Raw genomic sequence first — 72089 nt, 5'->3', positions numbered from 1 at the left:
GAATAAATAGAACGCCGACTTTCGACTCATTCCGCCAGACCGGGTCACATATATATATGCAACCATGAGCGTTTCGGCGCTCTGGTGACGTAGCAGCCAGCTGGCGACGATGTATGATGAAGTACCCGAAACCAAGTGACATACCCGAAACCGAGTGGGGTCTCATTTCATAGGGGAAAGTTTTCAGCCCTTGGCCCTTACACTTGCAAGTGCTAGGGTTAAGACAAAGACAAAGAAAAAGGGGCAAGGGGAAGAATCGAGATTGGGCCTTAATCCAAGCAGCCTTAATTCAAAACAAGATATTCAACAACACTTAACTCGCGATGTGGACGTTTTTTTTTTTTTTTTTTTTTTTTTAGATCGACAGGGAAAGTCTCCGAGATCGAAATGTCGATCGTGATCGACGGGTTGGGCACCTCTGCTCTAAAATGACAATTGTTTTTTTGTCGACCATTGCCTATGCAACTGCACTGGCTTCCAGTAGCCTACCGAATTCAATTTAAAGTCCTGCTCCTGGTCTACAAGTCCCTACACAACAATACACCCACTGACCTCCTGGAATCCTACACTCCTGCCCGCTCACTGAGATCCTCCTCAGCAGGCCTACTGCATGTCCCTAAGGCGAACCTCAGCACCCTGGGAGAGAGGGCTTTCAGCTACATCGCCCCCGAGTTGTGGAATTCACTGCCAGACTACATCAGACACTGTGACTCAATTACTGACTATAAAAGCAGACTTAAAACTAATTTCTTCAAGATAGCTTATGGACTGACTGACTGACTTTTATTTTTCTCATTTTTATTTATTTCTATGAGATGATTGTAATTGTAATGAGATGATTGTTTGTGAAGCGACCTTGGGTGTCATGAAAGGCGCTTTAAATAAAATGTATTATTATTATTATTATTATTATTATTAATAACATGTATGGTGAGATAGTTAGCTATGCTACATTGCAAATATACTATAGTTAGCTAGCCAGCTAGGTAGCAAGATAGTGGACATACAGTTAAGATTGATCTATCTTTTTTAAAAGATTTATTTGGGGCTATTTTAATGCTTTTTTTTGGACAGGACAGTGAAGTGTTATCACAGGAGGCGAGGCGGAGAAGAGGTGGGGAGAAGACCGGGAAACGACAGCAGGCCAGACTTGAACCTGTGTCCCCGCGGGCATTGAAGCTTGCGCCACAGTGCCACCCAGTTAAGATTGAGATTGATGTTACTAGCCAAATTTGTCCTCGACATCGAAGTATTGGAGGCGAATTTGGTTGGTAACATACATTTTTAATACCAGACAATTCGATACACATAATTCTTCAAAACCGTATGCTTCTAGTTCATTTCAATGACCCCAGCCCCACAGTAATCTGCATGGGGTGACGAATTCACAGATGTGAAAACAAAATTTGTACTTTCAACTTGTGACACACAAAGGTAAGAATTGTATGTGTCTGTCCAACATTATATCTGTATGCACAAAACTTTTTCCACACATGCACCAAACACTTCTACAGCTGCAATACTGTATTACACACGAGAACATCATTTTACATGCTCTCAAAATCTTAAAATCTTTTTGTCTTTATTTTGATCCTAGGTTTAATCTTTTGTCTTAGATTGCAGGACAATAAAAAACTCTACAAACTTAAAAGGGCCAATAAAAAATTGTGATGATATGTTGTATCTAGGGTAAAATCAGGTTCATTGGGCCATTTTTTGGTAAAGTGTCTTAGATCGTCCTTTAACACCAAAATACCATTAGAATACACATGGAAACAACCAAAAGTTCACTCTGTGCAAAGAGGCATTCCACTATGTTGAACATAGCACACAAAATTCAATGTTTAAGCCGTTAATGCACGGGATACCCTTCAGTGCCAACACAGTGCTAATCAGGTAAAATGGCCCATGCATTAGGCTAAAATGGGCCACTTAAATTAAACAGACAAATGTATAATTCTACTTAAATAAAACATTTTTTTTTCTGTAATCTGATACTTACTAAATACCAGTATTTGTATGTGCTTGCATAAATTAGGTGGTATTAATGTAGCTCAGCATCGTTAGCTTGTATGTGAACAATATAAACAGTTAATAAGCCATTTATATTATGAATACACAGTGATCGAGTGACAATACAGCTGCACTGTATCAAACATACTAAACTCTTTGAGCATTACTGACCTGTCTGTGTGAGAGAGCACCAATCTATCAGTTCATCTACGTGGCCTCTATTTGTGGTATATGTACTTTATGGGTAGGGACACTAAGCTACTTTTTTTATTGTTTTTGGTAAACAATAACAATAATCTTTACTATTACAATATTTTAGTGTATTTAAATAAAAACATGGATTATTTAACAGTCAATTCAAAAGGTGGCCCATTTTACCTGAATTTGTGGTCCATATTATCTGACACATTAGGCTAAAATATATAATATAAATATTGTATTAAGCAAATATTATATTTTGTAACTACAAACATTCTTATCTGGTAAAAGTCACCAATACAGAATTTAAAATGCAGTTATTTTCCAGTATGTCAGCTTGATAATTGAAAGCTACTGTTTGAAATGCAAGGCTCTTTCCATGCAGTTCCACCCATCAGTGTCGGTATGAGGATATTCCATCCCTCCCCCAGCGTTCTCTGACCAATCAAATCAGTCAATACATGTCAAGAGTTACAACACAGGATAAACAAATGAGCAGAAATAAAGTGTTCAATCTGAAAGAGCTATGCCATTTCAACTTCACACCACCTATTTCACCTGGTGGCCCAATTTGCCAAATTAATTTTCATATGCATCCTAAATTGAGTATTTATTCAGAATGGACATTTATTTGTGAACAGATTACATATGAACATTTGGGAAGCAGAGTCAATAAATAGGCCACCATAAATATAGAGTTTACTAATCATGCCACAGTGGAAAGTTAACTCACTCGCGTTTCACAGGAGGCCTAATAAGCTATTGAAAATAGGCTACATTTATTATTATTATTATTATTATTTGTTGCACCCCTGATAGCAAAAGGCCAGTGGACCACAGGCCATCTGGTTTCGGGCGGTCTGTGGTTAGTAACAGACAAACGGGCCACAGTTTGCCACTCACTTTGAAAAACTCTTTACTCATTTATACTTCATTTTCACAAACATTTAACATTTCTATAGATGTAACCAGTGTGTAAGTCTTTAATTGACCAAGACATTTCCCACCTTGTGAGCCATTTAATATGCTATGCCTGTCATATTTCTTCTGTTTAGTTGTTGATATTTTTAACTTTCAGTTTATGCCAAGGATATGATTTAGAAATGTTAGAAATTCCTTCTTCAGATCCACACTCAGTTACACTTAAGATGATGGTGTTCGAGAGCGGAGCAGAAATGGCATGCCGTCCAAAATCCACCGTTGGACCTGTATATGGTAGCTATCTGGGACAAAGGTCTAGGCATCTTAACTACAGCAGCAGCGAGGCTATACTTAATTACACTATAGCCGATCATGAGCAATGTAGAATAAACAATAGGGTTCAAAGTAGCCAAAAGGGTGGCTGTCAACGAGAATCAAAAACACAGACTAATTTTGAAGGAAACATTATCACTGAATGATCACATGGACACTAAAAGTCAAAGTCACGGCATTGGAGCATCATTATTTTCTCAGCATTGTTGGCTGCACTCCGATCACTGGAGCCTCAAGAAGTGTTGCGAACTCTCCCGAGAGGACATGTCCTGGCTTCGAGATTGGGCTACTTCAGGCGAGGCGATGCATGTACCCAAAATGAGCAGCATAAAGTTCCATTGGAGATACTGGAAAGCCTATAACATGTCGTTGAAATCCGTTAGACTCAGAGACAGGCGAACGGAGAGGGAGAGGATATTCGAAACCCGGGGGTAACAAAGGTTTGGTTGCCATTTTTAGTTTCTCTATTTCTGCCTCCTGAAGTCGTTTGGCTTTAGCGCGTCGATTCTGAAACCAGATCTTAACTTGTGTTTCGGTGAGGCTAAGAGAGTTAGAAAATTGTGCGCGCTCTGCTATGGACAGGTACTGTTTTTGGCAAAACTTCTGCTCCAAGGCCAAAATCTGTGATGTGGTAAAAGGTGTCCGAGGCTTCCTATTGGTTTTGTGCTTCCTCAGAGGGCAAGAAGATGCGGTGACTCGTCCTAGGAAAATATATGAAACGAATTATTATATGTGAAAATAGCCTAAACACACAGCACCTCACTAGCTGGCGTTCAATCCGACTCATTCGCAGCTTTTATGCGCATTCATGAAAATTTGGCTAAACAAAATGCAAATCAGTGCGTGTTTCTTTCAGGTGTTATTATGCGAATTAATAATTGACACTCTCCTTATAAAGAGAGGAGTTGTGAACAGCTGTGGGATAAATCAGTCCACCCCCTCCAGTGAATCGAATTTGTATTCGCGTATTGTAGCCTATTCGAATTTGAAGCGTGTCCCGTTAGGATTTCTTATTCGAATGGCCAAAATGCGCTTTAAAAGGTTGGATGAAAATCCAGCTACAGCCTGGTTGCCTATGAGATCCCAACGCCTGCCAAAGCAAAGCAAGCTCAGATAACAAGCCCAATTAACCCCTCTGCTGCAAGGCTTTTGACATTTCAAAAGTTCGAGAACAGGCGGCCTGGCTTCATGGACTTACATTTAGTCAATTTTCTTGCAAGTCCAGGATGAAAATATGGCCAATTCATTAACAAATTACACTGAATCACTTACTTGGAGGAAATCGAAAATGAACTGTCCACGAAGTTCGTTCGTGTTTTTCCAGTTTTTCAAATGAATCTTCAGGGATTTTCATAAGCCGCCCAGACAAGAAAGGTGAACCAGTGGGTGAAGTAGAAAGCGAGTCGAGTGGACCATAATAAGAACTCGTCTCAGTGGTCAGTATGGGTAAGGTTCCCGCAACAGTACGTACTTTTGCTGAGAAGTCACGCGTAGTCGGCCTGTTCGGTTTATTAGAAATCAGTGCTTCCACGCTGAATGAAGGCAGATCAGATTTAGCTTTGTCGGAGTCATTTCTCAATAATTTAAAATCTACTTGAAGCTCTTTGCTCCGCGCGCATGTGAAAATGTTATCATCTTCCAAGGTTACTGAGGAGGACAACATTGTGGCACTAAGGACTCCGTACACAAAAATGACCGCAAGCGCCCGAGTTTCATTGTCTCACCATGCAAGAACGAAATGCTCCGAGCTTCGTAGGGTTGAGCCCACCTGAATTAAGCAGTATAGGTTACGGGTTAAACGGCAGACGGAGATATCTGCCCAATCAACATCGAGCTGGGCAGGACTCAACTCAGGAATCTCCTTCAGGTAGCCAATGCTAAACTGACTGTTAAAAGTTTTTTTTTTTTCATACGGGATAGGCTACTTCATCTGCATCTTGCCTTGCATCAGTAGCCCAGGTTCATGACTGTTCCATATTCGTTTGGACCAGAGAAAGAAGATAGTAAAGACACTTTCATTAACTTCCAAAGACAACACTATATATGGCACTGCACTGCCCTTTCAGAGGGCTTAGTTCAAACATTTAATTAGTGCAACTCTATTACATGCATGTTCGATAGGTTCATGATGTTAAAATCAAGCTGATTTCAGATATAGATTGTAACATGACTTGAAGGAGACATCTTATGTTCATTTTTAGTGTTCATAATTGATTTTTTTGGGTCTACTAGAATAGAACCCAAACCCACACTATTTTTCGCACACTTGACATCTCTATACACCTCTGAAATGCTTTGTTAGTGCTCTGCTCTTAAAGCCCCCTCCCAATGGGCCCAGTGTGCTCTGATTGGTAAGCTCCACGGGCAATAACGTTGTCATTGGGCAATAAGGATTTTGTTATGAGATTGGTCATCATGTATAGAGGAAAAAAGGCTGGAATTCCAATAAGGTGTTTCAGGCAACTGGGAAAAGTGGTTATTGCGGGCGAGAGGCACTCCCTCTGGCGTCTACTCTTGGCTTTTCTTAAACTTTGTATACTGTTTACATGCACAAATAGCTATATTACACTAAAGGAAACAGGGAAAATCTGCAAAGCACAATAGGCCCCCCCCTCTTCTATCTTTTCAATGTAATGGGTTGGTTTTATCATAGGCTTCTATGCCATAGAATCCGGTGTGAAGCAGATGAAAGAGTAATATAAATAGACTATGCCTGGGAATAGTCTTCACATTATCTCGTATAGAGATGGATTATGTGAATGGTGACTGTGTAAGGGTAAGTGATGATTTGAACTTGTTAATTGAATAGCTAGGTTTCTGAGTCTTAAATGATGGTCATACAAATATTATTTTCTAAAAGCTAAAAGGGTTACTCATATCCACAGGTAAATGTGTGTGTTAACTTAAATATATGGCAGCCATAAATATAACCTCAAAGCATATACAGAAGAGAATGTGTTTCTATATTCCATAGGCTATTTCAGTCTGTAAACAGCTTGCTCTTGTTTAATCTGCAGTGATGAACTCAAATCTATGCGTCTCAGTCAGGTTTGGGCAAGAACTTAAACAAACAACAAAAAAAAACAATAACAAAGGTAGAAGCACTGCTTTCTGTTTCTGCTCGATGCATCATCCAGTGGTCCTCACAGGCTAGTGATGCCATGGTTACTGATTCATGGAGCCCATGACTTCAGTGTCACACACAAAGGTAGGACATTTGTGTGTCCATCTCTTACTGTTGAAGATATGCATGCACAAATTTGAATTACACATGTATATGGGCCATTCTACCGAATTTGTGTAAAGTGCAGTCCCTCAACAATAAAAACTATTTACAAAACAATAAGGTATTTAGGCATAGATATTTACTAAGAAAATGTTATGGTCTAGATAAACCCAATGCATTAAATGAGATAGTGATAAGCTAAATATATACAAAATCATCATTTATAGGGTACTTTCTATTGGGAAGTAGCTGTCCCCAACCCTGACATCTAAATTTCAATTCCTGTAAATAACACTAGCACCCTGTAGTAGCAGATTGAAGGAAAGAAGTAAAAACTGGTAAAAAAAAACAGTTAAATGTGCAATCTGAGATTCTAATCCAGTGCAATCGTTATCCTCTGTTGAAAAACTCCAGTTTGTACAGTCAAAAAAGTGAGTTTCTGAATCAAATAAATGTACTTATATTCAATTTATTTAACATTTCTGAGTTTGATTTTAAAATCTAGTTCACTTTTAGTAAGTCTAACTGAAAATGAAAGCTTTTTAAAGCAAAAGAAGCCAACTTAGTCAATATAACATAACACTGTTGAGTGAATGGCACGATCACCTCTAAAATCTAGTCCACTTTGGTAAGTCTAACTTAAAATGGAAACTTGTTAAAGCAAAAGAAGCTAGCTAAGTTAATTCAACATAACACTGTTGAGTGAATGGCACAATCACCTCTATACAAGAATGTCCTAGATGGGTTTCTGTAGTTCTTACATTGCACATGCTCAGAAGCTGACTCAATTTTGAGTGGGATGCTGTGTTCAAATTAATATGCTTGAGGTCACAGTCTTACCCAGCTGGTATATTTTATTCTGTGATGTTGAAATATTTATATATAGAACCTTAGGTATGGCATGGTGGCTCAGGTGCTTGCACTTCCGCCTCACAGCAAAAAGGTCATGGGTTCGATTCCCGCATGTGACACTGTTGATTCGGGGGGCAGGTCCTCCCCATACACTCAGTGCTCAGGTGGGCTACGTACCTCCCGGGCCTTTCTGTGTGGAGTTTACATGTTCTCCCAGTGTCCACAACAGCACACTCTCCTATTAATCCCTAACCAAGATGGACGGTTCACTTCACTTGGTCCCCAGGTGCTTAAAAGCTGCCCACTGTTCCTGGGGTCCTGGAGGAAGGACAGTCCAGGATGGGAAAATGCAGAAGTCAAATTCACAGCGACATGTGTCTGTGTGTGTGGTCATCTACTATATGCACGTGTGCAACATTGTGCAACAATAAACTAACCGAAGTCAGCCTTGTTTGTTTGTGGACATAAATAGGCTTTATAACAATGAAAACCATTTAGGTACTGCTTATTCAAGTCAGTTAAGTTGGAATTACAAGGAGCTGTTCAGTTGGTGTCAGTAAATCCAGTTGAGTTAGAATTACATAAGTGAGTTAGGTCAGTGAAATGAAGGTCTGTTTAGTCAGATGAACACTGCCTGATCAATTATGGCTAACTTGACCAACTAATATTGAAACTACTTAATACAGTTTTGTTGGTTTCACATTCGTTAGTTATTTCCTCTGTAATTATAGTGTTACATTAGTTTGAACAAAACTCAGTTAGGTGGAAAACATTGACATAACAATGTTAAGTAATTTGAACAACTTATTTTTTTGAGTGTACACAGTCCTAGCTAGGTGAATGGAAAACAAACAAACTGACTGACCTAGCTTTAAAACAATTCCAGCCAATCAATAGGTTGCGTCAAGAGCATGGCATGGAGGAGTGTAATTTGATTGGCTGTTGAGCTCAAATATCAACAACCTTTCACCAGTATCACAGACTGCCTATAAGGATTCTTACTGCTAACCGCTGCAATTGATATCCTTTGAAGATAATGATCCTAATTGATAGACAATTAACTGGAATGGCTTTCAAAGCATGTGGTGTTGTGTGGGGTTGGACTGTAAGGGTGCGTTCACTGCAAAGACAGGTGACTGTGGGGTTGGACTGTAAGGGGTACGTACACTGCAAAGACAGGTGAACTCAGCGGGTATCCACTGGCCTGAGTGCTCATCCTCCATTTCACTTCCCGCTGTTTTGCCAGCTGTGCATGTGATAGTAATGTTATGGATTTCGGAGTCAAATGGATGGAGTTCGAGTCAAAATGACAGAAAATATGACTGTTGCATTGGCATATCTGATATATGAGAATATCTGATTCCATGTGTTATATAGTAGATAAAAAAATCACAATACATTTATTTTTTATTTTTATTGAAACATTGAATAAAAATGGCATGTATTGTTAAAATGCAAAAGTCTTGGATTTGAGGTTAGAGTCAAGTTATTATCTATATTACATTGTTATAGGTATATGCTTAAGGTAACATAACATGTTTTCTTTGTGGCACTATTTGCGGAGGCAGAGACTCAAAAGGGTGTAGTGTTTCACCCTCTGAAGCAGGAAGCCATGACCTCTGGTTTAGACTTAATTATAAATATATTTCTGTATAGCTTTCGAATGTGAAATCTATACCAATGAAATATGACCCTTAATTCTGTTAGCGTGAGATAAAAGATGGAAGCACTGAGTTTGCAATAGATAGACTACTTCATCCCTTTGTCAATTACTTAAAGTAGTGAAGTGGAAATTAGCCATCGTTATAATTTTCGACCCATTTCACAAAGAGTGCAGTAATTAAATGATGTTCAATCACTGAGATGCTGAAGGTGTTATAAACTGTTCCAAGTGTGACATGGGGAATGTATTGATACTCCAAATTCTCCAAGACTCTTAGGCCTACTTGCATAGAAGTAGGGACTGTGGATTATACATTATTTCCCAATCCAGATGTGTTCATGACGTTTGTTTCTTGAAACACTTCGTTGTCATTTGGTGTAATCGCAGTGTGTTTCTGAAATGTGTTGTGGTTTATTTTGCAGTACGTTGAAGTGCATGTGTTGACAGATTGATGAATGTGTTTTCTTAAATTGCAGTCCGTTGAGCTGTCAGTGCCACTGTTCCTCTCCCTGTGTAGAAGTAAACAAAAGGTTTGGCCAAGGTGGCGGAGGTGGCGGAGGCTACGTGCTTGTTAGGTTTCCTCCGGTAGGAGGTAACCTATTGTTATTGTGGGTATTATTATTAGGTTTCCTTCCTTCCTATTGTTATCGTAGGTATTATTATTCTTGTACCATGGGAGTCAATGGCAGCCCCTAGAACCATATGGTAACTTTTTGTGAAATTTGGCACACTCTTTAAGGACAGTCCCTTCTTCATTCACACCTATTTTCATGGCTCTCATTAGACCACTCTAGCGCCACCAACAGGTCAAAGTTGGACTTTTGTAACACACGCAACCTTTGAACCGTATGACCGATTTTCAAAAATTAGGTACCATTGGATTCCCTGGATCAAGACGAATTAAACCCACCCCCCTTGGCGTCAATTTCCGGTTATATAGATTTTCCGGTATTTCCGGTTTTATCAAAAACCTTTGAACCTACGATTTAGAATTTTGATCCTGACAACCGTTTGTCCGGTACAGCCACTCAAATTCAGCAGAAAAGTCGTCAAACAGGAAGTGAAGTCATATCTTGGCAAATCTTTGAGAAATCAACACCAAACTTGATATATCACTGGAAGACACTACAACATGTTGCCATGTGCCAAGGCAACTTCATATCTTGAAAAATTATTGATATAAAGCAAATTAGATACATTGTTAACACTAAAATAATGCTTTACACATCCACAGGTCAAAAAGAGATACTCTGATTCAATCACAAGTTCATGTGAAGACACTTGAGAATGTTGAGTACACAAATCTGAAAAAAGTTGACTGTAAGATGAAAAGTAGATTTTTGGTGAATATTTGAAACATGCATGCTTGGCTAGTTTCTAGGGTGATTTTCAATAGAAGTTCTGCCTCTCTGCTCCTCCGCGCGTCTCTCTCTCCAGTCACTCTTACTTTGAAGCCAAGGCCCTTGTGGATCTTCACTGTTTTGCATTTGAAATTTAATATCCCATTCGTAAGTCTGCAGCAAGAATTTTTCTATACAGTGACAAATTGTCACAAAAATAATTTTTTCCCTGGTTCGCAATGTTTAGAGGAGGAAACCGCCATCGCTGCTTGCAGCTATATTTTTATATTGCATTTATATGATTGGAAGATATCTGGGCTATCATTAATGTCACCATCATCATCGTTTGATATCTGTTAACTTAGTCAAGACAAAAAAACATGTGTAGGTCTTCATTTAAGGACTCTTTAAGGAAGATGGCTGATAAGCTAAACATTAATTTTAACTGATGGGCTTGCTACTAACTACTGAGATAGCCATTGTAAGAAAGTGCATTACAGGGTGATTTAAAAACTGTGTTATATACATAACCAAATATATATTTCATGTATTATATTAGGACAATGCGAGGAACCAGAGTCATCACCTTATATTTAGTAAAGTGCTAGACTGTATGAGTGAGGAAAGGTGCAGGTGGCAGCCCAGTTCACAAAACAGAAATCTATTTTCAACAGTTCAAAAGAGAAACAAAAAATAAACATCAACTCAAGGGACTAAGTAAGGAGCTACAGTCATAGCTATTTATTTGAATCAGTGTTTTTTCTTAGTTATTTTTGGCTCAGGAGGCATACAAGAGTGCTGCCTCTGTTTAGATATTCTTCCCTTGTTTTGATTTAATGAAGTATGCACAGCCTCACCCTCCTCTGTATGATCCAGGAAGCTGTTCCATAACCTGTGCACTCTGATGCCTGGTGGGATTTAAACAGGACAACCTGGCATCCACAACATCTCTGTCTGGTGTATATGCCTTCTTCTTTCATGAGTTCAATGAATTATTAGTTGATATTGTTACATGTAGAAACTAATGCTGTCAAGCGATTAAAATATTAATCGCGATTCTAAATGTCCCTTCATCCCCCCCCCCATCATTTTAATTTTTTATTTTAATGCTCTTATCAACATGGAAAAGTGGATTGGCTTGCTTTATGCAAATGTTTAATTTTATTGAAAAACAACATTGCCAAACAGGGAGGTACAAAATCAAATTATAAAGTGCACATTTCAGGTAAACAAGGACTCAGCCTATAGTGCAGTTTAACCATGGCTTGATACAGAGGTCTTCAACCGGGGGTCCGCAGAGGTTCTGCAGGGGGTCCGTAAAAATAATTTCATCTGAAGCATTTTTTTCCTCTTCCAAAAATTAAAAAAGTCCAATAGGCCACATAATCATAAACAGAACGTATAAATTGCGTTCTATTTGTTGAAAATAATACATAGTCTACCCATGAGTCTTCACGCGATCATTTGATCACCATGGCAACATATGCACTTTTAGTATTTAGCTATCTGGTGCCAAAACACGTGACCTGCCATAACCATACAATTTGAAATAATGGATCGTTTTGTAAATTCTCGGAACAAAATACCACTGATGGTGGTTCAGATGATCTACCCTTCAGAGGATGCCAATACCCCTTCCATGAACAGCCAAAGCGGGAGAAGACACGTAAATATTCAGAGAATTTTCTTAAGTTTGGCTTCACCTACAAAGAGACTGATGGTGACGAATAACTGGTGTGCGTGGTTTGCTCTTCCGTGCTATCAAACGAAACTATGAAACCATCAAAGCTGCAACGACATTTAAAGACAACCCATGCTCACTTGAAGGATAAAAACATTTAATATTTCCCGTTTAATATCTTTTGAGAACCAGCAGACCTTGATGAGACAATCAGCCAAAGTTTGCAAGCTAGCTTTAAAAGCCTCTTATGAAGTTGCATTACGTGTCGCTCAGACCAAAAAGCCATACATAATTGTGGAAAGTTTAATATTGCCAGCAGCTAGAGCAAAACAATGTTTGGGAAGGATGAGTACGTACATTTTTTTTTTTTAAAGCATCCCATTGCCCGCCCTGATTAATTGGCAGCTGATATGAGGGCACTTTTAGTCGCAAAACTCCGGAAGGCATATTATTTTGCACTTCAATTAGATGAATCCCCCGATGTGTCAAACGACGCTCAGCTTTTAAGTTTTTTTGTGATTAATTGACCAAAATGAGATGCAGGAGGAATTTCTATTCGGTAAGCAGCTGTGTTGAATTGAGTGGGGGTCTTATGCTCTCATACAGTGATCTGAATGGACGTTGAATTTATACATGACGTTGCTGTATTGTATATAAGCAGGTGCACAATAAATGATTGTTCTCTTTCCGGTAAAGTAATTCCGATGGCGAGCTGTGTGACTTATTCCTCCGTAAATGCATAGATAAGTTATCCTACCCTAAGATGCACAACGCAACAGGTTATGGGCCCAGGCAGGACGTTGGAAACCGATGGAGCAGGTTATGCTTCGACGGAGATGAAAAGAAAGAAAGTCTTCAAGGGCTGAAGAAGACCATACTGCAAGAACCAGACGAGGACGATGAAAATGACAAAGTTAAAAACGAAGAAGCCTATGCCGAGTTACTTCAGTTTTTGGACGATAAAAGTCTCTCTCTGGTCATGAGAGAAGCAACGGATAACGGCCGAAAAGCTCTGACCATTTTGAGGGATCATTATGCAGGTAAAGGCAAGCCACGTGTGATAAGTCTATACACCGAGTTAACGTCTCTACAGAAGACAGCTAATGAGAGTGTAACGGATTATATAATTAGGGCAGAGACTGCCATTACAGCACTTCGAAATGCTGAGGAAAATCTTAGTGATGGACTTCTAATAGCAATGATTCTGAAGGGCTTGCCGGAGTCATTTAAGCCATTTGCAATCCAGTTAAAGTTTACTGAGTTTAAAACCAAGCTGAGAAGTTTTGAGAGCACTGAGATGCAAAGTGCACACTCAAGTGATGACGGTGTGCTGAAGGTGATTGCCTCAACCTCGGGAGCGGGAGGAAGAGAGAGCATTACTTGCCACAACTGCAATCAGAAGGGGCATATGGCCAGAGCATGTCCGAACGAGCAGCACCATCGCCCAAAGCAGTGGTGCAGCTTTTGCAAAAGTCCAACACACAGAAATGCCACGTGCAGACGGAGAATGGGAGATGATGCAAAGCAAGCGTTCGATGCCGAAGAGGAAAAAGAACATGCATACGCGCTCAAGATAAGTGAACGACAACTCAACGGATCAAGACAGAGAGGCTTGATGGTCGATTCGGGCGCTACATCACACATAATAACGGACATTGACAAATTCAAGAACTCTGACGACACTTTCCAGCCGGAGAAGCACGTTTTGGAATTGGCCGATGGGACGAGGACGTGTGGTGTCGGGTCAAAAAGAGGTGATGCAGAGATCTTCCTCATTACAAGCAAGGGCAAACGGGTGAAGGCGACGCTAAAAAGAGCGTTGTATATTCCATCCTATCCACAGGACATTTTCTCTGTGAAAACCGCGACGACCAACGGAGCTGCAGTGAACTTCAAACAGGGCCGTGATCAGCTCATCCACAAAGACGGGACCAGGTTTGACATCAAAGATTACAACAGACTGTACTATCTGAACACTTACAGTGGTGAGAAGGATGATGAGTGTAATGCATGTTATGATATCCAAACCTGGCACGAGATCCTAGGTCACTGTAACTATCAGTGGCGGTCCGTGCATTTCACGACTGGGCCTTCAGCGATGTCCTACACGATGTTAAACTGAGTGAATCCACCTCCTAATACTATCATTATGACGCCATGGCTCTCGAACCATTATATTTATACAGAAAGGCAGTATAAGTGAGCATTGCATCACCTTAACATAGTCGAGTACAACAGACTTTATTAATATTTCCGGAGCATTTAAAATCAATACACCCGTATTAACAATACATTAAGAGTAGTAAACTCTCAGTTATATGATCGCTTGGATATTACTGTCACAACTTAAAAATAAAAGGCGATTTTCAGGGATTAGTCTACAAAGTTGTATTAAGTCCACCGAAAGGAGCCTATGAGACCTTAAACAAGTTTGTCCACTAAACATCGCATTGTCCCACCTGCAAAGCAGTTTCATTAAACTTCAGATCCTCACGATATCCAGTTTTTCTTGAAAGTTCCGTCTTGAAAATGGCGTTGTAATTGTATCAAAAACTGGAATTATCAAGTTGGTGTAAACTAGTTTATTTGAGTTGGTTAATGTAATTATATTTAGTCTTACCAATTGAAACAACTAGCATAATAAGCATTGAAACGTCGTTTTCGCATTAGCCAGCTAAACTGAGCACTGAAGCACTGCACCGGTCTGCCTCAGTATCCAATCAAAGGCGTTTACGTGTCACGTTCAACGCGAGGAAAGAAATCTTCCGGGCCTTCTAGAAGGCCCAGTGTCGCCAACTCGAAATCTGATTGGTTGTCACAACTGTCTGTTTCAGTTCATTCAACTTAAATGAACTGAAACAGCCAGTTGTGATAACCAATCAGATGTACACGGGCCTTCAATGTGAATTCTGAAGGCCTCAGGGAAGAATTCTGTTCTCGGGGAAGGTTTCTCGGAGCGTGGCAACACATGATAGCTGAAATATGATTGGATGAAAGCTCTAACATAAATTAACAACGCTGGAAGCTATGAAATGAAGATAATAGACTATGGGGAATAATTGAATACATATTTATGAAAAGAAAATATTAAAATTAAATGTATTTATTACATTTATTTTCTGATGATGTTTAGGCCAGCAGAGAAGGCCTTGAAGGCCCTGACGGACCACCACTGGTAACTATGATGATGTCTCTAAACTGCAAAATGTTGTAGAGGGAATGAAAATCAAGGGGCCAGTCGATAGATCTAACTTAAATTGTGAGGTCTGCATACAAGGGAAATTTTCTCCGAAACCGAGAACCAGATGAAAGAGCAAAGGCGGCACTTGATCTAGTGCAGGGTTTCCCAACCCATGGGCCGCGGAGCACTATCCATTAGGCCGCGAAAATGTTTCAGATTTTCTTTTTTCCCCATTGGTGGGCCGCGGAGCGAGTAACTGATTTTAAATTGAGAACAATAATAATTAAGAATGTCAAAGTTAACGCGTACATCTATGATATTATTGTGACCGAGATTAATGTGATACAAATATTTTAATGCAGTTAACGCAACTTTGTTTACTTCCGGTGTGCGTTGACCACTGATAGAAACCAGCGCGTGCCTACAGTCAGTTAGGCAGGAGTGACCGAGACGGTAGTGAAAGATGGAGAGCTGAGGGATTGTTTGGCGGAAAGTTTCTGTTTAAGAGGCAAAATGACGGAACAATCGACAAATCTAAAGTTGTGTGTAGCATTTGTCAAGCTGAATTGAGCTGTCACAGAAGCAACTCGTCTTTAAGTTATCACCTTAATGCAAAGCACCCGACAGAAAGCAGCCCCAGGTTAGATGATTGCCAACCCACACTCCACGACGTTTCTAGGTAAATAACTAGACCAGTCCGTGAAAAGGTTACCAACGCTGTATCAGTTTAGGTTGGTGGTGACTGTCGGATTTACCGTCGTGGCAGCATTGTGTTTCGCATATTCCTTGCTTGACGGTGAGAGAGCACGAAAAAAATACCATTAAACAAGAGTGTCTTAAATACACGCTGTCTGAAGTGATTACTCGTAAATGTATAGGATTCGACGGACGTCAGTAAAGTTGCATTAGTGCTGTTTTTGTGCGTTATCATTGGAGTGGTTATGCTTTTCTGTGGACAGCTACCAACTCAAACGACTGCCCAGGAATGATTGGTGCTATTTATGTTGATAATAGATTGCAACCACAGATTGAATTCATTATTTAAATTATTCTGATCATTATATTGACCTATTTGAACCTATTTGTTTGCATGTCTGAAGCATCACCTATTTTAATTAGGCCTAGCTGAGTGGTCTTGTTTGCATGTTCCATCACTTGTTTTGAGTGCATGCTATCTTTTGGGTCTTTTCTGGTTTGATTTCCTTGCTTGTTTGCTGTGCACAAATAGGCCTAGGCCTACTGAAATTAAGTTCTCTGTGTGTATTTTTGCTGTTTTCTGGTGCACAATACAATTTTGATGCAATATCTAGGGTTAGATTTTCTTTTATTTATTTATAGGCTTCCACCTGTGGCAGGTGCTGATGTTGCTTTTTCTCACACATAACAATCGCTTATTAATTAGAATGAATGGATTATAGATTCAATTAGCCTTATGGAATATAGATTCGCTAAAATAAGCGGGATGTCTGTTGGGCCCTGACCTGTTACAAATACGAAAAGTTGGGCCTCGGAGTCGAAAAGGTTGGGAACCCCTGATCTAGTGCACACTGATTTAGCTGGCCCTATCGAGCCAGAAGCAATAGATGTTTTCCGATATGTTTTGTTACTACTGACTACTTTACTGATGACTACACAAGCGTAGTGTTTGTCTATTTCTTGAAGGTAAAAAGTGATACTGCCAAAGTAACAGAGAAATTCATTGCTGACACTGCCCCTTATGGGAAGATAAAGTGTATTAGGTCAGACAATGGCACAGAGTACACAGGGAAAGAATTCCAAGCTTTGCTGAGTAGGAATAGCATACGACATGAGACCTCAGCACCTTAAGGCCGATATATACTCTGTTTTAGACATAACGCGTAAGCACGTAAGATACACAACCCCCCCTTGCGCAGTAAAATACCCCCCCTTACGTGCTTAAGTGAGTCGCCCAAAATTCCTGACTATGCGACTAAAACACTACGGCCCTACGCAGCTCGCAAAGACTGTGATTGGCCAGCTAACCACAGCCTTTCACAGAGTCTCACGTTTCCGGGTTTATAGCATACTACAGTCTTTTTTAGACCCCGTTTTTTTTTTAATCATGAATACCCTGCAGACCATCTCACAAGCCTTTTCTTATGGATTATGAACAAACATAACAGAAGAGGTCCGAAGACATGAACTCCTTTACAAATCCTCTTTAAACACTTATGAGGACGCTCATGACCGCAAATTTATGGAGAGGATATCCCATTCTCACCCACGATTGTTTGGAGAGAATGTGCTAATTCACGAACAAATACTTTCATATTCATTTTCCACCACTTGTGAGTCATGTTGATATCATTCATTGAGTTCATATTGACGTGAATCAATCAATTGCACCCGCGAGTTTGATAGAATGAGCACGGTCTGCTCATATACAAAAGTTAACATTAACGTGGCGTTAACCTATTGCCAGCACCATTGTATTTAAAATCATTGACAACATAATGTCATAACACTCATGATGCCGTTTACCTCTCATCTTTGAATAATGTAACTCATAAACACATAGTTTTAAAGCCTGTTGCAGTCATTAAAAGATGTGTCAATGAACCAACTTTTGCGTCATGTGATCTGTCTTTTTCGCCACTGGTACTGAATTGCCAACCTTTGTATTTTGTGTAACACATGTATTCATAACATCAAGCCTTTCGCCCACTACACTTTCATGCTCCGGTAAGTTTTTTTTTGCAACGATTTGCTTTGCAACACGCACAATCCGTAGGGAACCTTAAGGAACTGTAAATCAAAACTTGTCTAAAACTAGTTCCTTGTGTAAATTACGTGCTTACGCGTTGCGTCTAAAACAACCCTAAATCCAGCCTTACTCTCCTCACCAAAACGGAACTGCTGAGAGAAACTGGAGAACTCTATTTGAGATGGGTAGATGTATGTTTATCGAGAGCAACTTGCCTAAAGAATTGTGGACCTATGCCGTGATGACTGCTGCAGTAATACGCAACAGGTGCTACAATAGTCGGGTCAAACAAACACCATACTACATGCTGACGGGAAAGAAACCAGACCTTTCGAAAATGAGAGTGTTTGGAACGGTGTGTTATGCATACAAACAGGACAGGAAAAAGTTGGATCCCAGCGAGAAGGGAGTATTTGTAGGGTTTGACAAGAATAGCCCAGCACACTTAATCTACTACCCACACACAAGGAAAGTACTGAAGCACAGGCTTGTGAAGTTCATTACAAAGAATGTAGTAGAACATGGAACTCAGACCTTGAACTGACAGATGATACTTATGGGAAGAGATTTGCATCCCCCATGCCCAGACATCAGATAGCTGATCAGACCCAAAGAGAGGACCAAGAGTCTAACTTGGTAGGTCCGGAAAAGACTCTCAGACAAGAGACAGACAACAGAGGTGCCATACTGACAGAGGATAGAAGTACACGCTACCCCAGAAGGAATAGGATCCCTCCTAAGTACTTGAATGATTACGTGTCTGATGTTGATAGTGAGGATCAGTTATTTGCCAATTTTGACTATTGCTACAAAATGGTGTGTAGTAATGTACCACAAACTTTTGGTGAAGCCATGGATTCGCCAGTCACTGATTTGGGCTAACACTATGAAGGAAGAGATTAGTTCTCTCAAAGAGAACAACACCTACACATTGACCACACTACCAAAGGGTAAGACTATAGTGGGGGGTAGGTGGGTATTTGCTGTCAAAAGCAATGCTGAGGAGTCTGAGACATATAAAGCAAAATATATGTTGCTAAAGGCTACAAGGAGACTTGTTCTCCAACTGCGAATATGACATGTTCAAGACCAGACCTAAGTAGGATAGTCAGCAAGCTTTCACAGTACATATCACAGTCAAAACAACAACACATGATGGCGGCCAAACAAGTGATGCGAGATACTTGAAATGCACAATCAACGAGGAGTTAAGCTACAAGAAAAGTAAAGAGGCATTTAAACTTGTGTCATATAGTGATGCTAATTGGGCAGCAGACCTGAGGGATAGACACAGTACTACAGGGTATTGTGTAGGTCTGACTGAAAAGGGTCCTGTTGTGTCATGGAAATCAAAGAAGCAGCCAACAGTTGAGTTATCCACATGTGAAGCTGAATATATGGCTTTGGCTGCGAATACTCAAGAATGTCTATACCTTATACAACTTTGGAATGGATAGTGAGTGTAAATATGTACATGTGCAATAAAGTTTAAGCTCAATAAGTTTAGAAATCTTTTTGGAATGTAGCCTAAGCTGTCAAATGTAACAGATTGTTTTATTTTTGATAATTATTATTGTTAATCTTTCCTGTGTATTATGAGAGCAAGTGGGGGTGTTGAATTGAGTGGGGGTCTTATGCTCTCATACAGTGATCTGATTGGACGTTGAATGTATACATGACGTTGCTGTATTGTATATAAGCAGGTGCACAATAAACTATTGTTCTCTTTCCGGTAAAGTAATTCCGATGGCGAGCTCTGTGACTTATTCCTCCGTAAATGCATAGATAAGTAAACCGGTTATCCTACCCAATGGGTGGGCATACTATAATAAAATATATGAATATTAGGCCCAAATTTGGGGCGACGGGGGTGGGGGTCCCTGCTCAGTGTCTCTCTAAGTCAAGGGGTCCTTGGGCTGAAAAAGGTTGAAGACCCCTGTGCTAGAGAACACTTTGAAACTTGGTGAGGAGGAGCCCCGAACGAACTAGCAACCTTCGGATTGGATAAGGATGCCTCTACTTACATAACCACAGTTGCACTGGTATGTGAGAAAAATAATATACTATAGGCATGTCTGCATATTATTTCAAATTTGGGAGCTTGGGACAACAGCTCATCATTCTTATAATTCCTAGCCTTTGAATGTTTAAGGCCTAGAGTAAATTATACTTCACAGGATAGTCAACAGCATTTATTATCAGTCACTAAATTTATAAGTACATTACAAAGGGTCTACAGAGGTTTTAGGAACTTGGTAAAAACCAATAACGGTTAAACTGGTTTTAACCCTTTGATACACAACACGGGTCAAAAGTGACCCGGTGGAGTTTAAATTGTAAATATCTTTCATCATTCAGAATTCCAGGAATTCCTCAATTAACTTGTTTTTGATCATCACAAAGTCTTATTTTCATTTGTCCTTTTTTAATTTTTTAATAAAAATCATTTTTGTATCACTACCCTTCTAAGACACAACATGGGTCAAAAACGACCCGTATTCATTTCACATGTTATTTCATGCATGACTGTGCTTCTTTGCTATATCTTTTAAAATCAGTTGTTTTTGTATAACTACATCAAGTTTACACACAAGTGTGAATTTGCATATGCCACACTTGTCAGAACTACTTGCCAGAACTCAACAGGCTGCTTTTACATCTGATTCATCTAAGTCTTATTTTACATTTGTTTTACCTAAGAAAATATTTGCTATCTTGTGAAAAGATAACTGCACATAACCTTTGAAAATTACTTCCCTCTACTGGTGGAAAAGAGAAATAAGTTCAATAGTATTGGCTAGCTGGTAACATATTCTCTTTTAGCTAGCTAATGTAAGTTTATGTAAGCTAGGTCAAGTCTAGCTAACGATGGCTAGGTCAACATGACATTATATTCTAGCTAGCGAATTTTAGCTATTGTCAGCTAGGTCAACATGGAGGTGAAGGGAGCACAAGACCAGCATCAGCAGGAGGTGGCCTACCTGTGGCCAGCCAGGAACAGCGCCGGAGGAGGATCCACCCCACAGCGGCGTAGAGCGGTTGGGCCGGCTTGTCCCGCCACCTGGTGGCGAGACTCCAGAAGGGGAGGGAAATGTAAGAAGGTGAATTCTCCCCCTCCTCACCGTGGCAAAAAGGGATGGTTCCCTTTAAGACTCTTGGACTCCTCCCCCGTACTTGTTGGATCCTGGCTCACCTGCTTTGAATGTGGTACCTAATTAAGCCCAATTGGCAGTGCCCTATGTAAAGGGTGCCTCATTGTCAAGAGAGAGACTGACTGAGAGAGACTGTTTATGAGAGGCATGAACAAAGAGTTATCGAGAGAAAACACTTCCCTGTTTACCGGAGTGAAGGAAGTGTTTTTGGTGTCTAGTTGTGTGGACACGGTGTCTTTGTGCTTTGTCTTTGTGTCTTGTATATTGTGCCTGTTTTTGTGTGCGTGTTTTGTTTGGTTTGTTTGGTACGGCTAGTGATATACTTAGCTCCGGGCTGAGTGCCTGGGCCTAGTTTGGGCCTGGCTTGGGCCTGGAGAGGGTGCCGATAATTGGGCCTAATCGGCCAAGCAGGTGCCTAGGGTGCCAGGTAACTTCAGTCCCGGTGAGTATGGCCTGTATCTGTTCTCTGTTTGATTTCCATGTGTCTAGTTTGTATGCACTGTGTTGGGGTTGTCAGTCCCCCTCTGTAAATAAATATATATATATTTTTTTTATACCAGAAACCACAATCTCCTGCTATGTATTTCCACTTCACCACCAAGTCCAGTCGCCTAAAAGAACATGGGGTGACCGCCCGGTCCCTCACATATGGTGGCAGCGGTGGGATGTGACGCAGACCGAGACACTGGAGGTGAACTTGTGAAGACCAGCACCAGCAGGAGATGTTCTACCTGTGGCCAGCCAGGAACAGCGCCGGAGGAGGATCCTCCCCGCAGCGGCACAGAGCAGTTGGGCCGGCTTGTCCCGCCACCTGGTGGCGAGACTCCAGAAGGGGAGGGAAATGTAAGAAGGTGAATTCTCCCCCTCCTCACTGTGGCACCTGATCCCAATGTTGGAGCTAATCAAGTCAACGAGGCTGTGCCCTATTTAAAGGGTGTCTCATTTTCAAGAGGGAGATTGGCTGGGAGATACTTTGTCCAGAGAGGCATTCAACAGCAGAGCTGCAGAACTTTGGGGGAGAAACAGGTGTACTGCTTTCCCTGTTTACCGGTGTGAGGTGAAGTCAGTACGTGTCTAGATATGTGGACACTTTAAGCTTTGTTTTGTAACCTTGTTTTGTATGCCGTGTTCTGTGTGCCTTTTCTGTGTTCCTTGTCTCTGTACCAAATTTGTGTGCCTTGTGTTTTGTGCTAAGTGTATGTAGCTATTTGTTTTCGATGGCCAGGTAATGTACTCAGAATCGGGTTAGTCTCTGTGCCTAGGATTGGGGCCTGGCTTGGGCTGAACAGGTGCCTGTGATTAGGCCTAAGAAGGACAAGCAGGTGCCCAGGGTGCAGAGAACGGCAGTACCTGTGAGTACGGCCGGTATGTATGTTTGATTTGTTTGTTTGTTTCATGGGCACTGTGTTGGGGTTAGTCCCTGTGTAAATTAATATATATATTTTTATGAAAACTACCCTCTCCTGCACGGTTCTTCCACACTTCACCACCCAGTCCAGTCGCCAACATCCCCAAACAACGTTGGGTGACCGTCCGGTCCCTCACAATGACTATATTCTAGCGAATGTTAGCTAATGTCAGCTAGGTAAACATGACATTCTATTCCAGCTAGAGAAATATGTCCAATATTATTATCTAGCTGTAAACATATTTTATGTTGGCTAGATAATGATAGTTTATGTAAGCTTAGTCAATTCTAGCTAACGATAGCTATGTCAACATGACCTTATATTCGAGCTAGCGAATGTTAGCTAATGACAGCTAGGTCAACATGACATTATATTCTAGCTAGCTAGGTCAACAAAATACAACTTGAATTAGAACAGTATACTGTATATTGTATACTTTATCAACTTATTGTTGAAAATATTAATCTGATTTTCTTTATCCACAGTGTTAGTATGGCTTGTCACGGTAATTCAAGATATACAGCGGAAATGGTCTTAGAGATGCTCAATGAGGAACAGGATGAAGAGGAGGCAATTCTTGATCCTGATTCCGAGTCGGACATTTCTGATGTTGATGACCAAGAATATGTGCCACAGGGTCAAGCTGGAGTTGATGAGGAAGACCCAATGGATGAAAACGTAGAATCGCCTGATGAGTCCTCTGATGAGGATACTCAGACCCAGGCCAATAGTATAAAGGGTTCCTATTGGAATGAGCACCCCCCCCCCCCCCCCTCCCCCCCACACACACACACACTCAGGGCAGAGCCAGGAGCCATAACATCTTGAGGAGCTGCCCAGGACCTGCATCTGGTGCATCTACAGTTTCCCCAAAAGATGCATGGGATTTATTTATTAGTGAGAACATCATAGAGGAGGTCCTGAACTGCACAAATTTAGAGGGACGTAGAGCAGCAGCAGCCATACAAAAAGAGTGGAGATGTGTTGACAAAGTGGAGTTCATGGACTTTATTGGTTTGACCCTCCTTGCAGGGGGGGACAAGAGCTGGGATGTGGCCCTGCGGGAGCTGTTTCTGGATCCTCTCCAAAACCCTGTGTACAAGGCCACCATGGGGTTCCATAGGTATGAGGATATCCAAATTCCATAAGCCATCCAAATTCAGAGAGAAGTATAGCTCTGAATTTGGATTCAGTGGTAACATGACCATGGTGAGCTATGTGCCGAAAAAGAGGAAGGCTGTTGTCCTCCTGAGCACAATGCATGATGACAGAGCAGTGGATGACAACAGCCTGAAAAAGATTAGGTACCTAATATAAATACAACAATAAAGTATTTAATGGGTGTTCCATTTTAATGATGACTACTGGAAGTCCCATGGATGAGATGCCTGATGAGAAACAAGAGAGCCCACAAACATCTTTGTATGCAAAAGATGTTTCAGAAGTCTTCTTATCTAAACCCTTTCATTTGACAGCCTCCTGAATGCTACAGTGAACATAAAACTATCTCATTCATTTGCTTGGACTACCCGAACAGTTGGTGGAAATAAGTCACCAGTCAATAGATCCACTAGATAAGGGAACCAAATAGTGGTGTTTTGTCTTCAGTGGCTTGTTTGGAAATATGTATTGAGTGAGACAAATGCGGAGGTTAAATCTAACTGAAGAGAAATTTCTCTGTGAGAAATTCATAGAGTGTACTTTACTTCAGTGAAGTTCAGTGTTCAGTGTCATGATGTGTACAGTTACTAATTCAGCATGTGTGTCATTTGCTGTGGTTGTCTTTTGGTCCAGTTTTGTGGGGGTTGACTTAAAGTCCTCCCTATCTATGAGGCAGTAGATGGGTGTGTGTGTTTTGTACTGAAGTTTTCATCAAAACCTCCAATATAATGGGAGCCATATTGTCCCCTGAAATTGAAATCAGTGTGATTTGAACAGCCTGACCATTGTTTAGGTCTGTTCTAGTATCCTCAAATTCTGAGCCAAACTAAATGTTCATGCATCTTTGAAAGAATGTTTGTCTCTCCACTGTCATCTATCTCCTGAAATTCATCTATGATTGTCTGGATTGTTGGAGCTGGTAAGAGCATTGGCCTGTCTCCTTCAGTAGAAATATACTAAATTGTTCAAATATGCCCCCCTGTCCCCTGCAGCAACATGATCATCTCCAGATAAATGATCTGCAAGAGTTTGATCACAATCACAGTTCTAATGCATCATAGTCATCTGGCACCAGTGGTGTTGGTGCAACATGATCACAATCAGTTTCTGGATGTGGCACAGAACCCAGTTAAGATGTGAAGATAAAGAATGATGACAAGAATGATGACAATTTTTGAATGGACAAAATGTTTTTCCCCTCTGTGTCATAGTCTCAAAAACCATGAGATAAATATGCATATTTAAATTAACATGTTCCCTTATTGATGCATTTTAATCACAATGTGTAATAGACTGTGTAGTACAAATAATTCCTGGCTGACTATGGTCTGTCACAAAAACATTTGAACTGTACACCTATGTATATCTTTGAATGTAAGGCCCTCAACGCCAGTGCTTAACTGTAACTTGATTGTATGAAGTCTTAATAGATTTGTGGGAGTCATGACAACAATCAATGCTGATCTGTCACACTTGAAAAGCTTTTGGAGGTCTTTCATGGTAGACAAAAGTATCTTTTTTATGTAAATTTTGACATTCTATTTCTTTATCTTTTATCGATATCAGAAAAATGCTAGCCATTCGCAAAGTTAAACAAAATATAGACAAACATTTTGGCTTTAAAATCCGTTTTTTTTAGGAATGACAAAAGTAAAAGGGAATAATGAATGAAGTCTTAAGTACACATTTGTACAATGGCATACTTATGCTCTTTTGCTTTCTCTTCTTCTTACACACACACAAGCATGCACACACTGTCTCCCAGTATCCCGCTGCAGGCACTGAGCTCAAGTGTTCCTGCACTGTTCTATCTGTGCGCAGCTCATCCAGGCAAACCTATTTCATTAAATTCGGGTTGTTAGGGTGGCCATTTTTTAGCCTTTTCAATTATGGCTCTGACTTTTATAGTTCCTGGATCTACTGATGTGCTATAAGGAGCCGTATCAGCCACGCAGCATATGGGCCAGGGGGTGCTTTGTCTCTCTCAGCGGCCGACAGGGCTTGTCACAGCCACTGATGTATGACACCGCACCCATCGTGGCCAGCCCTGCCCTCCAAACATCAGCGTCCTCTCCAGTAGGCTTTATTGTTTAATTTGTGCAGCTCATAATTAAACAGGGCAGATTAATTGGTACAAAATTTTAAAGGTAATGAAAAATAAACTGTTTTCACCTCCCCTCCCCCTTATCTGCATTCCATGGGGTTTCCTTTCAATTACCCAATTGGACACATATAACTCCGGGGGTACTTTCATTGTTTTGGACAGATCAATTTACCAGCATTTTCCTCTTCAGGCCGAGGAGCCGTTAAATAGTCTCCCTGGCAATATCATTTCTCATGATCCACTAATTGTAATTCCTACAAATTAAGAAGTTTATATATGTCCTTTTCAAACATATTTGTAAGTGAAGGGAGGGGAAGAGATTTGAAATGTCACTACATAACTAAATTCTTAATTTGACAAAGCGAAGAGGGTGATTGCTCACATTGTTTGGTGCATCTTCATGGATTTTGTACGGGTAGAGAGAGGATTTAAAATCTAGTTCTGTCATAAAAGAACTTAAATACTGGTCAAATATAAGGAAGACTTCTCATCTTCAGATTCTTCTGAAAACTATGAAGTCGTCTTTGTAAAAGTGTCATTCCAGTTCCAGTGTCCCTTCCATCTGACCTATGTGCAATTGTGAATTTGGATAAAGAAATTAGAAGATGAAACATGTTGTAAATTACAGGTCTTTGTGTTTTCACATCCATTTATTATTCCATTTTTGGATGCAAAATCAAATTCAGGAAAAGGTGTCATTTGGTTTAAAAATGTACATGAATAAAAGCCAAAAACAGAAATGGCTTTATTTTTCTTTAATAGTAAATTGTGTCAAGTTTAAAAATAGACTGTTGTTAAATAGAAAATAAGGTCAATATCCTATTTGTATTTGTTATTCAATTAAAGGATATCTATTTTGAACCTGTACACACCCTTGTCATGATTTGGGACATTGTGGCCTCAAAGAAATTACTCTTGCTTGTTGTGTTTATAGGTGTGCTCATGTTTACTTAAGGCTTCGTCAAGCACTACCAGAGCAGAGGCGTCCCTCTCTACCTTTAAAAAGCTCTTGAAGACCCAACCTTTCTAACTTGCACTTCTACTAGTACTTAACTTGTATATACAGTAGTTACATTCCTGCACTTTTTTGTATTTGTTATGTAAAATACACTAGGGCTGGGTTGCACCAACATGATTAACTCTTAAACTAAGTTTAACCCTCTGTTTAATTCCCATTTAAATCTAGATTAAATTTAAATCTGTTGCACCAGTCATTTTAAACTTGATCTAAACCTGGATTAACCTTTTTATTAAACCACCCCTGGAGGAGGTTTATCTCTGTGTTATTGACAACAAATTATAGCCTACTTTCGTCATTTTTGTCACGTTATTGCTGCAACTAACGGCGTTGGATAGCGTGATAACTTACTACGGTGACAGCAATAATTGGAACCTGCTATTCATAATATTTACATCCTATTTACATGTTCACAGTCACAGCAGTGCATAATCACCACAACGATTATAAAATAAAGCTAGCGACGTCATCTAGTTCATCTATTTACTTGCAGCTTCTGTGGCTGTACTGTCATCTAATGCGCCGTCATCATCGTAGTGGTTGGGGAGGGGGGAAATCTGCTGTGGGATCATATTAATGATCTTCTTTGACATTGGTGGTGGTCCGCCGCCGGTTTGAAATTGACCGCCGCATCTTTTTTGGCTTTAGCGTTGAGGTTTTTCCGACAGGCTTTCAGTTGTGCGCTGTCCCTCGTCTCTTTGATACCGGTAGAGCCATTGAAGCGCTCAGCTAACTGGACCCAGTTCCTCTCCTTCCTCTCTAGTGTAATGCTGTCAGTCCTCATATCCTCAATTGTAACCCCAAACGCCTCCATCAACATCTTTTCAAATGTTGAAAAGTTTGACCCTCTTTGACGTGCCATAATAGCTAGCTAGCTGGCTAAAGTTACTGTGTTTCTTAGCTATAGCCGCTAGTTGTAGGCTAAACCATAGACATATGTATATGTCTATGGGTTAAACGGTAACAAACCGTATCAGTAACGGCATTTATTCAAAAAAGCAGCTAGTTTAGGAAAAATACCGGATGCATTTATTTAAGGCTATTTAGTTCCGTAATTGTTAAACAAACTTGTCAATTTGTTTACATTTCGTCGGAATCCAACATGGCGGACATCGAACATAAACTAATCCTGTTTTAATCCTTGTTTAAACTAGTTTAACTAATCCGGGGTTAAAATTAAGATGTGCAACACAACTCTGATTAATTATAAACCAGTTTAAACCTGGATTTACTAAACCTAGATTAACTCTAAACCAGGATTAATTTAATCCATGTTGGTGCAACCCAGCCTAGGTCTCTATTGCTCGTAGCTTAATTGTTATCTCCCTTGTACGTCGGTGTGGATAAAAGCGTCTGCTAAATGACTAAATGTAAATGCTTCTGTTTTCCCGCCAATTTCTTGACACCTGCTGGTTGATTAGGTCACATGACCAATTAGCCAGAGCATTTATACCTGGGTGTTGTTAAGGCTGTTCGATTCCCAACTCCGGTCCGTCACAAAACGACACAGCCAAACATGGACCCAGCAGATGTTCCTGTTTCAGACAGGTTGGAGATGATGTTTCAGGAGATGGCGCTCACCCTAAATGGCCTAGCCCAACACGAACAGGCCCTGGTTCACCAGCAGGAGAATCTGGCCGGCCATGACCAGAGCATCCTCGCAACCCAGCTGCTCTTCTGCATTCTCTTCAACGCTAAGATAGCAATCGGAGGGTGCCGAGGTTTCCTCATCCAGTGCAACTTGACATTTGATGTCCAACCCTCTGACCAATCTCGGATCGCCTACGTGATCACCCATGTCAGGCAAGGCATGGGCAGGGTCCAGAATTCTGCAGGTTTTTGATCAGGCTGCTTCCCGCCCAGATGCAGCAAAGCAGCTGATGTCTGTCTGCCAGGACAGGAGTGTTGAAGACTACGCTGTTACGTTCCGCACCCTTTAGAGAGCGGGTGGAATGAGAAGGCTCTAGTTTCTGCATTTCATCACGGACTGTCAGATTCCTTGAAGGACAAGTTGGCCTCTTTGGGGTGAACTGGAGCCCCAGATTGCAAACTCCATCCGTTTGGACAACCCGATGAAGGATGCGCTGTCGAGATCAGGGTGGCTTCCAGAGACCACACGAGCCACACACAAGCCACACCCTTGGAGCTCCTCTTCTCAACCTTTTGAGGACCATGGGTCCATGCAGGTGGGACACACCCGGCTGTCTACCAGAGAGAGGAATCGCCGAATACGAGAAAGATGCTGCCTTGCGGTGAATCGGCCACTTCCAGACATCTTGCCCCCATCCTTTGGGAAAAGAGCAGGCCTGTCCAGCCAGGGGAAGGTTGTTGTGGCGGGCGCAGCTTGGTCTTCTGAGTCTCCCGACCAAGCTGTTTACGTCCCCATCTCCATCTCCTGGGGAGAGCTGCTGCTGGGACTTCATAAAGTAGCAGCTCTATGAACGTAAATTCCTGGACGTGATTTATCTCTGCATATAAATGTATTGAGTCGTATCATGTGTGACTTAACGGGCTTCTCAAAAAGCTCTGGTAGGGCCCACCAGTGCTGAGCTGTGATTGTAGAATGCCTCTAGATGAGGCATGTTGTATAGAATCATAACATTTTATTACATTGAACCTACATCATGGAAATTGCCAAAAGTCATAAGACAGAAAAAGGGACTGAATTGTAATGAATTTACATAATTTGACACTGAAATAAGTCTCTCTGAAACAGACTGTTTTATTACTGTAGGAAATCAGTCCTGAAGGAGATTTCAGTAGGACTCCATTTATCGCTTATTCAAATACTTGCGAGGTATGCAAGTGATTCACCCAATTCTCATGTTTTTTTTCTCAAGACATATTTGATATTGAGATAGCCCTGGTGAAGCATACGTTTTCTTTATTGGTCCATTGTTATGTATTCTATGTAACCATGACAGGTGTTTGACGGTGTAGGTTGATGCCTAACTGAAGCATAGAAACAAAGCTTCAGACTCAAGATATAATATGTCTGTTGCGATCCCTCTGCTACCAGCAAAAAAAAGTACCTCAACTTAAAGGTGCATTAAGGATTAATAGCTATTCGCTAAAGGTATGCTAGCAGCTAAAACTAACGAAATCTCTTGAAATGTGCTGACTTTGACAGTATGACAAACTAATTACTCAACTACTGTCCTTACACAGTCAAACACCAATCATGTGCAACACAAGACTAAGCAAGACGGCAAATAAGCTACTTACTAGATCGGCAGAAGGTAATCAAAGTCAGGTCGGCGGGCATCGGCAGGCAAAACTACAGAAGGCAGTTATATGCCTATCGACCCTGCTATGCCATTGGCACGTACGCAATTCTCCATATTAAAAGTCATTGTAGCGCCCCAATTTTTTTTAAGTTGTTATTTTAAGGTTAAACTGCTTATCCTAACCCTAATCCTGAAGCATAATTGTTGCATATTGTGCCTTTAATGCATCATCAATTTTACAAGATGAGCAGAAAAAAAAGCACAGCTAGCTTTACCAATCAGGGATTGCAAGTGTTCTCACAAGAAACAATACGTTTAAGACATGGACCGAGGGGAGGTATGTTTGTCTCCATTTTCTGGTAGATCGGCCATCTATAAGAGCCACGCTGCTATTGGTCAATCTGCAATTGCGATTTCCGGGATCAAAAATAACTGCATTTTCAGCACTTGCATGTCAAGAAACACAATTAGTAGGTTTCAGTCGATAAAATGGTACACAGTTAGCAGGTAGGTTTCAGTCGATAAAATGGTATGTAATGTCAAGAAACACAACTAGTAAGTTTCAGTCGTTTACATTTATTCATTTAGCAGACGCTTCAACAGGGAGACGAACTAACACACAACTAGTAGGTAGGTTTCAGCAGACGCTTCAGCAGGGAGACGAACCTACAACCTTCTCATTACTAAACTGCTTCTCTACTTCCTGCACCACTGTCTCTCTACCTCCTGAACCACTGTCGCCCAGTCATTCGTTAACGTACCAGAATAGGCAGCGTACAGGTAATATTGGTGCGGCCCTTTCATCTACGGACCAGTGCGTTAAAATAAAATTAATTATTATTTATGATTATTAGTTAGGCACCGTACAGGTAATATTTGCATGGCCCTTACATCTACGGAGCAGTTAAGGCACTGTACAGGTAATATTGGCATGGCCCTTACATCTACGGACCAGTTTAGGCACTGTACAGGTAATATTGGCATGGCCCTTACATCTACGGAGCAGTTAAGCGCTGTTGAAGCGCTGCTAAATGAATAAACGTAAATGTAAACGACTGAAACTTACTAGTTGTGTTTCTTGACATTACATACCATTTTATCGACTGAAACCTACCTGCTAACTGTGTACCATTTTATCGACTGAAACCTACTAATTGTGTTTCTTGTAATGCAAGTGCTGAAAATGCGGCTATTTTTTATCCCGGAAATCGCAATTGCAGATTGACCAATAGCAGCGTGGCCCTTATAGATGGCCGATCTACCGGAAAATGGAGACAAACATACCTCCCGAGAGGGACAGTGTGAGTAAAGAGTTGTCTGTAACCATGGATACCACTCTACAGTCCAACCTGCTGCATGAGGCAGGTGACACTCCATCCTTTTTCTGCTTTGACAAAATTTTAATTTTAACAAGACAACACAACAGGTCGTTACAAAAGACCCACTGCTGAATCACCTATCGGTTTGCTTAGGTTTTCTACTGACGTTGTTTCGCTCAAACTTTATTTTAGAAGATTTAGCGAAAACTAAAGGCTGATTTATGGTCAGAGACGTAAGCGTAAAGCGCAAGAGGCCACGCAAGCCCCTTGCGCGACTTTTCACCTCTTGCGTGGATCGGCCCCTTTTTCTAGACTTGCGCCATTTTTTACGCAAGCCTATTGTTCTGGGTATGAATTGCTTGCCAACACCCGCAACATGCTATGAGTAAATTTTGCGCAACAATGTGACACCAACGCAGATCTGTTATGTAGGACATGGTGTTAAAATCCCTTTTTTGCATACTCGAGACTCTGTGGGTTGGTCGAATGATTGATGGCATCCTATGGGTTATCAAGTGGGCCCCCTCCTTCTTTGATGTTTCGCTGATTGACCCACGACACCTCCAGAGGGTTCAGCAGTGAGATCCGGCGTCCCGGGCTCACTCCCTAGATGCCATCACTCATCCGACAGCCCAGGTGGAGTCCTTCCTCTTTATCCACAGCCACTGACTTCCCTTTTCAGCAGCCCTGGAAAGGTCTTTGACTGCCTGCCTGTGGTCCTTTCCCCGCACTCCCATCTCTCGGAGAAGCCTGGATGTTGAGGTGGCTACAAATCCTCTGCAGCCTACCTCAACTGGGCAGACCTTAGCTTTCCAGCCTTTTGTTGTGCATCTGCTGCCAGCTCTGCATACCTGAGCTTCTTGCGCTCGTAGGCCTCCTCCACTGCGCTCTCCCAGGGCACCGTGAGCTCGATGATGTAGACCTGCTTGAGTGAGGCCGACCAAAGCACGAGGTCTGGTCGCAGATTTGTTGCTGTTATTTCTGCTGGGAAATGTAGCTTCTGGCCTAAGTCTACCAGCATCTTCCAGTCCCGTGCCCCACCTAGCTGTCCAGTTTCTGGTCTTGAGGAGGTGAGTGTGGCTTGACCCCCGCCCTCCCGGACAAATGTTGTTGCCGGCCTACGAGATGGTGGAGGAAGGGCATTGACGCTCATCCGTCGACTCTCCAGCACTGCCGCAAGACACTGTAGCACCTGGTTGTGCCGCCAGGTGTACCGGCCTTGAGTGAGGCCGGTCTTGCAGCCCACCAGGATGTGCTTAAGTGTAGCTGGAGTCGGGCAGAGAGAGCATGTTGGGTCTTCTCCGTACCACTGGCTAAGATTCTTGGGAGACGGCAGTACATCATAGGCGGCCCTGATGGTGAAGCTAGCCTTGAATGCCTCCATCTCCCACAGCTCCTGCCAGGAGATCTTCCTCTTCTCCACTCCCTCCCAGGTCATCCATTGCCCCTGCTTTGCCTGTGATACAGCTTTTGCACACCTTGCTGCCTCCTCTTGCTGACGTACCTCCTGGACCACCAGCTTGCGTCTCTGGAACGGAGTAGCCCTGTTCCAGGCTGGTGTACTGGCTACAGCTCCAAGACCACTCCTCCCATGTTGCACTCGGCCCACGATGTCCCTGTGCTTGAGTGCTGACTTTGCCTGCTTGGTTGCCTCTAGTGGGGTCCACTTTCTCCCAGTAGCCAGGATGGGGGCAGCTTGGGCTACAAATGGATCACTTGAATCCAATAGCATCATCTCCAGTCTAACTTTGGCGCATTTATACTCCTCTGCTAGACTGGAAATGGGCAGTTCTAAAACTCCTTTGCCATAGAGCCCTACACTGCTGAGGCACCTGGGAAGCCCAAGCCACTTCCTTGCATATGAGCTGACCATCCTCTCCAGCTTTTCCACCTTCGAGATCGGGACTTCATACAGGGTTAGTGGCCATAAGAGGCGTGGCAGGAGCCCGAACTGCATGCACCAGAGCTTCAACTTGCCAGGTAGTGCGGTTTTGTCAATGTTCTTAAGGCCGCTGGCTACGTCCTTCCTGAGCTGATCTACCTGCTCTTTGTCCTTGAGGGAGGCATCATACCATCGACCAAGGCTCTTCACAGGCTTCTCGGAGACAGTTGGAATAGGCTCATCGCCAATGAGAAAGCGTTGGTCTGACAGCTTCCCCTTGACGATGGAGATGCTTCTGGACTTGCTCGGCTTGATCTTCATCCGAGCCAGCTCGATGTTATCTTGCAGCTTCCTCAGCAGCCGTACAGTGCAAGCCTTGGTCGTGGTGAGGGTGGTAAGGTCGTCCATGTAAGCTCTCACGGGCGGCAGTCTCAGGCCAGGTCTTATTAGCTGTCCTCCAACCACCCACCGAGATGCTCGAATTATCATCTCCATGGCCATTGTGAAGGCTAGCGGGGAGATGGTGCAGCCGGCCATAATTCCCACTTCTAGATGCTGCCATGCTGTGGTGTACTCTGCTGTTGACAAGCACATCTGCACATCCTGGAAGTAGGCCTTGACAAGGCTTGTTAGGCCTACAGGAACCCTGAAGAAGTCGAAGGCGGTCCAAAGGAGGTTGTGAGGGACTGAGCCAAAGGCGTTGGCGAGATCCAGAAACACCACGTGAAGATCTGTTCCCTCCGTCTTGGCAACCTTGATCTGATGCCAGATGGTACTCGCATGTTCCAGACAACCGGAGAAGCCAGAGATGCCTGCTTTCTGGATTGATGTGTCAATCAGATGGTTTCTTTGCAAGTATCCTGCCAGCCTGTGAGCGACCACACTGAAGAATATCTTCCCCTCAACGTTCAGGAGGCTGATCTGGCGAAATTGGCCGATTTCTGATGAGTCCTTTTCCTTTGGGATGAGGATTCCTCCAGCTCTCTGCCAGGATGTTGGTATTTCTTTCTTTTGCCAGACCACCCTCATGAGCTTCCAGAGGAAACGCAGGGCATCTGGTGCATTTTTGTAGAGCCTGTATGGAACTCCGTTAGGACCTGGGGCTGAAGCAGCCCTTGCTCTACGCACGGTTTTCTCCACTTCGCTCCATCTGGGTGGGCTGATATCCGGCTGATGCTCTGGCGGATTGATTGGTGGCATGTCAGACGGGAGAATAACCTCTTCGTGGCGTTTGGCATCTGTGCAGGCCTTTTCCAGATGTTTTTCCAGGTCTGCCTTTGACACTGAGAGGCTTCCATTCTTCTCCGCTGTAAAGAGACTCTTCACATATTTGAAGGGGTCTTTGTAGAAGCGTGATCTTGTCTGTTCCTTCCTCCTGCGCTTCTTCACCAGATTTTCCGCTCTCCTCAGTGTCGCAAGTCTACTCCGGATGTCCTCCTGCAAGACGTTTATGCCCTCTTTTTCCTCTTCTGTGGCTTTCCTCCACTGCTTTTTCAGCTGCCTCCTCTCTCTGACTAGACGATCTATTTCCTTCTGCCTCCTGGACTTAGTGGGGATTGTTGGTTCAGATCTCTTTCTTTCGACTTCTCCAAACCGCTCCGATCCATAGCTGTAGATAAGATCTCCCATTTTCTCCAGCTTCTTCCTGGTGGTGCCTCTGAGCCCCTCTAAGATGTTGCAGAGGTCAGTGTTGACCTCCATCCACAGTGCCTTTTCGCAGGATTTTGGCCACTTGATCAGTGGCCTTCGCCCCTGGATTTTCTTTTCCACTGCAGGTCTTGCTGGGCTGGGCTCAGGTTGGCTTCCTGTAAAAGGTTCTACCTCTTCTGGGACAGGGATGTTGATGTCCTGCAGACTGTGGTTTTGGCCCTGCTGCTGAACTTCAGTCGACTGACTCGACCTGCTTCTCAGAAAGTAGCTGTCGATGCGAGATCCCTGTTGACCCTTCTTTAGGCACCCTTTTCTGCCCTGATGTATATTTAGGCCTCTGGTGGAAGTGACCTTTGCCCAGCCACATATGCAGCTCTGGAGCTTGTGTCCTGCTGTAGCTGTTGCAGTCTCGGGTATGCTGATCATCAAACTCGTAGTCATTTCCGTTCCTATGTCAATTACCGGGTTATCCGCCGATGAGTCATCTTCCGCCCCCGCTCTCGCTGACTCAGGGGGTATTTTCTTCTTATAGTTTTTCGTAGCCATTGGTGGGTGGGACCCATACACCGTTCGTGCTGAGTCCCGCTACCACGGGTAGCTAGCCCGTGGCAGCCCGTTGGGGTCAGAAGCAAGCAGCCGCCTTAATAATTGTTGCGCAAAATTTACTCATAGCAGTTCATGCTCCCAAAGGTTGCGCGTGTTGTCATGAGCCTGCCATTTGCTTGGCAGATAGAAAGCTGTTTCCCTAACAGAAAGACTGAAGCTTGAAGTTCTTTTCAAACCTTTGCTTGGGTAGCACTGTTAAACTGAGCAGACATGCAGACTACATTTTAGTAATCTCATCACGTAACATTCGTTTTCTAAAAACAATCACATAGTATTGCATGTTTTACTGTGGTAGAAAATACGTAAGCTTAATGCTAACGTATATGGAAAATCCTGTTGACACCGCGCTAGGTATTAGCATCAATTAATTCACGTTAATGTTTTTGTATGAGCCTGACATTTGCTCTGCAGATAGATAACAGGTTCCCTAACAGAAAGTCTGAAGCTTGAAGTTCTTTTCAAACCTTTACTTGGGAAGCACTGTAAAACTGAGTAGACATGCAGAATATTTTAGTAACCTCATCTCGTAACATTCGTTGATAGAATGCAGGCTGCGAGGCTCGCGTAAGAGCTTACGTAAAAAAGTCTAGAAAAGGGGGCCGACGCACGCAAGACGTGAAAAGTCGCGCAAGGGGCTTGCGCGGCCTCTTGCGCTTACGTCTCTGAGCATAAATCAGCCTTTAATGTTTACAAAGGGATTTTTTTCTTTGGAAGCAGGAAGTGTTAAAAAACAACACTAAAAACTGCAATCTTCCGGTCCACTTACATACACTTTGATTCCGTGTGTGTAAGGCCGTAAGCAGGTTGTCATCACGACACAGACTGTCGCTGCCAAATGTGAGTCCCTGCTTGATGTGAGTCCGCATGCGTCACTTTGCAACACTTTTGGAGTACAACGAGCCAGGTAATGCTGGTGGTGTACAGCATGAAGTGGAATGACAAGCGCATTTGTTTACGTTTGAAATCCACCAAGGTTTATGATGTTAAGCTTCATGTTTATTGAATTATTAGTTAAGCAGTACATTCATTACTAGTAACAGTAATACAACATACCCCCGTATGTTGACGTTGAGCCTTATGCTGTTAACCGTTTACAACACAATTAAATATAACATTAAATGTACCGGTATTATGCGTTAAAACCAGCCCCATATGTTGACGTTGAGCCTTAGCTGTTCACCGTTTACAACACAATTAAATATACCAGTAAATATACCCACATTATGCATGAAGACTAGCCCCATATGTCTACGTTAGGCCTTATGCTGTAAACCGTTGACAAAATTATAAACACTACGTTAAATAAACCTACATTATGCGTTATGAGAAGCCAGATACGTTGATATTGAACCATGTATGAGCATGCGCGTCTTGGATAGTTTGCTCCTGAGCCTTCTGCCGTAAACCGTTTGTGTTTGCGCATGCGGACTCACATCAGGCAGGGACTCACATTCTGCCAAGCTGCCAAATGTGAGGACCCGCCTGATGTGAGTCCGCATACGCAAACTTTGCGACACTATTGTAGTACAACGAGCCAGGTAATGCTGGTGGTGTAGGTTACAGCATGAAGTGGAATGACAAGCGCATTTGTTTACGTTTGAAATCCACCAAGGTTTATGATGTTAAGCTTCATGTTTATTGAATTATTAGTTAAGCAGTGCATTCATTAGCTTACTAGTAACAGTAATACAACATAGCCCCATATGTTGACACTGAGCCTTATGCTGTAAACCGTTGACAAAATTATAAAACACTACGTTAAATAAACCTACATTGTGCGTTAAGAGAAGCCAGATACGTTGATATTAAACCATGTATGAGCATGCACGTCTTGGATAGTTTGCTCCTGAGCCTTCTGCCGTAAACCGTTTGTGTTTGCGCATGCGGACTCACATCAGGCAGCGGCGGACTCACATCAGGCAGGGTCCTCACATTTGGCAGCGACAGCGACAACAGACCACTAAAAAAAAAAAAAAAAAATAGTAACGACGCCATGTTGCCTGCTCCGTAATTCAGCAAAGGGAAACGGGTGGACTAGGGGCTGTAGGCTATAGCTGACATATAAACACATTTTCGTCCTCAAGTGGTATGGTTTTTCAGGTAAAGTATAGTTACAGTTGGCGCTACAATTAAAGAAAATTAGTCGTGAGTTCACGGACATACATCCGTCCGTTTCCAAACATTGCTAACAACTGTTCCTTTGTCCATTCTGAGAGGGCCATTTACTATAACATCTGACGATAACTAGCCAGCTAAGAGCCAATAGCATATAACTCACACGTCCAGGTTTTGTTGATTCACTGACAGAGAAGAGTTTCTGTGTGGGTGGTTAGGTCTTACCCTTTGTCAAGACAAGGGCGATTTATAATGTACAGTTACAAGGTACAATTTAGAGTAAAGTTAATGAGATACTGAAATGCTGTTATGTTTTTGCTTTCGCTAAGACCTATGTTAGCTCACCAGATAGCTGCCGTTTCCTCACATGATAGGCAGCTGACCGCAAAGGTAAGCTAAATGCATGGCCGTTTTGCTGACTAGTTTTCATAGCATAGCTTAGCTTGCAATGAAAGTATGGCTGTGGAGGGCTACCCTTTGTATCAGAGACGTTATTTGGTAGTATTAACGTTAAACCTTGTATTTACCATTACATCTTTGGACGAGTCCTTCACACACATTGGCTACTTGTGTCGGCAACGTTAGCTACTTATCTAACATCGCTGCCTGTGACTCTTGTAGTTGAACTTCAACCTGATTGTATAACCCAAGCTTGGTAGTTAGCAAACTGGCTAGTTAACGGTAAATGTTTAGTTTAATACTTGATGGAGGGCTAACATTAGCTGTTTATTCTAGTGCAACAAACATACAATGCCACATGTTATATTTGTTTATGAAAACCTGCGGACATTTAAAAATGTACTTTCTTCATTGACTTCATCACTTCACAAGTAGGCAAAGACTAGCGAACGTTAACCCAGAGACTGTAAATAAGTCATTTATACAGTCGTTGAGCAAACTAGGTGTAGATCAGAGTAACCGACAGCTTGTAGACCGGTAGTCTAGTTTAGCAACAGGCTACAGCGTTCTGTTTAATAGCTATCACGTAGACTATGAATTTATTTTAAATGAGGAACAGTTCGTTTTAACTGCTAGGATTAGTTATCCGAATAGCCTCTGCAAAGTCTGCTGAATCACCTCCGTGCATTAAGCAGGACCAGAACAGCTAGCAAGTTAATTTTGCGTTTATATTTTGTAAACGAAGTTGGCAAGTTAATTGTTGTCAACAGCCGCAGCTGTCTCGTGACATAATCTAGTATAAAGTGACCTCATTGATGCTAAAGGTATGCAGTTGCTAGCTTGACCCAATGTCACTGACAACACCCTGTGGGCTTGCTGTAGGTTATTCCACAACGCTGAATTATTGTCGCCTAGATAACTGTTTTGAGTAAATCACGAAACGGCCTTGTACACCTTACACTGCCCTCTCGCTAGTCATAAACATAAGCTCAGTTGCACATCAAATAGCCCATGCACTTCGGTCTGTCTAAGGCTTCTCTTAAAAACTGAACATTTGCACTAACGGATGATATGGTCGTGATGTCACTATAATAATTAAAGCGGCGATACGAACGGCAACAGGAGGTCTGCACACTGATTCTGCAAAACACCTTGAATTAAGATGAAGGATAACGTAATTTTGTCTCGCCTGGTCAGCTGTTGAAAATTCATCACGTCATAAAGTCATCACAGAATATTGGTGCATTAGGCACCTCTGGCCAATGTGCGAACCTGCTTCCTCTATTTAGTGGTTCCATCTGTGTTGACCTAGCGCCTGATTACAGGACTGTGGTTCTGATTTTTAACTTTTCGCTTCTTTGGATTGCGGAGACAAATTAGAAGAGAGGAGGGTCTACTCGCATGCGATAGACTAATGGCCTCAGATAACCTTTACATTTACCTAATACATGTGAATATGATCTTATCTCTTCTGTTATAATGATGTTGACTCAGGCCGCTCAAACTTTTTACATGAAACCTAAAATGTCAGAATGCATGCAGTGCCTTAACTGTGAGCATCCTGAGATGCTGGCTCACTACTATGAAATGTTTTATCCGGCAGTGGCTTGATCAGACCTGTAGAATGCATTGCATATTCCAAACTTGTTTCTGGTTTAATTTCGTTTTAGATGCATTACATCAGTAATGGTGGTACTAAATACCTGTTATTGTGATAACATTGTAATGTAGTGTAAGTAATGTCAAAATATTGAGATGTATATTGTTACAGTATATCATTTGTATAGTGCTTTTTTTGCCTATCAATTTTCACAGGTGACATATCCAAAGAAGTAAATGCGCATTCATGGAATATTCAGATAGTTTTCCTAGCACTGAAGTCTCTCATTTATTACAGTGCTCCAGGAATGCCCAAGGAAAAATATGACCCACCTGACCCACGGCGGATGTACACTATTATGGCGAGCGAAGAAGTAGCCAATGGGAAGAAGTCATACTGGGCCGAGCTTGAAATTACTGGTGAGTTCATGACATCACATTCCCCTTTAGAATCAGTAGTCTCTTAAATCTGACACACGCTATGAAAGACCTGAACTGTCATCTGAAATGGACCCATTCCAAGAGTGTTAAGGTGAGTTTCTCGGATGTAGTTAGTTACTATGTTTTTTTTTTTGACACAGTAAAAATATTTATTAGCTTAATGTGTGTATTTCTTTCCTGCGAAAACATGATTGGGAAAGTCACTTGAATGCATTATACATAACTGGATATTTAGACATGCCTGATGTGAACTAAACCCCTGAATTTCATTTGTGCAGGGAGAGTGCAGAGCCTAAGTCCCGGCCTGTGGTCACTCACTCACCTCACTGCTTTGCACATCGGCGACAACTCCTTGTCACGCATTCCCCCAGATATTGCCAAGTTACACAACCTGATATACTTGGATCTTTCGGGCAACAAGATCAGGAGCCTGCCTGCTGAGCTCGGCAAAATGGTGTCTCTCAGGTCAGACTAGTTGTGATCGAGTTCTATTGTTCTTCTAACACTGCTTTTTTCTCTCTCAAACCCTTTTTATTGTGCTCAACAGGGAATTGCTTTTAAATAACAACCAGTTGCGGGTTTTGCCTTTTGAATTGGGAAAACTGTTTCAGTTACAAACTCTGGGACTGAAAGGTGAGTGTTGTTGTTCCACAGTAACTTTCTTGTTTGTACGTTTTTGAAAATATTTTAAAGGAATTTAATTTATATTTGTATTTGATGACCTCAAAAGGAAACCCTCTCACACAAGAAATCATGAACTTATACCAGGGACCAGATGGTACAAGACGGCTTTTGAACTACCTGCTTGACAGTCTGGCTGGTGCTATGAAATTCAGTAAGTGTGTCCTTGTTTTCTCCTCTATACCCCATCCAGTGCCTCTATATGTTTACAGATCAGAAAAGTACACACACACATGCGTGCTTGAGCAAAAACAATGAAGTGATTATTGAACCTTACAAAGTCATTTTACTAGTATCCAGGGCTGTATTAATTTTGTTAGGCTACAGATTTCATTCAAACTATTTTATATGCTCATGATATTGTTGATGAGAGGGTGTTTACAAGGCGGAGATTCTAAAACCATTCAACTGTGGACAATTTCACGATCATTTGAGATTTGAAGTCACATCTGGGAGAGGGGCGTGTTTTTTACAACAGGTTTTATGTGCATATTTTAATTTTGTTCATATCACCTATTCGCACAATTGAGAAATTATTTTAGATCAAATGTAGGATGGTTTCTATGCAACATTTTTATAAGTGACCATTACAAAGTATTTTTCTTAGGAAAAAGAAAAGGGCCTACATCAGGATTTTTGACATCTGACCAATCTGAAAATAGATAAATAACAATGGAGAAACGTATTGTGTTTGAATCTGAGCTCAGTAAATTTGAGATGACTTAACATTGTGTTATATCATTCATTTTTGGAGTCTTAATTCTATTGGTCCTAGGAGTTTCTGATTAGCTGCTAAGTGTATACACTAGAGCTTTTGGTTTGGACTAGAGTCTGTTTGAGCCATTAATTTGATTCATTTGGTTGATGTGAAAGCTAAGGAACGTCCCCAAATTAATATAATGTGAAATGAAACCAGCAGGGGGAGGAAGGGGGGAATAATCACACTTGACTTGCAGAATGGACCACATGTGAGAAGAGCCTTAAACTGTAGGTATGACTGTGGTGGAGTGGGGCCTTAACCTGTTTGTATGACTGCGGAGTGTGGATCTATTTCTGTGGTGGAATGGAAGGGAATATCTCTTCTCGGGTGCAAGATGCATGCAAGCGAACTGATGCCTCTAGAAGAGTTTTAATTTGTACTCACATTGTAACACTGATGTAATATGGTTGATGATGTGTTTCTCTGTCCAGCCCCAACAGAGCAGCCCCCATCCAGGTCTTGGATTGTTCTACAAGAACCCGACCGAACAGGGGCGTCAGGTACACAGCCTTTCCACTATTATTCATCAGCTAATGTTGAAGACTGAGTTTTATCTCAGTTGTGCTGCAGGCAAATAGACACGTATGTCAAAATGAATGCATTGGTGTCAGTATACATATGCTTGGTGTCAGTAAACATGCATATGCTTGGTGTAAGTGGACAGTGTAGAAGCTTGCACATACATATGCTTGGAGTCAGTGGACAGTGTAGAAGCTTGCACATACATATGCTTGGAGTCAGTGGACAATGTAGAAGCTTGCACATACATATGCTTGCATGTGTCCTGTAACTTTGGGATCACAACATTCTAGTGGTGATGAGAAATTCAATTCAGTGAACAAATGCATGTTTATTAAAAGGTAAAAAGGCAATGGTCAGGTACTTAGCCGACACTTTTATCCAAAGCGACATCCTGCAGAAATTAGGAATCGAACCATGGATGGCGCTAACCACTGCAAGAACCACATTCATAATTTGCAAATCTCTATAGAACCTAAACTAGCACCTGTGTTTGTTTGTTTGTTTTTAATAATTCAATACTAATTTATTTCTCCAGGTTTAAATCTGGTCATCCAGCTTAAGTCAGAAACTGTATTATGTTACTTCGGAAGTAATTACTTAAACAAAAACTGAAAAACACTATTTCTGGAAGACTTTCCTTTGGCCTTCATGCATGGCACATGTTGATTGGGCTCAGGCCTTCAGGATTGTGTTTCTGACCTTGTGAAGTTATCTCAAGACCATAGCCGTATGCACGGCCATATCTCTCTCCCAGCTGTCCTCCTTCCAAAGGGAAACTTCCAAAGTGCTTCCTGTAGGAGTTACTGCAGGAGGGGGAAACTTCTCATGCTGGCCACTAGGGGCCTTCAGAAGGAGGCAGAGCATGGATAACATGATTTAGTGAAAGGCATACAACGATAAGTTTAGCCAGTTGGCCTGTTTTCGAGAGCAACCTGTTCCAGTGGACTGTGTTGGTCCCATTCTGAGAACTGCGTTCAAAATCCATCAAGTGAAGGGGAACCCATGAAATTCTCACCCCAGACGTTGGTTAACTCTCTCCAGAAAATGACAGTGTGTAGCATTTTATACGTGTACAGCTATTTGCAAAACAAAAATTGGTTTGCCACATCTGTAATATTCCATTCTTACAAAATGTAAGCTAAGTCAGTGGTAGCAGTAAAATGTTTCTCATACCAAGTTGTTAGATGTCACTGAGTTGATGCACTCAAACTAGCTTCCTGCTATTCATGGGATTTAATCAAGGTACTCATTCACTGTGATTAAATCAGGTTCAATCATCCACTCTAAAATAGTACCTACCTCTAGACACACCTATTCCCTCCCATATCCCAGATGACTGTATACATATCTGAACTCCTCTCAGTATGTTGAGAGATACCTGTCGTGTACCATGCGATCGGATTGTCCTGTGACGCTGAAATAAACATATTTCTACTCTTGGACACTCTCCCAAGTTTCCTGATTATCTGCAAACCTGACCTTGGATCCAGGACTGAGACAGAGTCTTTCAGTGAAGTACCAGCAACTGTACCTTCAAATGTGTGTCCACTGATCTCGAATCATGAACATTTCCCCTTCTCTTCTTTTCTCAGCACTGTTCTCGGTCATGTGCTACAACATCCTCTGTGATAAGTACGCTACACGGCAGCTCTACGGCTACTGTCCGTCATGGGCCCTGAACTGGGAGTACAGGAAGAAGGCCATCATGCAGGAGATTCTCAACTGCAACGCTGACATCATCAGCCTTCAGGTCTCTGTCCCTTACTTTATCCCTTACTGTGCAATAGACAGTGTTGCATCATCAGGAAATTATGTAATGTGATGCTTAGTAAAACAGTACAATTGAATGGAAGTGTAACACTTGAGGGAGACTGAAAAAGTATGCACCCATACCGTCACAAACACCCTCAAGATTTCTTTTAGAGGAATTGTCAGGCACATTAATTAAAGGTGCAGTCTGCAAAATGATTACAGTACACGTTTTTGTCAAATTCAGCTAATTGCTCCTCACGGTCCTCTAGCTGTCAGTTCAGTGAGTGGGCTCAAAACATTGCTGGTGTCCTGGCTCTGTACATGGGTAGCAGACATAGTGGCTGAGCCATAAGCAGTTCTAGCCAATCAGCACATTGGTTCAGGAGCACATACGAAAGGGTCTGTTTAAGTGGCTTGTACATGGAAAATGGGATTGCTGAAAACCAACTGCAGTAACAATGGGAGAGAATCCCTTAAAAATACGTATGTTCATCAAATATAACAAAACTATCTGTGTGATCAGTCTTATCCAGCCAAGCTGTTGTTAAGAATACCGTCAAATCTTGTATTTTGTCTGAAAGTCCTGGGAATGCATGTGATTACATGATTGTGAGGGCAAAGGCAAAGGCTTAATCAACTCCCTGCTCATTTTACCTTGACTTAAATCTAAGCATGAATTTCCCAAACTTCAAGCTTACTTCAAGCTAGCTCGCAGCCTGAGAAGTTACCCATCTTCTGTAGTTCATAAACTTGCATGGCAATTTAAACCCGCTCACCTATTGTGAAGGAGAATGTTACCCTCCTTACCTAGCTAATGTTAAGCATTATAATGTTTCTTTTTATGAAGTGATGACAATGTACTTTATTTAATCAAGTAAAACTTGCTACATGAATTTAATGTAATTCTGGCAATGTTTTTTAGAACTTCAAAGTTCCACTACCTCTGTTTATTGCCATTGTCGGTAACTAGGATGACATTTAAGTAAGTGGACTAACTGCTACCAGTTAACAGGCAATCCACCTGCTGACGAGTACGTAGGCTACAGCTAAATTGTGAGCTGTTTAGAGTTTAGGTGCCAATGTTGTTAAGTATTGGGAGGGTAGTGCTGCACTTGTGCCCTCTTACAACACACTCACTCACAAACAACGGATATGATGGAGTCGGAGGAGAAGGCTACCAGTTAGAGATCGTACCACCTCTAATTTAGTTTTCCAGTGCATAGTACTCTCACCGTAGTTATTGCACACATTCAGCTCAGATGCTCTGCAAATGTGTTTTTTGCGTTCATCTGGCTAAGCCTTTCTATAGCAGGGAAAACCCACCAAATGCATCTCAACATCAGCAATATTGTAGAAGTTGCATGTCATGAAATTGTGAGTTCCATGTGCATGTTGATTTGTGGCAGGAGGTTCTTTCTGCATGACTGCATGCTGTGCTTTTGCTTCCTGGCGTGGTGATGCATTCTAATGCACTGATCTGCTCATTCCTCTAACAGGAAGTGGAGACAGAGCAGTATTACAACTACTTCTTAGTGGAGCTGAAAGAACAGGGATACGATGGATTCTTTAGTCCCAAGTCAAGAGCCAGAACCATGTCTGAGTGTGACCGCAAACATGTGGATGGATGTGCCATATTCTACAGGACAGAGAAGTGAGATTATACTTCATCATCTAAATCTATACAAGCTAACAAGCAAATCTATACCTACAAGGCATCAAAACCTTGCAAACACCAGCAACAGCACAGTTTGCACTGATAAAAGCTAGCAGACATGCTTACTTTAGTCTTTTTGCTATATAATTGGGGATGTCCTGCTTTGAAAGCTTTTCTTTCATTTCTGCGGGGTGGTTCGTCCCAGACCACAGATTTCCATAGTGCACAACCTGGGCAGCTGGTGAGAATGACAGGTGTGTTTATCTGTCCTTCACATAACCATATACCACCAATATGAATTTGAAGATGATGCCAAATCTATAAACACATGCCTCAAAAAGTGGCACATTTTTACACACTGTTGCTTTAACTGCACTTTTATTTAAAGCAACACAGAAGTTCGTTTGACATTAAGCTACATGTGTCAACCTCCGTAGAAATCCATGAGGACTCATATTGGCCTGAATGTTCTTATTGCCCAGTGGTAGTCTGCCTTAACCTCTTCCACAGCCTTCTATGTGACCACATACTGCCATGATTTACTGGGACAAAAATGGTCTGCCTTGTTTCAGGCTCTTGCAACAAGTCAGTCGGTTGAAATGTTAGCAAATACTTCCAATAAAGGAATAGCTGAAAGTAATTCATACAATCAATATAGGATTCGAAAGCAATGTTAAACTGTCCAGCTTGGGCCCAAAACATCAATTTGTTTAAAAATAAAACCTTTCTGAATCTTAACAATAACTGTCAAATGGATTCTTATTCCTAATTGGATTTCTGCTATATAGATTCAGTTTGGTGCAGAAGCATACGGTGGAGTTCAACCAGTTGGCCATGGCGAACTCCGAGGGGTCTGAAGCCATGCTGAACCGTGTCATGACCAAGGACAACATTGGTGTAGCCGCGTTGCTGGAGGTTCGCAAGGAGATGATGGAGCTGTCATGTGAGTCACCTTTCAAAAGAACACACACTTTTTGCTCTTCTACAGATTCACAAATAGAGGGAATGATTCCTCTCTAAAGGTACGATATAGTTATTATTAAAAGCATTATAACATTATTAGAACATTATGACAGTGGTTAAAGATAGTTATAACAACATAGAAAATATTGTGCACAATGATCATTTGTTTTCTCTCAGTATGGTTAGGCAGATGTTTTGTAAGGAGGAAATCCCTTCAAGGACAACATTGTGTTTTAGGTGTCAAGGACACAATTTGATAAAGTGCGAAGTTCTAAAGCCTCAATTGTGTCACAGGTTTTGTAAAGGGACTTCCATAAGTGAGGAAATCCCGGGTAATTACCATTGCATTATACTATGTTGTGTATTGTATGTAATACATCAGAGCCCTGGGTAATTACCATTGCATTACACTATGTTGTGTACTGTATGAACAGTGCCTTGCATTAGTATTAACCCCCTTGGATGTTTTACCCTTTTATTGTTTTTATAAATCAGTCATGGTCAATATAAGTTGGCTTTTTGGACAAAAAAAAATCACAAAAAAACCCTCTTTAATGTCAAAGTGAAAACAGATTTCTACACAGTTATGTAAATTAAATAAAAATATGTAATGAAAATAAGTGATTGCATACAGTGGGGAAAATAAGTATTTGAACCCCTGGCGATTTCACAAGTTTGGCCACTTTGCAAAGAAATGTGTGATCTATAATTGTAATGGTAGGTGTATATTAACAGTGAGAAACAGAATATCAACAAAAAAATCCAGAAAAATGCATTTTATAACATTTATGACTTTATTTGCATTTGATGCAAAAAATAAGTATTTCAACCCCTAGCAAAACTGACTGACAAAAATGACTTAGTACTTGGTGGAATAACCCTTGTTGGCAAACACAGACGTCAGACATTTCTTGTAGTTGGTCACCAGGTTTACACACATCTCAGGAGGGATTTTGGTCCACTCCTCTTTGCAGATCCTCTCCAAATCTTTAAGGTTGCGTTTTCAATGGGAGGGAATAAGGGAATGAGGTTCAAGCCCAATATTCCACGTTACATGGCCCGATCCATAGTCCCCTTGATACGGTGGAGTCGTCCTGTACCCTTGGCAGAGAAACTGCCCCAAAGCATAATGTTTCCACCTCCATGCTTGATGGTGGGTATGATGTACTCTTGGGGTCATATTCAGCATTCCCCCCCCTGTCAAACACGGCAAGTCGAGTTGATGCCAAAGAGCTTGATTTTGGTATCATCTGACCACATTCTGTCTCCCAATCCTCCTTAGAATCAATCAAGTGTGCAATGGCAAACTTCAGATGGCCCTGTACATGCGCTTCCTTGAGCAGGGGGACCTTGCGAGTGCTGCAGTACTTCAAAAAATGACGGCGTGGTGAGTTGCCAATGGTTTTCTTGGTGACTGTGGTCCCAGCTGCCTTGAGATCATTCACAAGCTCCCCCTGTGTAGTTCTGGGGTTATTCTGCACCTTTCGAATGATCACTGATACCGCACAAGGGGATATCTTGCATGGAGCCCCAGACCCAGAGCGATTAACATTTGTTTGGTGTTGCTTCCATTTACAAATAATCGCACCAATAGTTGTCTGCTTCTCACCAAGCTGCTTGCCGGTGGTTTTGTAGCCCATTCCAGCCTTGTGCAGGTCTACAATCTTATCTCTGACGTCCTTGGACAACTCTTTGGTCTTGCCCATGGTGGTGAGGTTGAAGGTGTGAAGTATGATTCTTTGGACAGGTTTCTTTTATAAACGTCACCAGTTGAGATCAGGTGTACCTTGTTAGACCTAATGAGTACTAATCTGTGTGCTTCTTGAGCACATAACTGGTCATTGTGAGCCAGAATTCTTGCTGTTTGCCTGGGGGTTCAAATACTTATTTTTTACATCAAAGGCAAATTAAGTCATAAATGTTATAAAATGCAGTTTTCTGAATTGTTTTGTTGATATTCTGTTTCTCACTGCTATAATACACCTACCAATACAATTCTAGATCACACATTTCTTTGCAAGTGGCCAAACTTGCGAAATCGGTAGGGGTTCAAATATGTATTTTCCCCACTGTAAGTATTCACCCCCTTTTAAATAGACTGACCTAATTCAACAGAGGTCCAGCCAATTGGTGCTCAGTATTCCTGGCTATTGTTACACCATGAAGACCCAAGATCACTCTAAGCAACTCAGAGAAAAAGTTGTTGAAAAGTATGTACTGTTGAAAAAAGGTATCGACTACAGTTCGCCAAAAGGCATGTGGGAGTCTCGATGGTCAAGTGGAAGAAGGTTCTGTGGTTTGATGAGCCCAAAGTGGAGAATTTTTTCAACAGTGGCTCTCTTCCATGAAGCTTTGATTGGTGAAGAACCCAGGCAACTGTTGTTGTATGCAGAGTCCCTCCCATACCAGCTGCTGAAGCTTGAAACTTCTTCCGAGTAGTCATAGGTGTCTTGGTGGCCCCTCTTACTCGTCTCCTTCTTGCATGGTCACTCAGTTTGTAAGGACAGCCTGATCTAGGCAGATTTACACATGTGCCATATTTCTTCCATAGCTTGATGATGGATTGAACAGAATTTCAGGGGATGTTAAGTGCCTTGGACATTTTTTTGTATCCTTCCCCTGACCTATACTTTTCAATAACCTTTTCCCTGAGTTTCTTAGGGTGATCTTTGGTCTTCATGGTGTAACAGTAGCCAGGAATACTGATTACTGAATACTGACCAGTGAATGGATCTTCCAGACATAGCTGTCGTTATACTCTAATCCAGGGGTGCCCAATACGTCGATCGCGATCGACTGGTCGATCGCAGGGCCAATGAGAGTAGCTCACAGAACTCACCAAGAAAAACAAAAAAAACACGCGGTTTTCAGAAAAGCAATTCATCCCATCATATAATGATATTAAAATGTGCCCGCTGATTGACGTGTAGACAGGCCAGTCTGCTTGTTGCTAAAAAGTTCGTTACACCATTACTATAACAACCATAATGCATACTACAGACAAGCGCCAGTTGCGTTCCTTTTACCGCTGCATTTACGTTTTCGCTGTAGCTCGATTCTCCGTGTAGTAGCCTACGAATGATTCGGAAATGAATGAGGGAGGTAAAGAAATAAAGAAATCGAAGACTTACCATTTCCATCAAGAATGGGAAGAGGACTTCTTATTCACGATGTCACACTCAAAGTGTGTCTGTCTTATCTGTCGATCCAGCATTGCACTTCCAAAGAAGGGGAATGTAGAGAGACATTTTCGAATGGTTCATCGAACCTTTGATACGGACTTTCCTCCAAGCAGTGAATTGAGAAAGAGAAAGGTGAGGGAGTTGAAGTCTCAGCTTCTTGGACAGCAGTCTCTTTTTACTCTGCCAACATCGAAAGCCAAGGCCGCAACAGAGGCATCGTTCTGGGTGAGTCGCACGATTGTTAGACACAAAAAGTGTTTCCAGGATGGAGTTATGGTGAAGGAATTCTTCATTGAGGCATCAGATGCGTTATTTAAAGAATTTAAAAACAAAACGGAAATCATGTCTGCAGCCAAAGCTGTTCAATTGACACGAAATACAGTGACCAGGCGATGCGAAATGATGGGCGACAACTTAGTACAGCAGCTTGCTAAGGACATTGACTGTTACGAGTGCTTCTCGCTTCAGATGGACGAGTCTACCGACATCACAGACAAAGCCCAGTTGTGCATTTTTATTCGAATGGTTCATGATATGACTGCAAAAGAGGAACTTTTAACAGTTTAGGCCGTAAGGTGAACACGGTTTTCGTTTCAGCCCGTTCCACTCACTGGCATCTACACAATCTTTAGCTTATAAAAAAGAACGAGTCGTGGTTAGTTACCAAAAAAAAGTTCGTCGCTGATTTTCCAGTCGATTGTCTATATGGCTTTGTTTTATGCAGAACTAGAGACTTCAGAGCGTAATACGATTTTTGTCGAGAGCCGTGCCACGGTTCGACACGTCATCATGCTACACCAATGAGAAGGCTGCATTTGTCAACAGAATGGAAAAATGGCGGCTCCCGTGTGGTTAGAAACATCGTTAAAGATAGAGGAAAACATCCGAACATCCTCAAAAGTGGGCTAAATTAATTCTAATTAGTGCTGTATAGATAGCCGCGTCCAAGAATAAGAATGAGGCAAATATACGATAATGTTATTTTTATGTTAAGTCATTTACATCAAGTTTGACATACATGGGAATACCCATTACTGACGATCTTACATGGACTGTGAACACCCACCGAAGAAGTCAAGGCAAAGAATGTACTTCCTACGTCAGCTGAGGTGATCTTAAGTATGAGAAATCATAGGCTTAGATGATACACAAACAATTCCATGCAACATTGTAAGAAGTCATGAGCATTTCTTAGAAATCACAAAGAAATGAGGACATCGTCTGACAGATGAACAAAGACAAGAATTATGACTCTGGATGTCACTTCCACCAGCTCCAAAGGTGATCCTTGAGCTGGTTCACTGCCCCTGCAAAAACTATGTTTGCCTGCGAGTTTAACTAACTTTGACACTATGGATTTAAGAAAATAGGCAAAAACTTAAGGTGGCAACAACCACACACACACTCCACATACAAACACACACACCCCACATACAGTAGGCTACACACACATTTCACTCCACATCGACACATACACATGCACACACACACTCACAGGTGAGATTTCATTCACAACAATAAACCCTCATTCCCCTATAACATTACAGCTCCACTCCCAGATTCTCTCTCCCACACACACACACACACACACTTACAGAAATACAATAATCATCCCAACTTTAGAAATCCAGCGAGGGGGTTGACTTTTCCTCATTGATCTGGAGCACTCACACCTAATTGTAAGCCCTGTCAGACCCTCGTTTGTACTTGTGATTAACATTAAATAAGGGTTAAATACATTATATCAATAAGACACAGCACAAAATACAGTAGTAATAAGGATGATAAGTGCAACGGCCCAGTGGTTGAGAAACACTGCACTAGGACATCAAGTCTGAAATGCCATCAGCGGTTGCACAGTGAAGAAAAGCCACGTAAATGCTTGAATTCTGAAGTGTGAAGTTTGCCCTTCTCAAATGCATATGTTGATACTCATGCCAATGTGGAAAAACTTCTAAACAAGCTGGGTCTTTAAAACGTCACCTGATAGTACATGGCAGGGAAGGTCCACATAAATGTGCCTGACCTTTTATTACAATATGTAAAGGCATTTTCACTGGCATTTTCATATGCAAAAACATACTATGTGGGAAAACATTTACAAGGTCTTCAACTCTGTTTGTGTGTGTGTGTGTGTGTGTGGAAGAGAAGACTGGAGAGAAGCCTCGTGAAGGTGCCCAGTGTGTGCACACTCACACTCACACACATGCACATCCTCATATAGGCTGTAAGGTGAACCCTGTTTCCATTTCAACCCGCTACACTGTCTGGCATCTACAGATGTGGCAGTCATTGCTGTAAGTGTGCAGACAGATTTGCCATGCACTTTATATGTTTTCACAGGGACTGGCAACAGGACATGTATCATTGACATTACCAAGGTGTCATCAGCTCTTGGAATCAGTGTGTGTTCAGCCTTGATCGGAATTCAAACATTCTCTGGGTGTGACTCCACAAGTGCCTTTTATGGCAAAGGAAAAAGAAAGACATTTTCTGTTGCATGTGAGAAAGATGAGTACCTAAAGGCTTTTAAAAGTTTAGGTACTAACTTAAACTTGGAGCAGTCAACATTTGCATTTCTTTGCCAGTATGTATGCCACTTATATGATCAGTCGGCTGCTGATAATGTAAATAAAGCTAGGTTCAAGGCTTTCTGTATGACATCATCAGCCTTGCCAGAATTATCCATTCCACCTACCACTGATGCCCTCCATCAGCACTGCAAAAGGGCAAACTACCAGGCTGCAATAATGAGGTCCTGTCTCAAACATAATATAAGTGCTTCATCACCTGCTGGATATGGTTGGCAAATAGAGGATGGGAACTCGCACGTCACCTGGATGACTAGAAATCCGGCCCCTGACAGTGTTTTGCTTGTGATACACTGTGGCTGCAAAGGTGCCTGTGAGACAGACAGATGTTTTTCTGCAGGATTGTGTTGCATGTAGTTGACCTATGTCGTTGCTGTAGGAACTGGAAGATAACTGTCCGGAGGTCAGTGAGGACTGAGTGTCCCTAATCTGTTATTTCTTATTCAGTTTTGTACAGTTTCATATATCATATTTCATGTTTCATGAAGAGTGTTTTTATGGTTCATTAGTGTTGTTTTCATTTGTGGAAGAATGAATGAATGAATGAATGAATGAATAAACAGATGGTCATTGGTATTTACAATTACTGCCTTTTATTGATACATGGAGGTTTATTTGTCACATACATAAAAATACTACTGTTTTTTCTGTGCGAGTGTGAAGAAAGAAAGATCAAGAAATATTTTTCATAAATAACAAGAGGGAGTTTAAAGAGCAGTGTGTGAAAAAAGGTGTAATTGATGTTTTATAGTCATTGTGTGTGTTCAGGATAAGGAATGCTTGAGGAAAGAAGCTCCTCCTCAGTCTCTCTGTTCTGGTCTTGTAGCAGCAGAGACGTTTGCCTGACCTCAGTGTTTTGAAAAGTCCATGGTCAGAATGTTAGGAATCCTTTACAATACCTTGGGCGCTGGTAGGTAGGTCTTTTCTTGTAGGTCTCCTGCAGAATATGGAGAGATGCTCTGATGATTCGGTGCTGCAGTCACAGGCTGTACAGTTCCCATACCAAGTGATGCTGTCAGGACACACAGCTGATGGTGCTGAACTTCCTCAGCTGATGTAGGAAGTACAGTCTTTGCCTTGATTTCTTCGGTGGGTGTTCACATTCCATGATCGTCAGTAATGATTATTCCCATGTATGTCAAACTTGATGTAAATTACTTAACATAAACATAACATTATCGTATATTTGCCTCATTGTTATTCTTGGACGCGGCTATCTATACAGCACTAATTAGAATTAATTTAGCCCACTTTTGAGGATGTTCGGATGTTTTCCTCTATCTTTAACGATGTTTCTAACCACAAGGGAGCCGCCATTTTTCCATTCTGTTGACAAATGCAGCCTTCTCATTGGTGTAGCATGATCACATGTCGAACCGTGGCACGGCTCCCGACAAAAATCTTATTACGCTCTGAAGTCTCTAGTTCTGCATAAAACAAAGCCATATAGACAATCGACTGGAAAATCAGCGACGAACTTTTTTTTGGTAACTAACCACGACTCGTTCTTTTTTATAAGCTAAAGATTGTGTAGATGCCAGTGAGTGGAACGGGATTCATTTTCTAAAGGACTTTTCGTGCTTCACCTTGCGGCCTAGTTCTGCATATGAACGCACACACACGGGGGGAGGACATTTTTCAGATATTCAAAAACTTTATCGACAAGACTAAGATTCCAGTGTGCAAGTTGGTGTCTATCACCACGGACGGGGCGCCTGCCATGGTAGGCTGCCGTAATGGATTTTTGCCAAATGCCGAGAGGATGAAGCGTTTCCTTTCTTTCTAAGTTACCATTGTATCACACCAACAAGTGTTGTGTGCGAAAATGTGGAACATGAAGGAGATCATGGATGTAGCAACAAAAGTGGCCTGTTCTATCCGTGCAAAATCTCTCCAAAGATGACTCTTCCGCTTGCAGCTTGAGGAGGCTGACAGTGACCACACAGAGCTACTCCTTCACACAGATGTAAGGTGGTTGAGTAGGGGGAAATTCCTTCAACGATTTCGCGATCTCCTTCCCGAGATAAAGCAGTTCCTTCAGGAGAAAAAACATGCAGAATACGAGCAACTTAATGATGATCGTTGGTTGCTTGATTTGCCGTTTTTAACTGATGTGTCAAACATGCTCAATGAGCTAAACATGGAATTACAGGGCAAAGAGAAACTTGTGATCAATATAATAAGCACAGTGAACGCCTTCAAAGGAAAACTTAAACTGCTTTCTTCAAAGATCCAACGCCATGATCTGGGAAACTTTAGCAACCTTGCATCTGAGCTGAATAATCAAGGAAAGGACTCAACGGAGTTTGACAGTGCATGTTATGCAAAACAGATTGACACCGTCCTGTCAGACTTTGACAGGAGATTTCAAGACTTCGCTCTACTCGAGCCAGTTGCCACGTTCATGTGCTTCCCTTTTCGGGAGGATGCTGAGGTCGATGTCCTCGCTTCCAAAATCTCAACAATGTTTCAGCTCAGTTCTGCTGAAGTTGAGGATGAGATCTTGACACTGCAAGCAGACATTAACCTGAAGGCCAGGGCCAACGAACAGTTCTGGAGTTTGCTCACAGAAGAAAAGTATCCCAACATGAGAAAATGTGCAACATCTCTGACTGCAATGTTTGGATCTACGTACTTGTGCGAGTCAGCCTTTTCACATATGAAAATTATAAAATCCAAATACCGCTCCACCCTGACCGACGATCATTTGGAGGCGTGTCTAAGACTGACTATCAGTAGCTATTGCCCGGACTATGCATCCCTTGTGGACTCCATCCAATGCAAGTCATCATCTGAATAAGGTAGCCTACTAACCACTGATGTGAACATGCCCCTGCATGCAAAAAAAAAGACTACATGCATAAAGTTAATTGTCTGACAGTTTCAATGTTTGAACAGTGAATTGTAGTGTCCTAGTGTTAAAAAAGTGTCCTAGTGTTATTTGATCATAAATGTAGGCCTACTGAATTTTATTGGCAATGTAATGTGAACCTGCCACATGAAAAAAAAAAATGGCTACATGCAATGTACACATAAAGTTAATGAAAGTTTTAGTTTGAACAGTGAGAGTGAGAGTGTGTACTGTGGGCCAAATGCCACTATCTATGTATGTATGTTTAAAGAAAATCCTAAATAAAAAAAAGTTACATTTCAATGTGTGGATTTTTTTAATCATAAATGTAGGCTACTAAATTGTACGGGCAATGTAATGTCACTGTGTATGAAATCACATGCTGATTAGTAGCCTCTATTGTGGATGTTACTGTTGTTATTTCCAGGGTTGGTATGGAAATTAAACTCAATCGTAAAATAATTCAACTTGTCATTTAGTGAAATAACCCGTATGACACTGTGTGTTCGTTTTGGTATTGTAAATTTAAAAAAGACAGATAATGTGCGTAGTTAGTAGATCATTCTGACCCAGACACTTAAAAGGTAGATCACCATTCAGAAAAGTGTGGGCACCCCTGCTCTAATCACTTGAGACACATTCACTGCACACTGATCCCCATTTCACTAATTGTAAGATTTCTAGCACCAATTGGCTGGACCTCTGTTGAATTAGGTCAGTCTATTTAAAGGGGGTGAATACTTATGCAATCACTTATTTTCATTACACATTTGTATTTAATTAACATAACTGTGTAGAAATCTGTTTTCACTTTGACATTAAAGAGGGCTATTTTGTGATTTTATTTGTCCAAAAAGCCATCTTCTATTGACCATGACAGATTTATTAAAGCAATAAAAGGGTAAAACATCCAAGGGGGTGAATACTTATGCAAGGCACTGTAATATATCAAAGCTGTGGGTAATCACCATTGCATTACACTATTTTGTGTTCTGTATGTAATACATCAGAGTTGTGGTTGAATGGGAGCATTCCATCAAATTACATGGCATGATGCTTCTTGATGTGTTTGATGTGACTTGTTCTTACGCTGAAGAGGAACAGAGGAAAGTAGAAGATGGCTAATGAATAACAGATACTAAGAAAAAGTCAAAATATAAATATGGGAAGGATTAGCAAGATTCCTTGGCTTTAAAGTTAAGGTGATAAATGGATTCATCCGCCTAGGATTCCTGGTTTGTTTGTCAGAACAGTGCGGGTCAATGTGTATACATTTGAATTTTCTTTGAAATTTAGCTATGGTTCAGTAAGCGTAACATGCCTTGGCAAATGTTCTCTCACTGAGGTCATATGTTTAGAGGGTATGTCCCTAAAGCCACCTACCACTATTAAAACAGATTATAATTTTGTCATGGCTTGGTGGAATTTTAAAAATGCACACCTATGAAGTAGTTCAGTTTTTTTTTACCGTATTCCACTTGCATATCAATTTGACAAAAAGTCACAGTTCATTTAAATTTTATACTGAACATGGCAAAGTCAAATTGTATACCTGTAGCTGTAACTACTAGTTACTAACTATGAATGGTTGTGTTTTTGGTAGTTTAGAATGAGCCCTTCGTATCTACATAGGGTACGGGTACTCTTCGACAGAGACCGCTTTGTTTCTACAGTAGACCAGAATGGACAAACCAAAACACTGGCTTGAGATGGCTGTGAGTTGTTATGAAATATCCTCTGTAGGAACTTGCACGTGCTCGTAAAGAGAAAGGTATTCAGCTGCTTGGAATTCAGCAACTTCACCACTAGATGCCACTAAAAACTACACACTGTGCCTTTAAAAAGTTTGGTAAGGTGTGGTTCCTCAAGGGTGTCCAACCAAATTGTGACAAAGCAGGGACGTCTCTCTCTATTTTCAAGAATCTCTTGAAGACTAATTTCTTCTCATTTCTTCCTTCTCTCATAACACCCCTTAGTGTGAAACTCCTAACTCTTGACTAAAACTCTTGCATTTTCTGTGCACCTTTTTTTACCAGTTCGCTCTGTTCATTGAAAAAATTGCATTCCTAATCCAGCAGGTCAATCCCTGAAGGGCATGGAGAAACAGCTCCTCCTCGTGGCCAATGCTCACATGCACTGGGACCCAGAGTATTGTGACGTGAAGCTGGTGCAGACCATGATGTTTCTGTCTGAGGTGAAGAATATTGTTGACAAAGCTACACGCAGTCTTAAGCTGTCGTCCATCTCGGGTGAAACCAACTCCATTCCTCTAGTGCTGTGTGCTGATCTCAACTCATTACCAGACTCGGGTAAGTCTTTGACAAGAACATAACGAATAAACTGTTTGTCTCTCTGTGAACACCTTGCCACTATCTTTGCAACTTGCAATAGCTTTCTGTCATTGGGATACATCAATGAATGGTTCACTTTGATCTGTTTCAGTCTAATGTAACACAAATGCGTTACAGGGAATGATTTGACTGCTTCGCACTTGTGTATTAACCGCTCTTTCTTTGCTAAAGTCACTTGTGGTAGTAGTCTAAATGCACTCTAAGCACAAATCCAGTACAAGAAATTAAGACAGCATTTCTATTGTACAGGTATTTGTGGTCCAAACAGAAATGCAGTATTCTGAACTGTGTTGTTTGCCTCTCTTGAACAACCGTCACTAAAGGTGCCACTGCTGATGTCTTTTCTGTGAACCAGGTGTGGTGGAGTTCTTAAGTACAGGAGGAGTGGACGGCACACACAAAGACTTCAAAGAGCTACGGTATATCGACAGCCTCACCAACTTTAACTGCAATGGCAAGAACGGGACATCTAATGGCAGGATCACACATGGCTTTAAGCTGAAGAGTGCGTATGAGAAAGAGTTGATGCCTTACACCAACTACACCCTCGACTTCAAGGTGAGACACCCTTCTCCCAGAAAATTACGATATACTGTACATCGCTCTTGAATATTTACCACAAAGATACATAACACAGATGACATGTGAACAGTCAATTATTTGTTGTTTGCTTAGGATGCAAGGATGTGTCAGGTCGACGTTAATTAGTCAAAGCCGACCAATAGCATTGCAGAGCAATCCTTTAAACTGAATGCATCAGACGAGATTGCATGTAAGAGGAAGCCAATATTGCTATGGGTTCTGGTCATTCTCTAATACCACAGATAAACTCATTCAGGAGACCGGGTTCATTCAGGGTAGGGATGCAAATTATCGATTAATTCATTAATCATTAGTTGATAATCTTATCGATCGACTTTCGATTAATTGATAAGCGGCGTTTTTCACCTGAGTTTCAGTGCTTCAATAGGGCCTTTACAAATATCAGCTAAATAGTTGAGTTATTATATTACATTACATTATGATAATTCTATTCTATTCTATTCTACATTCCTCAAGTTATTATGCATTAGGAAAAGAAAGCAGAAAAGTCTTTTTTATGGTATAACAAAATACATTCTTTAATTTAAAACAAAGAAATAAATGATGGACTGGCTCAGTTCTTGCATTTGAAACAGACATAAAAAAAAAAAGAATAGAAGAAATTAAATAGAGAGCCAAACAGAATATTATTGAGCCTATCTTGTAACTATATATGTAATCTTGTATCTAACTTGTGGATAGATTATGAAGAAACTGCATCTAGGCTATTACAAGCTAAATAGCAAACACAACTCTCTGAAGTTTAACTCGCGCTCACGTTAGTGAGGGATAGAGTAGTTACATTCTTAATGGCAAGCCATCAGGCAAAGGTAAGCTAGCCCGCTAACGAGCTAGGTATCTAATATCATTAAGCCTGAGTGAGCTAGTCCGCTATCAAGCTAAATAGCCAACTCAACTCTTACTTACTTACTAACTCTCATGAGCCAAACTCGCGCGCACACGTTAGCGCGGGAGTAGACAGAGATATTCATATTCATAGAAAGGTGAGCTAGCCCGCTAACGAGCTAGGTAGCTAACTCTATGAAGTCTATGTGAGCTAGCCCGCTAACGAACTAATAGCTAACCTGAGTTTTAAGACTACAGCCTGAACTCGCGGCAGTAACCAGGTTAACTGGTGGTGCCACGCAGGACAGCAGCATGCACAGTGTTCAAATGATAACTGAGTGAGCTAGTGGAACTATTGTATTTCAGTACCGCATTACACAGAGAACATTTGACTTCTTTGCCTGAATTAACAATGTTGAAGTGGTCCCACACCGCATTCTTTTCGCTCGCTTCATTTTGTTTTCAACCGGTCTCTCGCGCTAGCGCCCTCTAGCGATTAATCGTGATTAATACATTTTGATCGAGCAACCTCTTAATCGACAATTAATCTAAAGTCGATTAATCATTTGCATCCCTAATTCAGGGACAAGGTTTCATTCTTTGTAGGGATGCACCGATACCAGTATCGGGTATCGGGTTGATACTTTGTTAAAATACTCGTACTCGTACTCAATTACCGATACCAAAAACCAATACACAGTGTTGCGTCTGAACGCGTGTGCTCTCTTCTCCTCTACTGTCTATGCCTGGCAGGTGTGAGAGCCCCGAAGTTGCATAGAGGCCGAGAGCGGTATTGCAGACAGATAAAGATTTTAGAACAAATATAGCTGGTGTGGGCAAAGTAGCTACTAGGGCAGCGAAGTAATTATACCCGAAACACTGTTGTGACTAAGTAAGGTCCATGTTTGTGTAGCGGCAATTAACACAAAGCCCCAACATGACGGAAGGTTTTTTTTTGCGTTTTGTCTGCCGTGGTTTGGCAAACAAAACGATACAGTTAGTTAGTTTGGCTAACGGAATCAAGCTACCCAGCTAGCGAAACCGTTAGCTTACGCAAGCCAGCTCCACACATCGTATCCAAGCTGTTGAATCGATTTCAACTTCAAGTTCAACCTCAACTTAACACGTACGACCTCCTGTAAGGGTAAGGGCTATATTCGGCTATTTTATGTTTTGCAGTTAACTTAGAACTGCTGTTACATAGGCAAAGTGTAGGGGCTAGCCTACTGTCATTAGCATCGCTGCGCCTAAAACATATTATTGCCATTTGCTACGGTTGATTGACGGGGAGGGGAATGTATTTGTTTTCTCCTCTTTTACCCGGACGCATTTAGGTCTTGAAAAGAGGACATGTCAGGGTAAAAGAGGACGTCTGCCTTGTCTTGTGTTTCAGTTGCTTGATGTGTGACTCTGTTAGGAATCTTGTTGACTTGCTAGTTTGTCATTAACAGCCGCTAGCAAGTAGCCGCTAGCAAGACATCCCGTTAGCGATGTTAGCAAGGTTGTTTTAACACTCTTGGACATTGATGCTAGTATTACGTTTTCTTTTTTCCGCCTGATGCTAGTATTAAGTGCTCTTGCGTTAACTTCTTTGCAATGTTATTGTGATAGCTATGTTGGCTAGGTTGCAAACAACTTCCCTTACACAGGCAAACATCAGGCAAGTGTCAATTTGGCTGCAAAAACGTAGCCCAGTTCATTGTCAACATTAAACTCTAGTAAGAAATCCCTATACCGTTGTGCTGCCTTAACGCATGGATTAAAGTTTTCCGTCGCTATGACGGATTTCCGTCAACTCGGCTCGCACAAGGCCAAAAATGAGACACTGATATGATTTGCACATTTCAGCGTCGGAAATACACGAGAGCAAAGGGCAAAACTACCCCTAAGAAATATAATTTTGCCCCTAAAATTACTAGGAGAGTAATACTTATTCAATGAACGTGTCAAAAACATTGTAGCCTATATGACCCGGTCAGTTGCCATTTAATGTTTTGATTTTCGCCTTGACTGTTGCGTGAAGAAACAAACGTTCTAACAAAACACATTTGGAGCGCTTCCTAATCAGACCTGTGACTGCGAGAGTGAGGAGAGATGAGGACCAGCGCAGTCTCTGTCACCATCTCAGGTTCTAAAAGATAAAATTCACACACCCAGCGACTGTCAAAAATGAAAGCTAGATTGGCTTGTGGTGGAGGATGACGACGACGTTGATAAAAAGACCCGGTTTTGTTTTCAAGGCATGTCGGAATTGTGGACAACGAGTTGCCCAAATCGTTGTCAAACCAGCACAGGTAAATTCTTCTACTGGCTCCATCAAGGGGAGCGAAAACGTTCAGAAATACATGGTACTTCGTCACCAAGCGCCAAACAACACGCATCACCTACGGTGAATGATAACTAGTAATAATACTTTTAGAAATGATTTAGTTCGGTTAAGCTAGTTTAATGTTAGTTAGCTAACGTTAGCTATCTCTGATAGTACGTTGGCTACAAAGGCTTGCTTGCAAACTAGCTAACTAGTCTAATCTGTATTTCCTGTAGGCCTACTATGGTAGGTACATGAATAAAGGTAACACAAAAATCCATAAATATAATGTGTTATTATTATTAAAAAACAAAGAAACAAAAACGATTGTTAATAGTTGTTTAAAACATTTTTTTACCTTTAAAAAGATTGTATTAGTTGTTGTTACTATAACAACTAATAACCACAAAGGAAGAAGAATACGATTGTCTAATTTACCTTGTCTGTTTGGTTTTTGTTCAAAAAATCTAAGAAAACACTTTGAATCTGTAGACTAATGCCTAATAGTCTTATTATTGCCATTTGATGACAATTGTTCATATTCATATACTGTAAGCCTAAATAAGTGTGTTTATTATTTTGAACAAAGGTTAAATGTTATTTCACAAGTTTCTAAAAGTGCCCCCAATTTTTTTGTTAAATGCCCCTGGATTTCAGTAAATCATTTTGTCATTTATAGCCCATTAACAAGAATGGTGAAGTCTTGCAAAAAATATTGGTTTTATGCCCTAGCTTTGAACTAGTAAGTGATAATAGACCACGTGAAGTTCAAATATCGAGGCGGTATGCAGCCACGACCCAAAATGAGGGCCGATTTTTTTTTTTTCAGTCAGATGATTTTTTTTTGCTTTAATCCCTGTTAACGGCGATTTGGACTCAGACTACTAAGATAAATGATGACAGGAGTAAGGCACCGTGTAAGATCTGCACTGCAACAGTGTCGAGGGGCGGAAAGGAAAGTACTTCGTTTGACACAAGCAATTTGATTAAACATCTGAAGACGCACCATAGTGCTAAGCACACAAAGTTCACTCATGCCAGTGGCGCAAGTGACCAAAGCAACCAATCTTTACTGAGGTCTTGCAAAAGAAAAAAACGCGCACGCACACAGACAGAGAGAGAGAGAGAAGGGGAGGAAGAGAGTTGTTGATCCTTTTGTAACTGAACTGTGCTCATGTTCTTATCCAGGAATAGTTCTGTTCACTTTTTGTTAAGCAGACTGTGTTGTTAACTATGCAGCAAATTGAATTGCCATCTGTTTATATTTAAATTTTGTCTAATGTGATGATATTTCCTTTTTTTTTTGTTAAAACCAGAAAGCTCTGTTTATTTTTGGCTTGGGATAGCCTTCTGTTAATGTTGTACTATAGGCTTGACATAACCTGCAGAGGATAAAATTAAATCTTTCATGGAAACCAAATCTTGGAAGTATCGGTACTCTGTATCGGCAAGTACACAACTCGTATCGGTTTGTAAAAAAGTGGTATCGGTGCATCCCTAATACTTTGCAATGATGCACGTCAAGGAAGAGAAGAAGGTTTCACATGAGGATTCACCTACGTCTTTAATTAGACAAGGAGACAGACTGAGGTCCTGTCCAAACTAACCCCAGTCAATTTGTCAAAGTGCATCATTATTTCACCATTTGGCCCTTTCTGTGCACACTAAAACTGCGTGTTCGGACTTTTCACAAACACTTCCTGAGCTGTATACCTTTAAAAAAGCCTGGTGTGAAGAGTCTCAGAGATGAAGATGTATGGTTGCCATGACACTGACTAGTGATGCTCCGATTGATCGGCAACCGATCATGATCGGCAGATATTTGTAAAAATTGCTTGATCTGTGATCGGTGAAAAGCAGCGATAAAAAAAAAACCATCACATGACGTAAATGAATTGCGCGACTTTTCAACCTGTGTGTGCGGCAAACGGTCACTCAACAGCAGGGCAGAGCTTGGCAATGGCAAGCAAAATGAGTTCTCCCATCTGGAATTTTTTTAAGTTTAATTTCTACAAATTGTGCACATAAAATAGGGGGATGTTGCGCTGAATGGATCCCAAAAGGATCCGTATGAAAGCTATAATAGCCAATCGTCACAGATTGTCCGGTAAGAACAAATAATGTCAAAGTTCCAATGATGAAAAGAAGAACGGTATTTATTTTCCACACACACACTCGCAAGACATGAATTGGTAGGATGAATATGAATGACTGATGACCGTGGTTTCTACAGAAATGATAAATAACAAGACATATAGATATGAATCTGAATATATTACGGCTGCAACATGAAGTTGGATCTGTCCCTTTAACTCCGTGCTGCGTTACGGTGAACATTCCATTTGAGCGTTAACAACGGTAACCATTTGAAATTGCGGAATAACTAAATGATGTAAACAATAATAATCATGAAACAGTGAATGATTAAACCCTACATTAACTACTATCTATAGTGTACCTACTGTTGACATGAAACGGACTAACGACTGGTTGATAGCGGCAGCCTTTTTAATAGTGCGAAATCTGCTAGATTATAGATAAAAGATTACCATTACCCTGCCAGTCTGGGATCGGCAGTGATCGGCAATCGGCATATCATGATTTTGGTGATCTGTAATCGGTGATCGCCCCCAAAAATGCTGATCGGAGCATCTCTAACGCTGACACAGGTTTGTGCTCCAGACCCCACCACCAACAAACACTTCCATGGCGTTTTGGTGTAGACGTAGAACAAGTGTGAATGTTTCAACATAATCAGTTTTTTAAAAATTGGACCCGGCTTACTGTGGACGCAGTCTACGTTTATGTATCCTACCGGGCTGATAGGAAGGGGTGTCAATGTTTAGTCCCAGCCCTACATAAATGTATGTATATGATAACAAGTCTGATACAGAAACTGTCATAATGTTTATTCACAGAGTAGGCAGAAAATGACAATTACTGCCTCAGTCTGACCTTGCAGATGTCTAGAATTTTAAGTTCCACTGCCCCCATCAGTTAGACATGGCGGACACAGACTTGACCAGAAACTGTCCTGTTTGAACTCTATTCTAATAACAAAACACACGGATATAAGATGAATGAGAATAATGATAGAAGAATATCGATTGAAAATAATGAAGAATAATGCTAGAAAAATAATGATTCTGATTCACAACTCTTTCACAACATTTGTTGACATCTAATTGTAGCTTGTTGTCATACATGTTTTCAATGCCCAAGGCCCATGCCTTTGAGATGACTGTTATATAGTTAATCAGGGTATGGGATTTTTGAGGCTGTTAAAACAGAAAGCACAATTGTGTTGCTCACTTAGATTCCAAGACAAGCTATTTTTGTCTAGATGGGCAGCGGGGCACTATCCATTGGGCCGCGGAAATGTTTCAGAGTTTTTTTTTTCCTCATTGGTGGGCCGCGGAGCGAGTAACTGATTTTAAATTGAGAACAATATTAATAAAGAATGTCAAAGTTAACGCGTACATCGATGATATTATTGTGACCGAGATTAATGTGATACAAAAATTTTAATGCAGTTAACGCAACTTTGTTTACTTCCGGTGTGCGTTGACCACTGACACGAAACCAGCGCGTACCTACAGTCAGTTAGGCAGGAGCGACCGAGACGGTAGTGAAAGATGGTCAGCTGAGGGATTGTTTGGCGGAAAGTTTCTGTTTAAGAGGCAAAATGACGGAACAATCGACAAATCTAAAGTTGTGTGTAGCATTTGTCAAGCTGAATTGAGCTGTCACAGAAGCAACTCGTCTTTAAGTTATCACCTTAATGCAAAGCACCCGACAGAAAGCAGCCCTAGGTTAGATGATTGCCAACCCACACTCCACGACGTTTCTAGGTAAATAACTAGACCAGTCCGTGAAAAGGTTACCAACGCTGTATCAGTTTAGGTTGGTGGTGACTGTCGGATTTACCGTCGTGGCAGCATTGTGTTTCACATATTCCTTGCTTGACGGCGAGAGAGCACGAAAAAATACCATTAAACAACAGTGTCTTAAATACACGCTGTCTGAAGTGATTACTCGTAAATGTATAGGATTCGACGGACGTCAGGAAAGTTGCATTAGTGCTGTTTTTGTGCGTTATCATTGGAGTGGTTATGCTTTTCTGTGGACAGCTACCAACTCAAACGACTGCCCAGGAATGATTGGTGCTATTTATGTTGATAATAGATTGCAGCCACAGATTTAATTCATTATTTAAATTATTCTGATCATTATATTGACCTATTTGAACCTATTTGTTTGCATGTCTGAAGCATCACCTATTTTAATTAGGCCTAGCTGAGTGGTCTTGCTATCTTTTGGGTCTTTTCTGGTTTGATTTCCTTGCTTGTTTGCTGTGCACAAATAGGCCTAGGCCTACTGAAATGAAGTTCTCTGTGTGTATTTTTGCTGTTTTCTGGTGCACAATACAATTTTGATGCAATATCTAGAGTTAGATTTTATTTTATTTTTTTTATAGGCTTCCATCTGTGGCAGATGCTGATATTGCTTTTTCTCACACATAACAATCGCTTATTAATTAGAATGAATGGATTATAGATTCAATTAGCCTAATGGAATATAGATTCGCTAAAATAAGCGGGATGTCTGTTGGGCCCCGACCTGTTACAAATACGAAGAGTTGGGCCTCGGAGTCGAAAAGGTTGGGAACCCCTGGTCTAGATCAATGTAGCTTATCCCATAAACACATCCATTCTGGAGGATTTAGTTAGGCCTACCTTGTAATGTCAAGACATCCATAACGTGATACACATTCAATTTATTGATCACAATTTGTCTATTGGAACGCTGTGGAAAATGTGTAGCTTCCATCTTTGGTTAAATGTTAAATGTTTCTGCAGCCATACTGGCACCTGCTGTGGTGCCACTGGTGGGGGCAGGAGAGGTCAGCTCCGTTTTCAATTAAAATCAAAACGTTTCGGAGTACTTTCTCTCTGTTCACCAGTAGTATACGCATGTTGTGGTGATGCCAAAGAATGCTCTTCTTTTAAGCATATTAGGTTCGACTGAGGTAACTTGTATCTGACTGGTATCCGGTGTTAATTCTATCACCACATGGCTTTTTCACTTAATAATTCTGGAGACAAACTGTCGGCTATTTGGTGCAGTCGACCCATCCAGAACCCCAGAACTGCATTAAGATGCATCCAGAATTTTTCTCATCTTTTTTTCTTCTTTAAAATTCATGCTTTTATTGTGTTTAATTATTAATTGTGCAGTCTTATTCGAAAAAGCTCACAATTGATGGGAGGCTGTGATTATATGCCTCTTGACCTTACATAATTCTTAGTTCCTTACCTCTATGTGTCCGAGTATGTGTATTGATTACAATTAATTGACTCATTCACTTATTCATTCAAATATTTGTTTCCTGTTTAGGCGATTGTGTTTATTTGAGTTGACTGATGCTGAGCCCTGTGTTCTTGTCCTTTGTGTTGTAGGGTGTGATTGATTACATCTTCTTCTCCAAGCCCCAGCTGAACGTTCTGGGCATTTTGGGCCCATTAGACAGCCACTGGCTCCAGGAGAACAATGTTAGTGGCTGCCCTCACCCTCACATCCCATCGGATCACTTCTCCCTGTTTGCACAACTGGAGCTGGTCCTGCCACACCTGCCGTCTCTTAACGGAGTGCATATACCTTCTCGCAGGTAGTAAGTCTGCCTCACCTGCCGTCTCTTAACGGAGTGCTTATACCTTCTTGCAGGTAGTGAGTCCTCCTAGCGCAGAGGGAGCCATTGCCACACCCCATCCCCTTTTTTCTTGAGACTGTAACATGTAACTGCACATTCATTTCTTAATCGAAATCTGTAGGTCCAACAGGGATCATTCGTGTTTGTTGTAGTTTTCTGCATTTATTTACATTCACTCTGAAATTTGAATGCAAATGGTAGCATGCTAGCATCTCCTGCCCAGTTGACGAACGAGCTCCTGTTTTTTTTGTTTGGTTTATTTTTATTTTTTTTGTTTTCCCATCAAGATTCTATTTACATCATAAATGGATAATAGCTGTGTGGCAATCAACATTTTACTTGACAGTGAAATGGGTCCAGTACTATTGTAGGCTTTAAATACATAGTCAGACTAACATAGAGTTGAACTAAAAAGCTAACCTTACCAGTGTCATAGCACTGATGTGTACTAATCCACTAGAAGGATTGGAGTGCCAGGGAAACAGTTGAGTCACACCTCTAAACTTCAAATGCCAGAAGACATCCTGACTCCTCTAGATTTAGTGTTTTGGTCCCCATGGGTGTGGTTCTCTTGTTACTAGGGCCAAGTGCATGCCACACATGCGACCACCAGAGTGTGTTAAGCAGACAGGGAGTGGTAAAGCATTGCACTAGTTTGGCACCAAACAGCCAGAACAGGAAACTCCTAAGGTGCTAGCTGATGATACCTAGCGCTGCTTCCTCCAACTTTGAAGCGGTGCAATATTTTAGTAAGCAAATAAAAAAATGCTGTGTACAATTGCTTGGGACAAATCTAAAGAATGCAGCTGGAATCTGGCCAGGTGTGTTCAATCATTTATTTGGGTCTCAGGAGTGATGCGCTAAGTTTCCCCCTCAAAATTCCAGAAGTTAAAGGAAAATTATATTTCGTATCCAAACCAACCTTGTTAATAACATATATTAAAGACCTATTCAAAACACAGCTACCATCCAACTTCTTGTGAAACCTTTTAGCTGTTCCTTTTTGCTCTGTACCAAACCTACTAGTGTAAGTAGAGGATTCCACTTTAGAGCATCCCTCTATATGTAGATCATGGAGGGGCTTGACGGTGAGGATGACCAGCATCCATTCACTCTCCCATTCTGCAGAACTGTTCTAGAAGCAGCTCTATTCCCTCAGATCTCAGAAGCATGAGGCGCTGGCAACCCCTCGTGTGTCGGTCAAGAGAAAAGGGCACCCGTTGCATTCATCACCCAGATCTGTAGTACTGTTACTTAGGCCAGTAGCAACCCCGCCCTGATACACATCTCATCCCCCAACTCATGGTGGTGCTGCAGGTGTTTGTACAAATAGAAATTTAGATTTAGTTTCAAATGATTGTATATGAATCAAAACAAGACCAGGCTTTTTGGTGTTTATTTTTGTTTCACTTTTTGTATTAATACTAAATTATGATCTGATTTGTGAAAAGGATTGTATTGTAAACAAAAATAACATTTTTATCCAGTAGATGTTTAAATATACAGTTGATGACTACCAGCTTGTACAAAAGACAAAAGAGGTTGTGTCAGATTTCCACTGCCATTTCGTTATTTGCACTCTATTAAGATTATTTAACCATTATGTTTGTGTTGTGTTTGATTAGATTTTTTGAGCGCATGGCTCAAGGTGCACATAGTGTAGTTGACAAATGGTCCCCTCACCTCATCCATCCACTTGTGCGCCATTTACAGTCTCCTTTAAGGACATGTACAGCAAGTTTAAAAGACACATTATGAGTTCAAATGGTCTGCTCATTATTACTTTAGTGCAAATGCGAAGGCAATACTCTCTCCTGTTATACCAAGTCAACATTGTGCCTCACTTGTTTGTGATCTTGCACTATCAGACATCAGTGAACCCCTGTGCAACCTCTTTTCCTTTTTAAAAGTAATATTGTTAGAATTTGTCAGATTTGTCCTTTTTTTATTTTATTATTTTTGTATTAGCTCTGACAATGTCATAATGTATATGTATTGTTTTCATTGAGGTCCAGGAGTTCAGCGATCAGGTATAGCATGATGTGGTTTCTGTCCTGTTTCTTACTTCCTCCCCAGAGTTGAAGGGGCTTCTCTCCCACTTGAAATTACTTCTTTTAATCCAACCCTTCACTTCATTCTCAGTGTATGCTTATTATCTGTTGAGAATTTCATTGTTTGGTTGGGACCTCGTTATTTAACTTTTCCATCTCATGTTTTTTCCATTGTGAAAGCAGGTGTAAGAACCAATAATTCTCTGAAAATGACCCTGTCAATTTCAGTCAGCTTGTTTTGCTGTTATTATAAGCAGATCTTCTGTTAAATTCAGAACTTTTGGACCAAAATATGAAGCTACTCTATGTATGTAAATATTGAACACATGTGCTATTTAATGATCGTGTTTTTGTCCTATTGTCATATTTGAAATGGGAACATGTACATTGTAAACATGCACTTATGCTTGATTTGTTTCACAGAATTCTCTGCATCCAATCTGACCTGCCATGACTTTACTTCTCTTCTTCTACCACTCCAAAAATATATTGATGCTTTTAGTCTGTTTTTAGAAGGGTGAGGGGAGTTTGTTGAAAACAAGAAATGGCTTAAAATGACTACAGGACCATTTATGTCCTACTTTTATCCCTTTCTTGTGTTTTTGTTTCTAAGAAAACAGTGTCCTGTTAAATGCATTTATAATAGTAATGTTGTAGAAGTAAGCATAGCTTTATGTAAAATGTGAATAAAAAGTGTATCTTCTATTTCCTTTCTACAGCATTTTGCTATTGTGTTTAATGTGTATATCATGAATGATCTGAGGAGTATTTCTTTTTGTATTAAATTCAGTTTGTTGATTTTTATTATGGCTCTCAAACCAAACAATATTTCTATGTTTTTAATGGAAAGAAAAGTTCATATAACATCAGCACCCAACACCATTAGTTGTAAAGAGACTCTAGCTAGACAGAGATATAATTTAATGTGAAAAGCCAGCTTTGTGACGTGTGGAATTGTGTCCCACCTGACCTCTGGCCTTGTTTGATGCTGTTGTAATATAGGATGTTTTTTTTTTTTTTTTTTTTTTTCAAATCGTATGGTGGTCTGTAAAACATTTTCACACATTTTATTCTTGGCTCTTTGTAAAAGATTAATTTCATTTCAAATGGATATGTGGTGTGTCCAGTCAGATTGTTGTATCTATGGGCAAGGTTCTTTCGCCAGCTCAACACACTTCTGTGTGTATTTATAAAAATGGAAATGGTTACGGAAAGATTGCTAAAAGAGGTGATCCATTCACCTTGACTTCAAACTTAAACAGTCCCAAGATCAAATGAAATTCACCTACTACCATGATAATCAGCACTGTCCATTTTTTAATCACGTGCAGCAGCAAATATTATTTTTTTTCTACCAGAGGAAAGGTTTCAAAATCATGAACCATGTTTTTTTTCTGATTTTGTCTTGTTGGTCCTCCTGCTCTAGGCCATTCATTAACTGTACACATTAGTTCTGTGGCCAGCTGAGTGTCATGTGGTACACTGGACCAACACTTGTTTACCATTCATGAAATACCAGCAAAATGTTTTGAAAACATTTACAAAACATCAAAGGAATGTTAAGTTAAAACCAACCGTTTTTAAACATGGCAGCTCTTTTTAAACAAACAATACAAGTTGTACAGTTAAATAGAGTGGTAAACAAGGACTTTGTTTTCCCTAGCAGTTTCTTGGACTTTATTTTGACTAGTTATCTGTGTACATAAATGGGGTTGGCTTGCTTCCTCTACACCTATGTATTTTCCTACTATGGTTGACAAATAAATGCTATGTCTGTTTCACTGTCTCTACCGTTTAGTCAAAAAACTTTTCTTCAGATAGCATTTTGGCTTTTGGATTCCTAATTTTTTTCAAGTAAAAGTGATTCCCAAAGGCACTAGCGCTAGAACTAGCACAAAAGGCCATTAGCAGTTTTAGTGGTGGTTATAATAGTCGCAGCATTTTAAAGTTGTTTCATGTTTTTGCAGTAGAAGACAGGCAGTTTTTATTGGCGGATCGGTCTACAGTCTGCAGACTGACATGCACAAACACTTGCCGTGAATGGTATCAAACTATTCTGGACAGGTAGCACTGCATAGGGAAATTGCTTTACACTTGCTGTCTTTTAAATTATGCAGTGGTGGCTCTTTGGTATTAAAGCATTTGTTTTGGTTTGATTGTTGTATAACCTAGGTCTAAAGATGTAAGATTCCAGGTTATATTGAAAACGCCCCTCTTTTTGGTTCGGCGAAGCAACTTTTGATTAATCACCATAGTAACATATCAATTAGCACTAACCTGCTCCAGGGCAGGCTAACCAAGTTTAGCTGGATAAGCTTGCCACACCCCCGGCAAAAGGAGGGATCCCATTGACCAAGGAGTCATATTAGATAGTTTGATTAGCGTAGAGAGAGTTCTTTGCAATTGCCGAGATCCATTATTCCATCATGAGTTCTTGTATGAGCTACGCTACTGATTCAGCCGACAAGGGATAATTCATTTACAAGACCTTCTCGAGTCATTTATTTAAAACATCACAGTCAAACTTTTTGCGAGTGGTACATTTTTGTAGTGACTGTGATGCGGAGAACAAAGCACTCATAATTATATGACGGTGTTATTAGTACACAATAGCATTTCATTTTTGTAGAAAATTATTAAGGTGGACTCATGATAAGAATAGAGAGAAATACACACATGTTATTTTCACTGCTTCAATTTATTGCATCTTTTATTAGTACATTGACATTTAACAGACACTTTTATTCTAAGCGACTTGCAAGGAAATGTAAAACTACATCGATGTAGGGAGTGAGGGGAATCGAACTAGCAATCTTGCCATTTCTAACCGGCAGCGTTGACCTCTGTCCCAATTCATACTTGCCATTTTGCATTCAAACATAGATATCAGCCAAAAGGCATCCTCACACAACGCTTCTTGCCTTACTCTCACAGCGGTGGCGGTGTTGAATTTTGCCATGATTATGGTCTTGTATTCTTCATAAGCGTTCCCGTTCATCTCCTGCTCGCCAGCGGAGAAAAAAAGAGCCACTTTCTTTGAGTTTATAACCATTATACCGTTAGAAAATCA

The 72089-nt window shown here is 41.1% G+C and overlaps 1 protein-coding gene across 2 annotated transcripts; it reads left to right on the top strand.

Annotated features, from left to right (window-relative positions):
• Nucleotides 1-37682: 37682 nt before the first annotated feature.
• On the top strand, nt 37683-70768 carry LOC308366661 (CCR4-NOT transcription complex subunit 6-like). 2 transcript variants are annotated; one of them, XM_080840389.1, is made up of 13 exons: nt 37683-37761; nt 38106-38166; nt 40073-40194; nt 40494-40680; nt 40763-40848; nt 40946-41050; nt 42088-42156; nt 43771-43928; nt 45427-45581; nt 46373-46527; nt 57247-57480; nt 57878-58080; nt 66718-70768. In XM_080840389.1, exons 3-13 carry the CDS (start codon nt 40083-40085, stop codon nt 66928-66930), a joined length of 1677 nt encoding a protein of 558 aa, XP_080696515.1. In that variant the 5' UTR covers nt 37683-37761; nt 38106-38166; nt 40073-40082; the 3' UTR covers nt 66931-70768. The 2 variants fall into 2 exon arrangements, with proteins under 2 accessions (XP_080696515.1, XP_080696516.1); XM_080840390.1 differs by lacking the exon at nt 38106-38166 and having other exon boundaries at nt 37685-37761.
• The last annotated feature ends 1321 nt before the right edge of the window (nt 70769-72089 follow it).

The sequence above is a fragment of the Sprattus sprattus genome (genome assembly GCF_963457725.1).
Source record: "Sprattus sprattus genome assembly, chromosome: 6".
Lineage (NCBI taxonomy): Eukaryota > Metazoa > Chordata > Actinopteri > Clupeiformes > Clupeidae > Sprattus > Sprattus sprattus.
This window is presented reverse-complemented; position numbering and strand designations above follow the sequence as displayed.

What these genes read in the sequence shown, in the direction of transcription:
- LOC308366661 (XM_080840389.1), top strand. Translation starts at nt 40,083, where the DNA reads ATGCCCAAGGAAAAATATGACCCACCTGACCCACGGCGGATGTACACT. An exon ending in GGCAAAATGGTGTCTCTCAG is followed by an intron (nt 40,681 to 40,762) that starts GTCAGACTAGTT and finishes TGTGCTCAACAG; the next exon opens with GGAATTGCTTTTAAATAACA. An exon ending in ACTACACCCTCGACTTCAAG is followed by an intron (nt 58,081 to 66,717) that starts GTGAGACACCCT and finishes TTTGTGTTGTAG; the next exon opens with GGTGTGATTGATTACATCTT.